We start from the raw sequence: 56,989 nt of genomic DNA, 5'->3' as shown, positions 1-56,989 counted from the left end.
GTGAGCATGATTGTTTTCGTCCCTAACGCCGATTGCTCATAGGGAAACAAAGTTACATAATGAATTTTGAATTCATGATTTTGCAGAATTTCTTTTCGTTCTATATATAGTTAAACATGTGGAACATAGATAAGGCACAATAATACATGTATATCCCAAATATGGTTTTTAACATGCGTAGGTATATTTTTTTTAATTGAGATAAGACTTCAATCGATTGTAAAACTATATTACTACATTTTACACAAACTTAATGTATATGACACTTAAAATATAATTACCGTATAACATAATATTGAAACGACTGGCTTTTCGTGCACAAGATGCTTAACAATGCCGTTGCTGATGTTTGGCATGTTTATGGCAACTCAAAACGCCCAAATGGAGAGAAGCGTTCCAAGCTAGGTGTCAAATATATAGTCTCGAAAAGGCTTTGAAAGTTATATAATCCTCTCATGAAATCCATTATTATAAATTGCATTGCTAAGTGCATAAAAGCAAATAAATGTACGAGATTATGGTTGATTATGTGTCTTTATCATGTTTTCGACATGAGATTAAATCCCGTACTTTTATTCGCAAGCAACTCCGCACTTATAATTCGCGTAAGACGATATATATTACACTAAGAACAGCGTTTTAGTGAAAAATAGTTCATCACTGCTAAAGACATTCTTGCACATTTTCGAAGAGCATCACTTTTCGGGTAAAAATTGCCCAATCTTAATGGGTTTTTCCACGAAAGTAATTTCCCGAATGCCAGTTCGGCAGTTCCCCGACTGCCAGTCACCCGAATATCTCGTTTCCCCGAATAGTTTATTTGTTCGAAAAGTTTTCGGCACACATAATTGTCGTAACTTAACACATTTCAAGGTGATCGCATCAATTGTGTACCCTTCTTTATTTGATTGACGGTTCAAGAATTGTGTATAGTATACACGTTTAATCGAGCAACACACGAAAGAACTGCGTAACTTTTCGAGAAAATGGATCATTCGGAGAACTGGCACTCGAGGGAACGAGTCATTCGGGGAACTGGCGTTCGAGGAAGTTACATTCTGAGAAACGACATTCAGGAAAAAAATACCACAATCGTATTGGTGATGTATGTATTGTTTTGTTACGAAATATTCAAGGTTTACCTTCTATTTTATATGTATGTGATGATATATCTATATTAAGATAGTTCACGATACGAAAAACATGTAGTGATTTTTTAATATCTTATTAGTGAATTGGAACGTGTAAAACGGGTCAAAAGCAAGATAGAACAATATGTACATTTTAACTCCAGTCACTTTCCATCGTCCGCCATTTCAACGGTAGATATGAATATTCGTTTGATGACCAAATTAACCATTCGGGGTGCTTAAATCGTTTTAGTTTTGGGCGATCATTTATTCTACGTTCATTACACGATTTGAAATAATATATTTATTATATTATTTTAGAAATAGAGTAAGGTGGGGCAAAAGTTCGACCTTAGTGGAATAATCAAAGTTTCCAGACATAAAATATTGAAAAAGATTTTATCTTAAATTGGTTCCATGCAACGAAAGTTTGACCAAAAATTACAATATTCACGTCGAAAAACAACAAATAGCCATAACTTTTCCAAATCTCAATTGAGTTTTATGATATTTGGAGTGAAAGTCTCTTACTTGAATAGCATTCGAATCACCATGACATTTATAAGTTTTGTTTTGAATTGAGTTAGAAAGCTTAAAAAGAAACTCTTGCCTGACTCGAACTTTTACCCCACTTAACTCTACCCAGGGAAAAGTTACCAATATTGCTATTTTTTTTTTTTTTTTGAGCTGACGGAAATAATGATTCTGCTCGAGAAACAAAATGTGTACCGTCAAACGGGGTATCTTGCAACAGGGGTGAAACTTGCAACACTTCGACAAGTAACCGAATAGACGTTTTGTTCAGCATTGAGTTAAATTATTATGATTTATTCCGCCGTTTATTGACCTTAGGTATACAACAGAAGGTTTTGACAATGGTTTGGGTATCGTTTATTTTTTGGTGAGTTTGCTGGAGGTGAAAATCATATTAAAATTTGGATTGTATAAAACAAATGTTGAAAAACGTTCTTCGTACCACACAAACGGTAGAAATATGTCATTCGAGGCATTTGCTATCAGTTACAGTACTTAGTAGTGTACAAATTGACAACATAAAAGTTTTGATATTTTTTTGCTTAAACACTATAAAAATTCAAAAACGATTTTGACTACCCTTGTGGGGTAACTTGCAACAGCAATTTCGATCTCAATTGTTTGATATTTCCTGCCGTTTGTCATCGAAAACACATGAAAAAGCAAAATTGAATATATATTTGTACAGTAACATTGAAATGTTTGTACCTCAATCAATTTAATACACTTTTTGTATTAATTTTTGGACAATTTGAATAAATCGTATTATTATTAGATTTAGTCTTATTTTCTTCATGAAAATGAAGAATAATTTAGAAAATCTGCATAAAAATTAACTTACAGATCAGTCATTGGGAACTCTCTGCATGAAATGTGATGGAAGTTATGCCAAAACCCAACAGGGACCATTTTAAAACATACATATCAATATGTTATACGTCGCTTTGATATAAATATGTCTAAAAAATTATGTATGTGAAGTAAAACCTAAAATACCATTGTATTTGTAGAAAAGTTGCATTAAAACGTTTTGATGGCTTTCCAATAACTGTCAAGACTTATGATATGCTAGAATTTTCCAGTGTGGACACCCTATGCAATGCCAACGAAGTTTTCAATCAAATTGGTTCAATACTCATAATTCAATCAATAATATTTAGTTTTCTAAAGGAAAACTAGCCTGTTTCTGATAATTGTCATGCTTTTACTGTAGAAAATTATTGAATGACCATAATAACACGATAAAGGATACATTTTAATAGTGTACTTTAGGTAGCACTGTGTGTTGCATGTTACCCCACATCAGGGGTAGCATTAAAAATGCATATTTTTCGTCTCTCCTGATTCCAGAAAACTAAATACTGATAAAATTAATACCGCGTGGTATTCTTTACGTAGCGATTAGGGTACCAGATGGTTTTTGTCTCATCTGAATTCTCAATTTTTTCATCCATATTGCTTTGAAGTTGAAAATTGTTGCAAGTTACCCCGTTTGACGGTATCAATTATGTTTGAAACGGAATATCATGGATGTTATCCACATTTTACTGCTTGCCCCATTCAAAGTACCAACCAACAATTTTAAAACATTGTCTATACATTAATCATGATTATTAACCTATGTAATGTTGTTATGTTTACAATTTAATACTTTTTTGGGACATCGAAGCTTCATGCATGTTTAATTTTTTTTCCACGAAATTGCCTAACGTTAGGAGGAAACCATACCCTTGCAGAGAAGGTGAATAATTTTCAAATTTTATTTTTATTTTATTTAATTTTCAACAAAATGCAATAAAATTAAAAAATATGGATGAAAAAATAAGATAAAAATGTCAGAAAATCAACTTTATTGATAGAAGAGCGGTGCATTTCAAACTACTACGCAACTGATTTAGTAGAAAAAGTAGATATTTCACGCTCTTTTCTGGGAATTCCGTGAAATAAATTATTAAATTCGCTGCGAGATTAAATCGCTGCCTACCGTTTTGTGTTGGAAAAGTTTGATTAAACATGCATTTTGTCACCTTCATTCACGAAATAAATGATTGGTACTTACGCCCTTATTCTAGCACACGCTTGAAGTGTGCTATTCAACCGCGTGATGTGACAAGGTATAACAATTATTTAAATTTAATTGATTTCCCAGATGAAATGAATTAATATCCTAGTTGTCAAGCATGATATATATGCATTTAGATTGTTGCAAGGCATTTTTTGTGTAACCCCTCTACCGACAGCATCATTTTTACCACAAAAATATTCAAATCGTTTTTTCAGATATATTTTTTACTATTTAAAATTTAAAAAAATTAAAATATGGCATCATGTTGTAATTTTCAGATTCTCAACCCTTTTGTATAATTTTTAGAGAAGCTTCTTAATATCTGACTTTGTATAGCCGGTACAAGAAATGTTCTTACAAGTTAATATTTTCTATTAAAAATATTTTTTTTTCAAATTTGCGATAACAATAATCAAAAATCAAAAAAGTAATAGCGATTTCAATATTTTTGTGAAAAATTCAAACCGAAACACAGTAAAAACTGTTTCTTTGCAAATAATTCAGTTTCGAATCGGATGATTGCCTTCAATCTTTCGGTACCATCGATGGGGGTGACAATGGGTCTAGGGGGTGAGATTGGGTCAAAACGGAAAAATATGTTTTGTGAAATATTTCAGCTAATAACGCTGATATTACTAAAATTAATAATTCATATGTTAGGGAACATATTATTACACTTAATTCATAACAATAAACATTTTTAGAAATAGTAGTTTTTGTGTACTACATCAATGAACTTGCATGTTGAAACTAGATAAAATTTACAACATAAAATTTCTCCTGTACAAAGTATCACACTAGAGTACATTAGCCTCTATTGTTGTTTAGTAGAATGTTGAAAGCCTTTTCATTACACATCACAGGTATTTTCCGGAATCTATTTGATTTTCCCACAAAAAAATCATTTTTTTCGGTACGATGTCTAAAACATTGAAAATGGGGGTGAGATTGGGTCAAGCAAGAACGATAGTAATTGAAATTCCAAGTCCACTTTTTTGACATTTTACGGTGCCGGGTGTTCTCTTTTTTAATTAAGATGTGTTTATTCTGTCTAAATACTGCATCTCTGAAACATCAAACAAGTCTACTTGAGTATTTCGTGCATTGAATAACAATACAACGCATTTTGACAACTTCTCAAACCAGCAACTGTGTTTCGTGCTCAGCAACATCGTAAATTTTTATCAAAAGGGTGTTTTTTCTAAATTTAATTATTTATCAGTATTTTCATATTATAGAAACATCTCACGGAAGTACAAATGAGTTTCATTGCTGAAATACTGGGATTATGACGTCAACTTCTGCCTGAAATTTATTGATCGTGGAATGTCGCACCGAAATTTAACTATTTGCGAAGGTTTAAAATAATCACTGTTTCAGTACACCTTTGGGGAAACTGAATGGGCTTCATAGCAATGGGGATGAGACTTTGAAGACAATTTGAGGGAAAAACCAAGAAAATTTATGTAAACTTGACGATAAATGTTGGGTTTACATATTTTTTCTCATAGCTCTTCAATTTTCAATACAATCTTTCTTTTAAGTGGGTTTATCATACTTGTGAAACATCTTAGATATCTTTTTGTCTTGTTTGCATCGTTTTTTGTCAATATTTTTCAGTTGTGAATGGTTATGAAATCATATTCTCAAAAACAAGTTATTTCAATTACAGTGACCCAATGTCACCCCCTCTATGGGGTGAGATTGGGACATTTTTCATTCACTTGTGGTGCCGCTGTGAATAAATATTTCTCTTTAATTTTTTGAACATTTGTTAATGTGCCATCAAGGTACATACACACCAAATTTGAAGTTTATTGGAGTTAAATTGCGATAGTTATTCAAAAAATAAATCGCACATATCCGTTTTTGACCCATTGTCACCCCCGACGACGGTATTAATAACGACATCTCTGATTAGCAACTATTAAATAGATTCCTAAAATAGAGTTAACTTCTCGTTTTTTGGGACAGATAAGTTACATGCATCTTTTATGGCAAAGCCCAAACGTATTCTTAACCTCTAACAGGCAGCATATTTTTTACTAAAAAAAATATCTAGGGTGATATGGGGCAAGAGTGCCATCTTCAATTTCATATAGTTCAAATCAATTTCCCAATGTTTCACCCAGGGTCAGTATGAATTAAGTTCTAATTGATGTTTGTGTAAAAACTACGTTGGAAAACAATTACTATGAAATTTTTTAAAAATGTCTTTAACTCGCCAACGCGAAAATGGCGAAATATTATAAGAATGGAAGACTGGACAATAAGGTTTGACTTCCATTTCCCCCAAAACATAATGATTTTTTCGCACAGTACTAATGGTTTACGATTGTTCAATACAGCTGTGGAGAAAATTTTCCAAGAAAAGTTATTTTGACATCACATCTTAAGGGGCAAGAAGGATACCAAAATTTATTCATATAAAATCAAATTAAATTTTGTTTTTATGGTCTTATATTACATCAAATAAATGTTTCCTAATAGTTAAAACCAAAATAAAACACTTATGACATTCAAAAAGGTTTCTAAATATTTTTTCTATTATTCCGGTAGCCAAATAGGATGACAAATAAACTGTTTTCGTCAAATTACGGTTTCTCTCTAAAGTCAACTTCTATCCCACAGTTGTTATCAGTACTTACTGTAGAATGTACAGTTTTGGTGAGGAAATCATAATATAAAAGATTTGTTGCATTTTACAATGGTAGTCTTCTTGCCCCGTGCCCGTTGAAAAACCTCATAAGAGACATTTTAAAAATCTCATACCAATATGTATTTCTTATTATTCAAAATCTATTCGATTGTGATTATTATATCATTTAGAACAAAAGGTGGGCTTGTGTGATCACTGGAGTAATCTTTTGAGATTGTGCTAATCAGCTGAGATTTCAACCTATTTATCATAAGGTGTCCTTCTTGGTCCCAGCCACCCTAAATCGCAATCACTTTTTTTTTTTGTTTTTCAAAATATGGCTGCACCTGTCTTTATAAGTTCAAAAATGCTTCTATTTTTAAAATCTGTGTTTCTTATGTTCAATGGTCATCTGGTTACGGAAATATTCCAATAATTTCTTTGTAGATCGACCCGTAGTCACCTTCTTCTTGTTTCTGACACACGTTAAAACTGGGACAAAGCCTGCTTCTCAGCTTAGTGTTCTTATGAGCACTTCCACAATTAACTGAGAACTTTTTTTTTAATGAGTGATCATGTTTGCATGTGTATATCGTGTGGCAGGCAAGAATATGCTTTATGTTCTGGGAAGACGAGAAAATTTCCTTTACGAAAAGATCATCGACCTGGAGTTGTATAATCTATATTGATTTTTTTTTTTTGTTTTTTTTTTTTTATTTAGAGAGACTTTATCCAGAAGTCCCTATATTTAATTATTTTGATCTCTATATTTAATTATTTTGATAAATTGACTAAAAGAAAAACAGCTGTCAAAAATTATTTGGAAATTGTCCGTCCCACAAGGAACATCGGAATATCTTCAAAACCAGGTAACCAATGATCAAAATCGACACAGATTAAAAAAAAAGAAGTTTTTCGAAATTTTGTGGAAAAATGGTGAATGAAAAGAAAAGTTATCGTGTTTTGAATAGTTTTTCGTTGTAACAAAATTATGCTGCCGGTAGAGGGGTTGAGGTTGGCAATATAGAAAATTTGGAGGCATAGAAGATTAGTTAAGAAAAAAAACTTGATCATACATTCACAGTAGCACTGTTGATTGATCTTTATGATAATTTGTTTTCATTTGACAAATCCTTATTTACTTAAGCACAATCAGTGACATCCGCAGCTTTTGACCACCATGTTTTTATACTTCTTCAAATTTACATTAGATTCATCTATGTGGTATAGCACCGAGATTGGTATCAGCTTTGTAGGAGCGCAGCACGGTTTAGGCACCTAAAAACAAAGATATTAGAATGGGATTAAGGAGATTCAATTGAATTTTTAATAAATAACTAGATGGCAATCGCCCACACATGAAAAGTTTCATTATATTTTATGAAAAAAAAGTTATGTTTAAATCATGGAAAATAACAAAGAGTTGTATTTTTGTTTGAACTATATTAAATTATATTTTTGTTTAAATTGTAAAATATTTTATTTCAATTTTAATTTATTGTGAGAAAATTTTGTTGTTTTGTTTTGTGCAAAAAAAAGTTACTTTGTCGTATTGGCCTCAATTTCAAATGAACGTATTTCGATTTTTCTGCAGTTTTGAAAAGAAAATATAATTGAATTTTAATAGAAATATATAAGACAAAATCAAAAGGGATTTTTAGCTTAGCTTAGCTTACAAGGGAAGGTCACGATGGTGTTACACGGGGTTTTCAACTGTACTATTTTTGTTAGATTCTACATGTCGAAATATGAAAAACCCCAAAGCCTTTCGGGTGATAGACCAGTGGTGCAGCCAGGAGGGGCTATAAAAGGGAAAATTGTGTACGTATATTATTTTATTAGGCTAATGGGAAATTCGACAAAAATATTTTTTTAGTATTTATTGTGATGGTAGAGAACAGAATTGACATTAATGTATGTTTAAAATGTATTTTTTCCATGCAACAGGCGCAATCGGGATGGGTTTCTTATAGGTAAACTATTCTAATAAAACCAAATTTGTTTTGGTGTCCATATTCCATGTTAGTTACGCCAATGGCATAAAAATACATTATAAACATACATTAATGTCAGTTCTGTTCATTACTATCGTACTAAATACTGAGAAAAAACGTTTTTGGCAAATTTTCAATCGACTCAATAATATTATATTCGTACAAAATCGACCCTTTCAGAGCCTCTCCTGGCTACACCATTGGTCCATCACCCGAAAGGCTTTGGGGTTTTTCATTTTTCGACATGTAGAATCTAACAAAAATAGTCCGGTTCAAAACCCCGTGTAACACCATCGTGACCTTCCCTTGTTAGCTTAGACTGACTACACATATCAATGGTTGCTATTCCGTGATTGACCGAAGTCAGTGAAAATGCACATAGAATCAACTAGAAGTTCGGCTGGGATTAGCCATAATCTTCTTCAGTGTGCATAATTCAGTGCCTCTATTTATACAGGGTCAATAACGGCGCCGGCCACGTCCTTGCAGTCAGGTGGGATTGGAGGAAGGAATAATAGTGTGTAACCTTTGCTATTTGGAGACCGTGTTTGCCTCTGCATCTCTACAAAGGTTACTGGGAGGGATGTTTGTTAATGGGGAGGATCGTTGGGTCACAGGATTCACTTTGATAAGCGATTAGACCATGATAAATAATTTGACGCGAGCAAAGGATCAAACACTACTAGGCAGCATCCATTTATTACGTAACGCTAAAATTGCAAATTTTTGAAACCCTCCCCCCCTCCGTAACGCTTTTTGTATGAAAATTTTTAAATTTTTGTATGAGCCGTAACGCTTGAGCCTAGTCCCCCCTCCCCTAGAGCGTTACGTAATTTGTGGATGCCGCCCTACCTGCTTCGCGATCCGCGCCACTAATAAATCATGCCACGCGAGCGACGCGCAAAACGATTGTTCCTGCTCACATCACCCGCCCTCGCAGGAGCAAGTGACGCGAGCAAAGGATCAAACACTACTACCTGCTTCGCGATCCGCGCCACTAATAAATCATGCCACGCGAGCGACGCGCAAAACGATTGTTCCTGCTCACATCACCCGCCTCCGCAGGAGCAAGTAACGCGAGCATATGATCAAACACTACTCTACTCAAGACAAAATCAAAGGGGGTTATTGAGCAAAAAGGTCCAAAAATAGTGAACTTTTGAAACTTCAGACATTTAGAAACAGTTCTATATAGAATTATACTGTCTGCGGTGAAGATTTGCAACATATAAAGGGTCACTATATTACACATTGGTTAGTCGAAAATTTCATGTCGCTAGCTAAAAAAATAATGCTTTGCTGATTCCCCTAAACGACTATGACGTTTTGTAACAAGATTTTAGGATGGTTCAACATTCTAATGATTTCCGATTCAAAAGTTAACAACGTTTGAAAATCCAACCTCCCATATCTTCCTTACCTTCCTTACCATAAAAAATAGTGTTCTGTGAAATTTTCAGCTTTCTAGGTGGTGATTTGAAGGTGGCCCAAAGACGATGTAGGTTTGTATGGCAATTATTATGGAGAAACTTTGAAAAATGTTCCAATCACGTTAGTACTGTAATGTACGTACCGTAAAACGGGGTATCTTTGATAATGCGGGTAACTTTGATAGTGCGTAACCCACCACATATTAAACGGCATATCAAAATTTCTGTTAATCAGTTAAGGCTTAACGAATTAAGCAAAACGAATGCAAAACTAAAAAATATTAGCATGACACTTCATGTAAGAGCGGTTTTCACTTGAATCAAGAACATTTGAGGCTTTTTATACGAATATTAAAAATTGACACAATTTTAGCATTTTTGAAACGCTTACAAACAATCTGTTCTAAGATCACTATTTGATGTAGTTTTGAATAGTTGGCCACTTATCTTTGACAGCCTAGTTATCATAGAACTTGAATACGGTCTCAAATCTCTTAGCGAAAAGCATTTTCACAAACTAGAACCATTTTTGTAATCTAAGTCAGTAATTTCCATATAACGTAAAACGCCCAGAATTATGCAATGCCCTACAAATGTTTGGTATTCGTTCAATTTTGTTCGACTCATATTCCATTATCAAAGTTACCCCAAAACAGAAAACCAACTTTCGATTATATGAAAAATTATACATCCATTCAAAATAAATCTTTTGGTAATAATCTATCGACTGCAATCGATAGCTAGGATGCCAGTACTTGTTTTAAAAATATAAATTTTAATTCTTTGAAACAGCATGCTCAAATATTAAAGTTTTCTTCGAAAAAACTATCAAAGTTACCCCGTTTTACGGTACAAACTTATCATCCCATAGTGAAAACTCATTCTTCAAATCTACACGAAGGATGTTGCTGAAGGAACAAATCCATTATGAGCTATTTTTATATGGGATTGGTGAAGCCAAAATCAATCAGCCGCTGTTCATCAGTGCGCATCGTACCTTCGTGCTGTGCGTACACGAATTCTCTCTGCTCTTGGAAGTTTTCTTAAAAACTACCTAAAGCAATAAAACAGTACTTTTCAGTGCTACACAAACAGTACTTTTCAGTGCTAAAATTAAAAACGGTACTTTTCAGTGCTACTAAAACAGTACTTTTCAGTACTATTTTTTCTACTATTGATCCCTTTACGATCCTTGTTTGGACCCGTGCCTTCGATTTTTCGTTGGACCCGTTGGCGAAAGCTAGCGGTGGTAATCCTTCTTGGACACCGTCTAGGGAAAAAACCTCTCGAAGGTCACGTCTCTCTCTTTTATTAATTAAACATGGTATCAACAACTAACAAAAGGAAGGGTGAATCTCTGAATTCACTACTTCCTTCCAAAAAAGTGGGTTTTAAAACTGTCACTACACGTGGCAAGAATGGAAGAAAGGACGCTTCCCCGGAATGCGAAGTTTCTTCCAAGGGTGAAATGAATAATTGTATCGAAATGAGCAATCAGTTCGATGCTCTAGACAAATTTTCCGAACACCAAATCGAAGCAGCCTCTAGCCCAGGCTCTTTGATTCAAGTGAGGAAGCAAAGAGTGCCGCCTATCGTGGTCAGTTGTTCCGAATTTGGAGGATTTAGGCAGGAGATCTTGAACTCCATTAGGGGAATCAAGGTTTCCTTCCAAATCGCAAAGAAAGGAGACTGTCGCGTTTTGCCGGAAACTATTAAAGATCGTGAACTTCTTCTCAGATATCTTGAAGAGAAGAAGCACAAATTTTTTACTTATGACGACAAAACTGAACGTTTGTTCAAAGTCGTCTTGAAAGGTCTCTCAAGTGACTATAAATCACCTGAAGAGATCAAAAATGGAATAAATGATTTACTTTACACAAATTTTCAATCGACTCAATAATATTATATTCGTACAAAATCGACCCTTTCAGAGCCTCTCCTGGCTACACCATTGGTCCATCACCCGAAAGGCTTTGGGGTTTTTCATTTTTCGACATGTAGAATCTAACAAAAATAGTCCGGTTCAAAACCCCGTGTAACACCATCGTGACCTTCCCTTGTTAGCTTAGACTGACTACACATATCAATGGTTGCTATTCCGTGATTGACCGAAGTCAGTGAAAATGCACATAGAATCAACTAGAAGTTCGGCTGGGATTAGCCATAATCTTCTTCAGTGTGCATAATTCAGTGCCTCTATTTATACAGGGTCAATAACGGCGCCGGCCACGTCCTTGCAGTCAGGTGGGATTGGAGGAAGGAATAATAGTGTGTAACCTTTGCTATTTGGAGACCGTGTTTGCCTCTGCATCTCTACAAAGGTTACTGGGAGGGATGTTTGTTAATGGGGAGGATCGTTGGGTCACAGGATTCACTTTGATAAGCGATTAGACCATGATAAATAATTTGACGCGAGCAAAGGATCAAACACTACTAGGCAGCATCCATTTATTACGTAACGCTAAAATTGCAAATTTTTGAAACCCTCCCCCCCTCCGTAACGCTTTTTGTATGAAAATTTTTAAATTTTTGTATGAGCCGTAACGCTTGAGCCTAGTCCCCCCTCCCCTAGAGCGTTACGTAATTTGTGGATGCCGCCCTACCTGCTTCGCGATCCGCGCCACTAATAAATCATGCCACGCGAGCGACGCGCAAAACGATTGTTCCTGCTCACATCACCCGCCCTCGCAGGAGCAAGTGACGCGAGCAAAGGATCAAACACTACTACCTGCTTCGCGATCCGCGCCACTAATAAATCATGCCACGCGAGCGACGCGCAAAACGATTGTTCCTGCTCACATCACCCGCCTCCGCAGGAGCAAGTAACGCGAGCATATGATCAAACACTACTCTACTCAAGACAAAATCAAAGGGGGTTATTGAGCAAAAAGGTCCAAAAATAGTGAACTTTTGAAACTTCAGACATTTAGAAACAGTTCTATATAGAATTATACTGTCTGCGGTGAAGATTTGCAACATATAAAGGGTCACTATATTACACATTGGTTAGTCGAAAATTTCATGTCGCTAGCTAAAAAAATAATGCTTTGCTGATTCCCCTAAACGACTATGACGTTTTGTAACAAGATTTTAGGATGGTTCAACATTCTAATGATTTCCGATTCAAAAGTTAACAACGTTTGAAAATCCAACCTCCCATATCTTCCTTACCTTCCTTACCATAAAAAATAGTGTTCTGTGAAATTTTCAGCTTTCTAGGTGGTGATTTGAAGGTGGCCCAAAGACGATGTAGGTTTGTATGGCAATTATTATGGAGAAACTTTGAAAAATGTTCCAATCACGTTAGTACTGTAATGTACGTACCGTAAAACGGGGTATCTTTGATAATGCGGGTAACTTTGATAGTGCGTAACCCACCACATATTAAACGGCATATCAAAATTTCTGTTAATCAGTTAAGGCTTAACGAATTAAGCAAAACGAATGCAAAACTAAAAAATATTAGCATGACACTTCATGTAAGAGCGGTTTTCACTTGAATCAAGAACATTTGAGGCTTTTTATACGAATATTAAAAATTGACACAATTTTAGCATTTTTGAAACGCTTACAAACAATCTGTTCTAAGATCACTATTTGATGTAGTTTTGAATAGTTGGCCACTTATCTTTGACAGCCTAGTTATCATAGAACTTGAATACGGTCTCAAATCTCTTAGCGAAAAGCATTTTCACAAACTAGAACCATTTTTGTAATCTAAGTCAGTAATTTCCATATAACGTAAAACGCCCAGAATTATGCAATGCCCTACAAATGTTTGGTATTCGTTCAATTTTGTTCGACTCATATTCCATTATCAAAGTTACCCCAAAACAGAAAACCAACTTTCGATTATATGAAAAATTATACATCCATTCAAAATAAATCTTTTGGTAATAATCTATCGACTGCAATCGATAGCTAGGATGCCAGTACTTGTTTTAAAAATATAAATTTTAATTCTTTGAAACAGCATGCTCAAATATTAAAGTTTTCTTCGAAAAAACTATCAAAGTTACCCCGTTTTACGGTACAAACTTATCATCCCATAGTGAAAACTCATTCTTCAAATCTACACGAAGGATGTTGCTGAAGGAACAAATCCATTATGAGCTATTTTTATATGGGATTGGTGAAGCCAAAATCAATCAGCCGCTGTTCATCAGTGCGCATCGTACCTTCGTGCTGTGCGTACACGAATTCTCTCTGCTCTTGGAAGTTTTCTTAAAAACTACCTAAAGCAATAAAACAGTACTTTTCAGTGCTACACAAACAGTACTTTTCAGTGCTAAAATTAAAAACGGTACTTTTCAGTGCTACTAAAACAGTACTTTTCAGTACTATTTTTTCTACTATTGATCCCTTTACGATCCTTGTTTGGACCCGTGCCTTCGATTTTTCGTTGGACCCGTTGGCGAAAGCTAGCGGTGGTAATCCTTCTTGGACACCGTCTAGGGAAAAAACCTCTCGAAGGTCACGTCTCTCTCTTTTATTAATTAAACATGGTATCAACAACTAACAAAAGGAAGGGTGAATCTCTGAATTCACTACTTCCTTCCAAAAAAGTGGGTTTTAAAACTGTCACTACACGTGGCAAGAATGGAAGAAAGGACGCTTCCCCGGAATGCGAAGTTTCTTCCAAGGGTGAAATGAATAATTGTATCGAAATGAGCAATCAGTTCGATGCTCTAGACAAATTTTCCGAACACCAAATCGAAGCAGCCTCTAGCCCAGGCTCTTTGATTCAAGTGAGGAAGCAAAGAGTGCCGCCTATCGTGGTCAGTTGTTCCGAATTTGGAGGATTTAGGCAGGAGATCTTGAACTCCATTAGGGGAATCAAGGTTTCCTTCCAAATCGCAAAGAAAGGAGACTGTCGCGTTTTGCCGGAAACTATTAAAGATCGTGAACTTCTTCTCAGATATCTTGAAGAGAAGAAGCACAAATTTTTTACTTATGACGACAAAACTGAACGTTTGTTCAAAGTCGTCTTGAAAGGTCTCTCAAGTGACTATAAATCACCTGAAGAGATCAAAAATGGAATAAATGATTTACTTGGATTTTCCCCAGTCCAAGTAATCATTATGAAAAAGAGAACCCAATCTGGCATTGTTCGGAAAGGGCTTTCTCAAGAATTTTATTTAGTTCACTTTAACAAAAAAGAACTAAATAATATTAAAGCTTTGGAAAAAGCAAAACTTATGTTCGATGTCCGTGTGACATGGGAACATTTCCAGAAACCTGGAGGAAATTACCAGAACCCCACTCAGTGCCGTCGGTGTCAAAAGTGGGGTCATGGTACAAAAAATTGTCGCATGGATGCTAAATGCATGATTTGCGGAGGTTCTTCTCACGCTAAGGACGACTGTCCAGTGAAGGAAGATACCACCAAATTCATATGCTGTAATTGCGGGGCTAACCATAAGTCCAATTTTTGGAATTGTCCTTCACGCAAAAGGGTCATTGAGGCTCGTGCCAGGCAGATGAAAGATAATATCCGTTACGATAACGGTCGTTTCCGGAATTTGCCTGGTAGAGTATCGAACAATGCTCATTTTTCAGTTAACGATCGCTTGATCATGAATCATACCCATCAGGAAGATCATAATCATGCTCATTCACAAACAAATTTTAATCCGTCGGGTAGCCGTTCGAATCTTTCAATTTCGAATGTATCTACCCACGGTAAATCCTTTGCCGATATCGTAGCAGGAAATTCGAACTCCTCCCCTGTTCGATCCATGGGTACCCATTCTACTTGTTTCAAATCAAATGGAAAAAACCCTACCGCCACAGGTAACTCCGCTTCTTCGTCTACCGGAAATTCCAATGGGAAATCACATGACATGTCTGCCTCTGATTTTAATTTTCTAACTGAACAATTGAATCTAATGATTGATGCAATGTTCAAAGCCACCACTATGACTGAAGCAGTCCAAGTAGGTGTAAAATTTACAAATCAAATTGTTATTGGATTACGTTTTTCTAATGGATCCAAATAATAATTTAAATATTTTAAATTGGAATGCTCGTTCTCTGAATGGTAAAGAGGACGAGCTGTTTAATTTTCTTATGGTTAATAACGTGCATATAGCAATTATTACCGAAACGTATTTAAAACCTGGATCTAAACTCAAAAGAGATCCTAACTTTTTTGTTTATCGTAATGATCGACTTGATGGGGCATGTGGGGGAGTTGCAATCATCATTCACAGGCGAATAAAACATCAACTGTTTTCATCATTTGAAACTAAAGTTTTTGAAACTTTAGGTGTTTCTGTTGAAACACAGTTTGGTAAATATACTTTCATAGCTGCCTATTTGCCTTTTCAATGCTCTGGGCAGCAAGTTAATTTGCTCCAAACTGACTTGCGAAAATTGACGCGCAATAAGTCAAAATTTTTTGTCATTGGTGACTTTAATGCCAAACATCGGTCATGGAATAATTCTCAAAGTAATTCCAACGGCAGAATTTTATTTGATGAGTGCTCTTCAGGATATTTCTCAATTCAATACCCTGATAGCCCCACATGTTTTTCCTCTTCTAGAAATCCATCTACGATTGATTTGGTCTTAACCGACTCTAGTCATCTTTGTAGCCAACTGATTACTCATGCTGATTTTGATTCTGATCATGTCCCTGTTACATTTCAAATATCCCAAGAAGCGATTCTCAATCCTATCAGCTCCACTTTCAATTATTTACGAGCCGACTGGAATATATATAAAACGTATGTTGACTCTAATCTTGATGTTAACATTTCTTTAGAAACTAAACGTGATATTGACAATGCTCTTGAAACTTTAACAAATTCCATTGTTGAAGCCCGGAGCATTGCAATTCCAAAATGTGAAGTAAAATTTGAATCCGTGATTATAGACGATGATCTTAAACTCTTGATCCGTCTTAAAAACGTGAGGAGAAGGCAATTTCAACGCACTCGCGATCCTGCAATGAAAATTATATGGCAGGATTTGCAAAAAGAAATCAAGAAACGTTTTGCTCAATTAAGAAACAAAAATTTTGAAAATAAAATTTCGCAATTGGACCCTGGCTCTAAGCCCTTTTGGAAATTATCTAAAATCTTGAAAAAACCTCAGAAGCCAATACCGGCATTGAAAGAGGAAAACAAATTATTACTAACTAATTGCGAAAAAGCTCAAAAACTTGCTATGCAGTTTGAAAGTGCGCACAATTTTAATTTAGGACTTACTAGTCCAATTGAAAATGAAGTTACTCAGGAGTTCGAAAATATTCTCAATCAAGAGAACGTTTTCGAAAATGCCTGTGAGACTGATTTGGAAGAAGTGAGAACTATTATTAAAAAATTCAAAAACATGAAAGCTCCTGGCGATGATGGAATTTTCTACATCCTCATCAAGAAACTTCCAGAAAGTAGCTTATCATTTTTAGTTGATATATTTAACAAATGTTTTCAATTAGCATATTTTCCTGACAAATGGAAAAATGCTAAGGTTGTTCCAATTTTAAAACCAGACAAAAATCCTGCAGAAGCTTCTAGCTATCGTCCAATCAGTTTGCTTTCCTCCATCAGTAAACTTTTTGAAAAGGTTATTTTGAACAGAATGATGGCCCACATCAACGAAAATTCAATTTTTGCCAATGAACAGTTCGGATTCCGCCATGGACATTCGACCACTCATCAACTTTTGCGTGTAACAAATTTGATCCGTTCCAACAAATCTGAAGGCTATTCTACTGGTCTTGCTCTTCTAGACATAGAAAAAGCATTCGACAGTGTTTGGCATGAAGGTTTGATTGTAAAATTAAAAAACTTTAATTTTCCAACATACATTGTTAGAATAATTCAAAGTTATCTGTCAAATCGTACACTTCAGGTTAATTATCAGAACTCCAGATCTGAAAGACTTCCTGTAAGAGCTGGTGTTCCTCAAGGCAGCATTTTGGGACCAATATTATACAATATTTTCACATCTGACTTACCTGAGCTACCTCAGGGATGTCAAAAATCTTTATTTGCGGATGACACAGGCCTCTCCGCCAAAGGACGAAGCCTGCGTGTCATCTGTAGTCGATTGCAAAAAAGTTTGGATATTTTTTCTTCATACTTGCAAAAATGGAAGATTTCCCCTAATGCTTCCAAAACTCAACTAATAATATTCCCACATAAACCAAAAGCTCTTTATTTGAAACCTTCAAGTAGACATGTTGTCACGATGAGAGGGGTTCCAATAAATTGGTCAGATGAAGTTAAGTATCTAGGGCTCATGCTAGATAAGAATTTAACTTTCAAAAATCACATTGAGGGCATTCAAGCCAAATGTAATAAATATGTAAAATGTCTCTATCCCCTTATTAATAGAAAATCAAAACTTTGTCTTAAGAACAAGCTGTTGATATTCAAACAAATTTTCAGGCCAGCCATGTTGTATGCTGTACCAATATGGACTAGCTGTTGTAATACCAGGAAGAAAGCTCTGCAGAGAATTCAAAATAAAATTTTGAAAATGATTCTGAGACTTCCTCCCTGGTATAGTACCAATGAGTTACATAGAATATCCAATGTTGAAACATTGGAACAAATGTCAAATACAATCATTAATAATTTCAGGCAAAAATCGTTACAATCTTCTATTGCCACGATTAATGCGTTATATGTTTAGGTTAAGTTAGGTTAAGTATATTAAAAACGTTTTTTTTTCTCTTATAAGCAGGTGAAATCAACTCAGCTGTAAAAAAAAAACTGAACTGCTACGGCAAATGAAATGTAATATGTTATTAACAAAATGTTAATAAAATCTTAAATTTGTTTTACCAAATTAGGATGATAGTGTTGCCTTATAACACCTAGATATAAGAAATGAATGTAATGTTTGGAATAATACTAATAAAGAAATTAAAAAAAAAAAAAAAAAAAAATCAGCCGCTGTTGCCCGACCGACGGGAATCGTGTGTGACCAGATGCGTTCCACATCTACCGTAGGTAGTGGTCTTTTTCTGTTACACGCATTTGGTCAGTCCGTCCCACTTGTTCATGTTCGTTTTTGTGATACCTATATGTATGCAATGTGATGGATTTTACTAAGGTGGCGCAGATGATTGAAGCGTGCCACTAGTTCTCTCTTTCATTCTCCCACTGTTCTTATGCAGCGCAAATAGTGACGTCACTATTTGCGCTGCATAAGAACAGCGGCAGAATAAAAGAGAGGACTAGTGACACGCATCAATCATCTGCGCCACCTTAGTAAAATCCATCACATTGATATGTATGTACATTCCCTTGCGATCGCTTCTCGATCGCCAGCCAGCCAGCAATCAGCTGGCAGTTGTAAATATACCGTCGCGATCTGTACATCGCCGTTCGGCCGTGTTAGACGGCAATAAATCAGTTTTGTGTTCGCGTCAAATAAATTGTAGTTCTGTTCTTCGTTTTAATAAACTGTTTAAGTGTTTAAATGTTAAAAACGAGTACTTTAGTGCAGTGTCCGAAAGACCGTAAAGTGCGCGCGAACATTTGGTCCTTCGAGCCGGATCAGACGGTTAACTTTCGGACTCGGAACATTGACTCTGGACTGTGAAGTGAACCGCGAAAATCTGCCGAAACGGCAAACAGTGTGTGCACTTTTCTCCCCACGGTGGCTTGCGCTGAAGAGCAATTGTGGGTCGCAGAAAGTGCCAAAGTGCGTGAAGAAATCACTTAATAAATCGTGCCAAAAAATTGGTTTGTGATTGTGCGTTGCCGTGATATTCTCCGTGGCCATCTTCCCCCTGGGGATATTGTTAGAAAAGCGTCATTGAGCGTTAATTCCCGCGCCGCCGTGGGTAGCGCCATCGTTTTTTCACCATCGCCATCGAGCCAACGGTAGGACCCAACGATAGGACGGCTGATTGGAGAAGGACAGGGAAGTACTGTGCATGATTTTGCGACAAAATGCATGTGGCTAAATATAAAATAAATGCGTGATTTGCATGCGAGTTTTTCATTATTGGCAAGTAGCCCTGTGTCTGTCTAAAAATTTGGTGGTCTGATTGGGTTCGTTGAATTTTCGGCTCATTTAAATTATTTTTGGTTGTTTCCCTTCGCTGCTATCACCTGTTGGGTTGCAAGTCATTCCGCTGTTGTTTCGCGGTTTCGAGTCAGTGGAACGTCGAGTTGATCGGGAGTGAAAGTGCATTAGTGAATTTGGTGGCAGTGTTTGAATTCGAACAGGATCGAATAACCCGACCAGAATCACATAACAAAATTAGAACAAATTCCTATCAGCAGCAGTTAAAAATAACAGAAGTTGATAAAATTTTGTTATCAAGATGGCTTTGTTCTCAACTTGTTATATTTTTAGTAACACATTTAAAACATCATTTGTTATATTTTTGACATCGCATTTATAAGTTTGTTGCAAAAAACATCCGATGTCATAAACAGTAACATAGTTTGCAAAAATTTTGTTATTTTGTAACATCATTGCAACACATTCTGTAATAGTTTTGATATAATTGTAACAGGGATTGTTATATTTTAGTTTGATTTGGTTCAAATTTTGTTAGAATTTTTGTTATTTTAACTACTAACGGTTCATGTTTTATAACAACTGGTGATATAAAAAAAATCATATCAGGGGAACACATTCTGTTATAATCTTGTTTCTTACATCTGGTCGGGAAGATCGATGCTGATCACAGTGGAGTGAAGTGGATAGATTTTTTGCCATACTGTGAAAGTGCTGATGTACTCCAAGATGACGAGCAATTTGCGCGGTCTACAGAAACGGGAACGGCAACTATTCAACACGCTGGATGGCACAGAGCGGTTCTTGATGAACTACAATCCGGAGAAACAGGCCCAAGTTCGGATGCAGGTTCTAGATGCGGCGTACAGTGAGTTCTTTGAAGTGCGCCAGAAAATCGACCTTCTTCTGGATGAGCTCGCAGTGGATGAAGAACCAGACGTGAAGGCAGAAGAAACTCAACAGGCGAAGAATTTGGAGACGCTGAGCAACTTTGAAGATCGTTACTTCATCGCCAAGGTGGAAATCCTGAAGTTGTTGGAGAAGAATGCGGTTCAAGTGCCAGTGGAAGCCGGGGCAGCTGCTCAGGTTGCGACATTTCCGAGGGTGAAGTTACCGGAAATCAAACTGCCAACTTTCAGTGGGAAGGTTCGTGACTGGATCACTTTCCGGGACAGTTTCCTGAGCCTGATCGACAGCAACACCCAGCTGATGGAAATGGACAAATTCAGTTATCTGCGGTCGTCCCTATCTGGTGAAGCGTTACAGGAGATCAGTTCGGTGGAACTCTCCGCTGCAAATTACGCCGTAGCGTGGCAGGCACTGCAATTGCGCTGCGAAAACAAGAAGCTGATCGTGAAAGCCCACATTGACGCTCTCTTCGCCGTGGAAGGACTAAAAAAGGAGAGCTATGACGGACTCAACCACTTGATACGTGAGTTTGAGAAGAATCTCCAAATGCTCGACAAAAATGGCGAGAAAACGGCAAACTGGAGTACTATTCTGGTGCATATGGTGTGCAGTCGATTAGATCCTGCCACTTTGCGGAACTGGGAGACGCACCAAAACTCCAAAAATGTCCCGACTTACCAGAATCTCATCGCCTTTCTTCGGAACCACTGTGAAGTTCTTCAATCGGTAGCTCCGCCGACGTCCAGCTATGGAGATCAGCACCAACGATCGTCTAAGCCGACCGTTTGCCAAACTATTGTCAGGTCTTCCGGCAGATGCATTTTCTGCAACGAGTCCTGGCATTCTGCTTTTCAGTGTGCGAAGTTCCAGAGGATGAAGGTAGCTGAACGGAACGAAGTAGTTGCAAGAGCGCGGTTGTGTCGGAATTGCCTCAAACCCGGACATTTAGCTAGGACATGCGAGCGAGGAGAATGCCGACATTGTCACCAAAAGCACCACTCCATGTTGCATGGTGGAGAAATGCGATCCTCCGTTCCACACTCGCAGTCAATACCGCCGGTGCAATCCCAACAGCTACAACAGCCACAATCCAGTTCAGCGACAACAAACCAACATACACATAACACCAACACAGCTACCTCTGCCAACTCGCAGTACATGCACACACGATCAACCACAGAACAAACTCCAACCTCAAGTCAAAATCTCGTTTCACTGCCTGTAATTCCCACACAAAACATACTCCTGTATACGGCACTTGTCAAGATCCACAATCGCTATGGCAAGCCTATTATAGCACGAGCGTTGCTGGACTCTTGTTCCCAGCATTGCTTAATGGCCAAGAGCTTCTCGAACAAGATGAGCTTCCGAGAAAGTCCTTCGTATCTGTCGGTCCAGGGAATCGGACCCTCGCAGTCGGTGTCCTCGAAGTCAGTTACAGCGTTGGTTTGTCCACGATCCACTACTGTTTCGGAGTACGCAGAGGAGATGCAGTTCCATGTATTGCCGAAGCTGACTGTTTCGCTACCAATTACCGCTGTCGATTCATCAAGATGGAACTTGCCCAAACATATGATTCTGGCGGATCCACGTTTCCATGAGCCGGGCCCAATCGGAGCCGAGTACTATATGGACCTGCTTTGCGACGAGCGACTTAAGGTGACGATAGATTGTCCAACTCTTCAGAGAACAGTGTTTGGGTGGATAGTTTCCGGCCGTGTTCCGGGAAATTCAGTGCAGAGTCCAGTTTCCCTAGCCCACGTGTGCTCCACAGCTGAAATCCAGGACCAGCTAACTAAATTCTGGGAGCTAGAGACCTGCAGAATCATCAGCACCCATTCAACGGAGGAGACAGCTTGTGAAGAGATCTTCGACAAGACTACGGTTCGGGATGAAGATGGACGATTTGTTGTTGCTCTCCCGAAGAAAGAACACCTTATCAGCCAACTCGGTGAATCAAGATCAGTCGCTATTCGAAGCTTCATGGGGATGGAACGTCGATTTGCAGCGAACCCTCAGTTGAAGGAGGAGTATGTAAAGTTCATTCGAGAATTCGAAGATCTGGGACATATGGAGGAGATTACTGGCCATCCACCGGAAGACAAGGAGTATAACCTGCCACACCACGCGGTTCTGAAACCTGACAGCACAACTACTAAGCTGCGAGTAGTGTTTGATGCGTCCTGCCGTACATCAAGTGGAGTTTCACTCAACGAAGCTTTGATGATTGGACCGGTAGTCCAAGACGACATCCAGGATATCTCACTTCGTTTTCGTCTGCATCGTTACGCGCTTGTTGGTGACGTTGCAAAAATGTATCGGATGATCCTGCATCACAAAGATGATCGACGTTTCCTGAAGTTCGTGTGGAGAAATCAGACAAGTGAACCGATCCGTACGTACCAGCTAAAAACGGTCACGTATGGTACAGCGTCTGCGCCATATCTGGCCACAAAATGTTTGCAACGTTTGTCGGAAGAAGGAGAAGCAGCATACCCCGTAGCCGCCAAGGTCGTCAGGAAAAGCTTTTACGTGGATGATATGCTCTCCGGTGCAGACAATATCGAGGAAGGAAAGGTTCTGATCCAACAGATGATATCGCTGCTTCAATCCGCTGGATTCACACTACGGAAGTGGAATTCCAACTCCAGTGAACTTTTAGAAATCGTACCAGAAGATTTGAGAGATGGTCGAACGATTTTGGAGCTGGAATCTGGACATGCTACCGTCAAAACGTTGGGTCTGATGTGGGAGACCGATTCGGACCAATTCAAGTTCAGTACCCCGGAGTGGAACTCTTCGCCTGTCATTTCCAAGCGGTCTGTGCTGTCGGACATCTCCCGTCTTTTCGATCCACTCGGCCTTGTAGGTCCTGTGGTTGTGCAAGCAAAACTCTTTATTCAAGACCTGTGGAAAAATCAAAGCGGATGGGATGACCCCCTAGATAACAGTCTCCAAGAGCAGTGGCAGGAATACAAGCGGAATCTCACCAGTCTCGATACCCTGACGATTCCTCGTTGGGTCGGCTACAGTAGGAATGTCGTCGCAGTTGAGTATCATGGATTCTGCGACGCGTCCAACAAGGCCTACGGCGCTTGTATCTACCTGCGTTCTATCTCGGAAACGGGTGGAGTTTCGGTGCATCTACTGTCGGCTAAATCCCGAGTAGCTCCACTACACAACCCGAAAAAAGTGGAGAAGACCGAAAACATTCCTCGGCTAGAACTATCGTCGGCCTTGTTACTCGCGCATCTGTACGAAAAGGTCAGAAATGCTCTGAACCTAGATGCTCGATCGTTTTTCTGGACCGACTCTATGATTGTGAAGTGCTGGCTATCATCGTCACCTTCTAGGTGGAAGCAGTTTGTCTCCAACCGAGTTTCTGAGATCCAACACATCACGATGGGGGGAGTTTGGAATCACGTCCCTGGAATTGAGAACCCAGCAGACATTATATCACGAGGCATGACCGCAGCACAGCTGCAGTATGAGAAATCTTGGTTCCACGGTCCGTGCTGGCTACAGCTAGAACAGAAACACTGGCCGAACGATCGAGGTGTGGAGGAAGACGAAATTCGAAAGGAAGTTCTGGAAGAAAAAAGCGTAACGGTTGCGCTTCCCACTGCTACCTCTAGCGAAGTCTTTAGCTGGAAATCTTCGTTGACGGATCTCGTTCGTATCGTCGTGTTCATCGACCGGTTCCGCTCGAACGCGAGACAGGAAAACCGGAACAATCGACGAGTTGGTGCAATTACGTCGCAGGAGATGGACGTTGCGCTGAAGAAGTTAGTTCGCATTTCCCAGAAGGAAAGTTTCCCGCAGGAAATCGCTGAGCTGACTAGAAAACGGGAAGTTCCAGAATCGTCGAAGATAACGCGGTTACATCCAGTGCTGAATGATGGCATAATTTGCGTTGGCGGCCGGCTCAAGCACGCCGAAATATCAGCAAGTCGCAAGCATCCGTACGTTATCGATCACCGACACCCGTTCGCCAGACTCATCGTAGTGCACTACCACCGGAAGCATCTTCATGCGGGACAGCAACTTCTGATCGCTGCAATGAGAGAGCTATTTTGGATCACGAGTATCCGGAACCTAGTCCGCTCTGTGCTGCACGAATGCGTTCCGTGTTTTCGAGTGCGTCCTAAAGTCCATGAGCAGCTAATGGCAGATCTACCTCCGGAACGAGTCACTCCCTGCCTTCCCTTCCTGTTGGAGTTGACTACTGCGGACCGTTTTCAGTTAGGTACCCACAACGTCGTGCGCAACCGGTAAAATGTTTCGTCGCAATCTATGTTTGCTTGGTGACAAAGGCAGTTCACTTAGAACTGGCAGCGGATCTGTCAACTCAAGGATTCCTGACAACATTCAAGCGTTTCATAGCTCGTCGAGGCAAGCCGCAGATCATCATGTGCGACAATGCGAAAAACTTCATTGGTGCGAGACGAGAGATCGCCGAAGTTCATAATCTCGTTAAGTCGAAGGATTTTCAGAACTGCGTCGTCCAACGTGCCGCAGAAGACCAGATCGACTTCAAGTTCATCCCCGCACGATCGCCGAATTTCAGAGGGTTGTGGGAATCGGCGGTTAAATCCTTCAAGACGTTGCTGAAGCGGAGCATCGGAGTGCAAGTGCTCACGTACGATGAAATGCAGACGATGATCGTGCAAATAGAGGCCGTACTTAATTCCAGACCGCTAACACCCCTCAGCAACGATCCAGACGATTTCGAAGCGTTGACACCCGGACACTTCCTCATTCAACGACCTCTAACAGCGTTACCCGAACCTGACCTGGATGGAGTTCCAGAAAATCGAATTTCGACGTTGCAACGGATTGAGCAGATCATGCAGCGTTTGTGGCAGAAGTGGTCTACCCAGTATCTGTCAGACCTGCATAACCGAACGAAGTGGACAAAACGGAGAGACAACATCACTGTTGGAACAATGGTGGTTCTCAAAGAGGACAACCTTCCTCCACTGAAGTGGCCACTAGCGCGTGTGACCGAAATTCATGCTGGCGCAGATGGGAATATTCGTGTCGTGACTGTCCAAACCAAGGACGGTAATTATCGCAGAGCAATTTCCAAAATTTGCATTCTACCGATCCGAGACAACCTTTCAACACCAGACGAGGAGAACTAGGACTCCTCCAACGGCGGGGGCCAACCGGCCTCCGCATACCAGTTAAGTTATGTATTGTTTAAACTTGCAAAAAGTTAATCCAAATTCTTTTTCGCAGTCACGACCCCCCATTTCCCCTCTCAGCACGAAACGCTGAATCTCGAGTTGTCTCTGAGCCTATGAGGTAATCTGTTTTGTCCGGTGGTGGTTCCTTGTTGCATGAGCAATCAATTCCTGTTCCTGTCTGGCTTTTCTGGAAGCCACAGTGGCGCCTAGCGCCCGCACTGCGCGGCAGTGCTCTGTCAGTACATCGTACTCATTCCAGTTCTGTTTGAACTTCTCGAGGTACTCTCCGCAATAACTGCAATACGGGGAAGGAGTGTACAATCCAACCCCTGGCCCAAGTAGTAGTCGTCAACGAGCTTGGCCAGTTCGTCCATCGATTACAACATCGTTCAGCCATTCGGAGCAGTGAAGGAGAAAGTCTACCGTCGGAATGTAATCGTTTGCGGAAGTTCATCGACGCCAGAGGGCGTCCGCGGAGGCCACGAGGGCCTCCGTTCCAGGCAAGTTGTTTTTTGTAACATAAATTCAATCTAATTAGCACCCGCTCATCTGATTCCAGAGAAGCCACCACCAGTCGAACATCTGTTCGACCGTTCCGTCAGCCTTAGCCGCAGAGGCAGCTGAAACCTCCGATCGTTCGATTCCGTCAGTCAGTCCGGCCACAAAGGCAACTGAAAATTTGCACCCAATCGAACCACTCCGTCAGTCGTGCCGCAGAGGGAACTGAAATCTCCGTTCTATCGAAGCACATTGTCAGCCCTGCCGCCGAGGCAGCTGAAATCATCATCCGCAGAAAATACCATCCGTTTGTCATGCTACAAAACCACCGTTCAGCATCTCCGTGTCATCAACATCGTTTGAAGCATCGTCGAAGTACTGGACAGCCCTGACAGACAGACTATTGAGGAAATTATCATTAGGCAGCCAAAAAGGTCTGCCAGGTAAGTTGTTCCGGTTTTATACTGCACTTCTCCACGATACTATATCTCCGATTTTCACCATCCCGAGGAAAACCGTTACCGATGAAATACGCTACGAGCCAACTACCACCAGCAGCAGCATCCAAGTCAGCTGATCGATGTAGGTCATGGTCAGCCCGTCCCAGCATCAGCGGCAGCACAATAGCAGCCCAGATGACCGAACCCAGTCATCCAGTCGGTCGACTGCAGAACAATATGTTACTTAAAAGTGTGTTATTTTCATATCTAGTATATAAGTCAGTAGTAGTTTAGCAGAAAAGTCGATAGCTAGAGGCAGGTTGTGATTGAAATTGGGGCATTTCAAGGCGGCCGGCAAATGGTGAAGCCAAAATCAATCAGCCGCTGTTGCCCGACCGACGGGAATCGTGTGTGACCAGATGCGTTCCACATCTACCGTAGGTAGTGGTCTTTTTCTGTTACACGCATTTGGTCAGTCCGTCCCACTTGTTCATGTTCGTTTTTGTGATACCTATATGTATGTACATTCCCTTGCGATCGCTTCTCGATCGCCAGCCAGCCAACAATCAGCTGGCAGTTGTAAATGCCTGCCAGAACGTTTACCGAACGTATCCTATGGCCTTACCCTTCTCATTAACACTGCACAATAGAGATGGGCGACTCACTCACGAATCGATCGAAAGAGTCGACTCTCAAAAATGAGTGAACGAATAACGATTCTTTTCAAAAGAGTCACGATTCACAGGAAATGCAATTTCCGGAAGAGAGTACCAGGAATAAGCAACATTTTTAAAGCTGGTTTATCATGATCAAGTGCACTAGACATGTAAACATATTTGAAGTAGCTTCATATATTAAATATGATATCATTCAGAAATGGTCATGTTATGTTTTTTTATGTTCATGATTAATTTAATGAATCACTGAATCGATCAAAAGAATCGATTCACTTTTGTGAGTAAGTCACCAACGATTCGCTCGCAAAATCGGACCAAATTGCCCATCTCTAGCACAACATCCCGTAACACCTATGAGAGGTCGTAGAGTTTTCTGCATCTTTCTTAAGTAGGCGTTTAACTAACCACTCCTTCCTTTTCCCTAGCATTGGCAAGGTTGTGGGCAGGCTCTCGACTGTTGGAGGATGCGTCAATCTTGTCTAAGAGCCAGAGATTAGTACCAAATCTCTGGCTTTGGTAACGGACGGGAAGGAGGCAACCCTCATACAATGGTCTAGGACTGTACCACCTACGCATTTGTGCAAATTGCTTAATGCTAATGCTAATATTGGCTGAGCTGTAATCCCATATGAAGCAAATACCATTATTAAGGTTTGAAGAATGAGCTTTCTCTATGGGATGATAAGTTTGTATCGTAAAACGGGGTAACTTTGATAGTTTTTTCGAAGAAAACTTGAATATTTATGCATGCTGTTTCAAAGAATTATAATTTATATTTTTAAAACAAGTACTGGCATCCTAGCAGTCGATAGATTGCCAAAAGATTTATTTTAAATGGAGATATAATTTTTCATATAATCGAAAGTTGGTTTTCTGATTTGGGGTAACATTTATAATGGAATATGAATCGAACAAAGTTGAATAAATAACGAACATTTGTTGGGCATTGCATACCTCTAGGCGTTTAACGTTATATGGAAATTTCTGACTTAGATTACAAAAATGGTCCCAGTTTGTGAAAATGCTTTTCACTAAGAGATTTGAGACCCTATTCAAGTTCTATGATAACTAGGCTGTCAAATATAAGTGGCCAACTATTCATAAATACATCAAATAGTGATCGTAGAAATGGTTGTTTGTAAGTTGTTTACAAAATGCTAAAACTGTGTCAATTTTCAATATTCGTATAAAAAGCCTCAAATGTCCTTGATTCAAATGAAAACCACTCTTACATGAAGTGTCATACTAATATTCTTTAGTTTTGCATTCGTTTTGCTTAACTGATTAACAGAAATTATGATATTTCGTTTAGTATGTAGTGGGTTACGCACTATCACAGTTACCCGCATTATCAAAGATACCCCATTTTATTCCAGTACTGACGTGGTTGGAACATTTTTCAAAATTTCTTCATAGCAATTTCTATACAAAAAAAAATTGTCTTTGGGCCACCTTTAAATCACCGCCTAGAAAGCTGAAAATTTCACAGAACACTTTTTATAGTAAAAAAGATATGGGAAGTCGGATTTTATTTTTTTTTTGTTTATTTTGAACAGCCCTAACATATCAACATTCTGATAATTTGGAAGATTGATACCTTTTGTTCATTAGTCTAAAGGCTATACACTGCATGTTTGCTCAATTCAACAGTATACAACTAGGAGGCGCTAGTGAGCTACAAATAATTCAAACTCATATATCTCATGATGCAGAGTAGTTAGATAGAATAGAAATATTAGTAGTAGAACGCTAGTTGAGCTGTGGTCACAAAAATGAAATAATTTATAATTACCTTTAATTGTACTTTTTCATCGTTTGTTCATTGCCATGTTGTAGAGGATGATTTGTTATGTTTTTGAAAATTTATTGGACACTTCGATTCCCGGTACTCACACTGTCAGCGCGTGGTATACTAGATGTTGGTAACACGAACAGCAACGACATTAGCATTCTTAGGTTAATGCTTCTACTCTAGATAACCATAGTTGTTCGTTAGGATTAGGACTACTTGTTGTATGCTTCGTAAGTCCGATTTAAAATCAAAATTTAAACATTTACCGATGTAGTTTAACTTGAAAACTGGTGTTTTCGGCAAAGATGTTTGTAAGTTCAAGAGCTATACGCTGCCTGTCCACAGGGACGAAAATACTCATTCTACCTTCGCCTATATTGACGCTTGCTGGGTAGAATCTTTGTTGATTTTTATTTGTTTTTATCCTCACCTTGACAACACAACAAAGCTTGCTGATACTCAAGCGTGATAATCGGAAACAAAAAATGATTTTCATTCGAACCAACTTGACTTTTTTACAATCCGCTTCGGGAAGTTATAATTTTTGCACGAAGCACACTAAAGACGCGTCAATATCATCGTGCATTTGATCGTTCATTACCCGTATAGCAGCATATTTTTTAATTAATATGAACCTCATTGATAATCAATTTTCCTAAACTGACACACTTCTGGTTCTGATAATCAAAAACACCAACGACATACGGGCTTCGTTGTTTGTTTTCTTCATCTATTGTTGTGCCATCTTCATTGGTACAATCACATTGGTGGTGGTGCGGTTACTTTGATGGTGTCATAAATGTCAGTGAATTGATTATAGTGAGCATGATTTTTTTCCATCCCTGTGTCCAACAATATGTCCAACATTCTTCCGCTAGAAGGCGCTAGTGAGAAACAAATATTTCGTCGCATGTCTCACGATGCAGAACAGCTATAAAACAAATGTTTTCAGCAAAGTTATTCGTTTGGTTTAGCCTGTATGCTCGGTTACAGGAATGCTACCGACTCGGTATCGAAATGCTAATAACTTAGTTGAAGTATTTACGACAAAAATGTTCATTGCGTCTGAGGCTATCCGGCTCATGTTTAAATAGGTTCGCATTATGGGGCGATCCATTAATTCGGTAAGACAATTTTCGGGGTTTTTAAACCCCCCCTCCCCCTATGGTAAGATTTTTTGTATGAAAATTAAAAATAAATTGTATGGCGCGTAAGAAATCTCAAACCCCCCCACCCCCCATAAACCCTTACATAATTAATGGATAGCCCCTATGCCACATAGAAGAGAACGTTAAATATTTTCAGTCATATACCACGTCCATTCGATTTAGGCAACACGTTAAAAAATAAAGTTATTAAAAAGGAACCATTCAAAAATCGAAGGATTTATTGAACAACTTTGATGAAGTTATCATTCTTTGAAATCATCTGGAACTTTAGATATAGAATATCGTAACTAATTTATGAGCGTCATATAGGAACATTTTTTGAGCTAACGTCATCAGTCGGTGAAATTTGCAACAAATAAGTGTGTAATATATGTAGTGGCCCTTTTCTTGTTAGAACTCCTCACCAAGGAAAGTATAATTGTATATAAAACTGTTCCTGAAAAATAAACGTGTCTGAATTTCGCTATTTATTAACCATTTCCCACAATAACCCTTCTCCGGGATGAACCATCATACTTTCTAATTTTCATAATGTTTTAGCAAAAATCAATTAAATTTTATTCCAAACTGCAGAAAATCCAAAATTCGACCAGACTGCGCGATGATAACTCGATTTGAATTTGGGGTCAATATGACTTCAAGCTACAGACAACATATTTGTCAAAAAATTACTCTGAAAAACTTTTTCCAAGATATTTGAAAACTGAAGTTTAATAACTTGTTGATGGGTACTAAGAATCAGGCTTTATTCTGCTCATCTTGATCTGATAGATGAAGCGACCTCGTACGCTCACAACAATTATGAACCAGCATTCGCTGTTGGTTGAATAATCCGTGGCTGAGAGAGTGGAGAGAAACGTTGGCTCTATCCAAACGCACATCTTCCATTTGACAGCTCTAGCTTACTGCGAGGCTCTGCAAACACATCATCATTGCTTTTGGGATGAACTGAGGTTGGTTTCTCCGTCAACACAAGAGCATGATTTCGCTGTCCTCTTTGCCCTTTTGGGCAAAGAGCTACAAAGAGACAACGAAGAGCTGTCTGGAAATGCTCTTCCCCGAACTGAGAAATGGAAAAACAAGCTCTCCCCCTAACTGAGAAAGGGAGAAAATAATCTCCTTCTCTTTTAAGCACTGAGGTTGTCAAAACAAGCTCTTCACCACTGTGGGAATGAAAATAACAAAACACAAACGTGTGAACTCTTCATCCCGCAGAGCTCGTACGCTCAGTTTGTGTGTGGGTAAAATCGCTTCTCTTTTGTAGTTGATCATTGAAAGGGGGAGAAAGAGGATAAGCCAAGAGCAAGGAAGAAGCCTGCTAAGAATCGCTTCTTAAAGATCTTCGAAAATGCGCAGAATTAAGATGTTAGCTGCGCTGGATTACGGCACTTTACGATATCTTCGAATATTGAACATAAGGGCGGTCCATAAATGACGTAGTATTGTGTCAACAATTGGGCAAAAAAATGCTACGTAAGTTATGGACGATCTTTAATAATACTCACTTTACTTGGGTGCATTAAGTGTACGAGCGTCTGTACAATGGCATGGTTTGTCGCATTCATATGAGCATTTAGTGGGAAGTTGCACTCTCCACTGCAGAAGAATGCTCCATAACCCTCCGGTGCAATTATCCAGTCCTGCCAGTTCAAATCCTTGAAGCTTACATAGAGTGTTTTAATCTGGCAGCTCTTATGGTGATCTATGGGTAACTCGATCAACGGGTTTCGATTTTCCGACTTATTCTTGCGCTTTCTCTGTGTGTTTCTTTTGCTTCTTGAAAGACTATGCAAAACGGGCTTGACAATCTAAAATAAAAAATAAAAAATATTTACATTACACCATGGAAAGATTGACCATTTTCAATCTCCTCTCTCCTTTATGCCGGGGTTGAATTCTGAGAAAATTGAGAGTATCTCTCACTTATCACTCTCTGCAACAATCATAATCATGCTGAAATCTTGCTTGCTTTGAATTCAATTGAGAACAAATTCTGCAATGCCTGCAGAAATATTATGTGTGGATCGTCACGTTGCCCTAAACCATGTCCCCCTAAAAGGATGACGTAATTAATGGAGATCCCGTAAGCTATTACCTAAGCCTTCTATTTTATTTGCAGTTTTATTTAGAGTTGTTATTAATTATCCAGTACATACTTGATGCTGAAATTTTCTTAACTTCCTTGAGCACTACCCAATAAACATTCTATTGGAATAAGAGTTGAACAAACCACTCTGAAGATTATTTCAACTCAATTAACTGTTGTTCAGCTACTACTGTTACTTGGGTAAGTAATATGACATATATGACATACGAATGCGGAATATGGAAACTTTGACAAAGTAAACTCTCATTTGATAGACTCTGTCCAAGTAGGGGCGTAATGCCAAGAAAAAGCATATTCAGCTGCCAGCATACGAAGCAAACGTCCTTCGTTTAGCGAAATTCTCTCATTGATTTATTTTTGGAAACCTCTTCAACAAATCTGTTCAGTGGTAACGTCTGCGGCTATAAAACAAAGCCATCAGAAGGCCGACTCCCCACTAATTGGGAGATATGTGCCTGCTCCTGAATTTGCACTACTGTTTAATATTGACAATATCAAAGGAATAGTTTGAATTTAACGTTGCATGTAATGGTTTGAAAATAAAAAAAGGCAAAATAAACGTTTCCGCCCGACTTAGATTTGAATCTTCATCTCTGGAGCTCAAGTCTCGTAACTTACCTCGACGCCAGTTCGTATTAGTTAGATTTGGTTTGATTGAACGTAATATGCTACTACAATGAGCTGTCAATGATAACTTTTACACAAGTGACATGATGTTCAAAATCAAAGACGTTTCACTTTTAAGTCTAGTGCTAGAGGTAGTAGAGTTAATCCAAAGGCAAGTGTGCCATAGGGGCAAGTGTGCCAACCCTATTTTTTTTTTTAAATTTCATCTCATTTTCTCTTTGAGCATAACAATATGTTCCCTTATAGATTACAATACAATGATTTTTTTTTTGTAAAATTTAGTTTATTTGACCGTAGCGTAAAAAGTAATTACAATATAATTATTTATACACAATCAATTTCAAACTCTAGCGACAATACATCAATTGCATTATTACAATTCATAATAAAGATGATATATTCATGAAACATTTTGAGAATTCGAATTTTCTTCAGTTTTTCTATGCCTTGCAGTTGCGGGCGCAAGAGCTCTTCTATCGTCAGTCTGCGCCATCCATTGAGAACAGAATTAATTTTTTGTTGTAGCATCCGCCAAGCTGCGGCGACTCGTGCGCATCCACTTAGCTTGTGTTCTATCGTCTCACGTGCACCACCGCAATGCAGACAGATTTCGCTGTCGGCTCTGTTCATACGAAACATCAAAGAACGGTGCTCAAGTTTTGCGTTCACCACCAGGTAGAGAGAGCTTCGTTGATACGATGAAAGTTGTCTCAGCGAAATGTTCTGCCAAATTTGAGGCCAATTTGCTGCCGGATATTTTTGCGAAATTTTCGGTGGGTCTGTTCGCTCAAGGTACGTACTGTAGATGCTTCCAGCGCAGGGGGAATCTTGTAATACAGGCGGGAGTGATGGGAATTCGGTCAGGATAATTTTGAGACACGGGCAGTCTGCAGGTGGTTGAGGATTGGTTTGGGTAAAGAAGGATTTGTAGAACGGGAGGGAGTCGATTTCTTGCAAATGCCGGTTCAAAATCAGGGCTTTGAATTTCAATGCAGGCAAGTGTAAGTTCATTCCGCCTTCTTTCTTGATACGTGCTAGCTGCTGTATTGGAACTCTTGCTGTTATGCCTCGCCACAGAAACGTTCCGATCGTTGCAGTCAGTTTTGCCGTTTGAGCAGCTGATGCTGAGAGTACGGAAGCGAGATACCACAGTTTGGATGTGATGAACGTGTTGAGCAACGTTACTTTTTGGTGCAAAGTGAGTGTGCGCTGAGCATGGAGGTACACTAAACGAGCGAATTTACCAACAAGCTCATCCCAATTTAGTTTGCTCATAAGACGTACGGAATTCGCAAACGTGATTCCTAATATTCGCACAGTGTTTTCGTTCCGTAGCCACGGTACGGTGAGCGGCATGTCATCAGTGTACCCCACCGATATTGACGAGGATTTTTCTAAACTCAGCCTCGCACCAGAGACACGCTCGAAGCAACGAAAAGTCTCTCGCATCCGTTCGAGTCTTGCTCTGCAGGTTGAGATCACCGACACGTCATCAGCATATGCCACCACTAGATCAGGTCCTCCTATCTGTTCGAGTCGTTTGATTAGAGGATGGAGATAAAGCACGAACAGATGCATCGAGAGAGGGTCCCCTTGCCGAACCGATCTCTCGATAGGAAAAGCTTCAGACAGTCGCCCATTAACCAACAGGCGCGATGTAGACAACTCTCCAATTTTGTTGAGCAGTCTCACGAGATCCGAGTGGAAACCAAGTGAGCGCATGTTCCGCGAGAGGAACTCACGATCCACCAGATCAAAAGCATGTCGCAGATCGAATGAAGCAAGTAGACCACGTTGTTTTCGTTTTTTCAACTGCGCAATTCGGTCTTTTAAAGCAAGAGTTGCTTGAAATATATTGCGACCGAAATTGGAGCACTTTTGACCATCACTTATCACTTGATGAGCACGCATTACATTTTCCAGTCTCTGCTTCAAGATACGTGAAAATATTTTATAATCACAGTTGAGCAGTGAAATTGGCCGGTATGCGTGAGCAGTTTGGTCGTTCCCCTTCTTCTTTACGAGCACTATCACACCATTGACAAAATCTGCCGGAAAGTTTCCGGCAAGCGCATCATTCATCACCAAAGTGATCTCCCTCCAGATTATATCGAACGTTTTCAGATAGAACTCACGAGGAAGAGAGTCCCCGCCGGGGGATTTATTCGGGCTGCTGGACTTTATGGCGGAGAACACGTCCGCCGGGGTGATTTCGCTCATGCAGTGTTCGTTAGAGGGATCATTTTCAGGAATTACCCTCTCGCATTCGAATGTGTCTGCTACTTGTCGATCTGTTTGACCAGCAGCGTAAAGCGAACGGTAAAACACAAACATGTGTCTTTCGATCGCTTCAGGAGTGTTAATCAGATGGTCGTTGTCATCGCGCAGCTGGGTGATCGTTGTTCTTTTTCGCCGCCTATCGCCTAGCTGGAACGACGAGATTGGTTCTCCGGCAACGTATGATTCGTTTACTCGCATAAACGTTTGGGTAAAGTTACGCTGACGTGTCAACATTTGCGCCTTCACACGATTGATTGTCGACAGCATGGCAGGGTTTTGAAAATATCCATCGTACGCTTGCCGTAACTGCGTGTAGAGTCGCTGGTATTCACGCTGAAAATCATTGAAAGCGGCTTTCGATTTCCACCGAAAGAAGGAAGTTGTTTTTGGTTTGGCATACAACAGCCACCATTGCATCCATGAGTTGTAATTTCTTCTCTGGCGGGTCCAATACTGCCAGCGGCACTGGAACTCTTGGATGTTTTCCGTTGTCAACAAATGGGGTCGGAGAGACCAAAAGCCGCGACCCGGTTCTCGGCCAAGGTAGGGCAGGCATATACGTGCTGTGATGGCCTTGTGGTCAGAGAACGAGCAAACATGAATATCAATTGTTCGCAGGTGGCTACGCAGACTTTGGCTAACGTACACACGATCTAGGCGAGAAGAGGAGTTGTGCGTCATATACGTATAACCAGGCATGTTCGGGCATAGTTTTTCCCACACATCGACCAGCTGAAGTTGCTGTATGGTGGCAAGGAGAGCGGGACTGTGATTGTGGCCCGTCGCATCACGTTGCCGCAATACACAGTTGAAATCACCAGCTAATAATGTGTTATCCGTATTGTGACGAAGGTAGAAAGCGAGCGTGTTGCTGTAAAAACGCTCTCTCTCGGCACGCAGGGCCGTACCAGATGGAGCGTATACGTTGCATAGTGTTGTGTTTTGGATTCTCAGGGCAATTATTCGGCCATCTATACTCTTTTCGACGTTAGAGAACTGTATGTAGTCTTTCATAGCTATTGCCGTACCTCTCCTATTGTGGTCCACATTGCACACAACGCTAAAGCCGGGTATCTGAAGCTGCTCGTTCTCTACCTCCTGCAGAAACGCTATATCGATCTCCGACGAACGAAGGAAAGAACAGAGGGCATTAATTTTGGTCGGATTCGTGATAGTATTTATGTTGATAGAGGCAATGTTATAGCTGTTGAAGGCCATTGGATTAATCGTCCAACTCCGCATTCACATCGTCATCGTGGTTGTGTCGAAGCTTCTTGCCGGGCGGGCGGCCACATCGGCGTTTGCTGCTTGTTGATGCTGAAGAGATATCGGTTTCATTCCCATCGCTTGCTTGTCGAGTTGTCATACGGCTTGCTGTTTGCACGCTTTGCGGCGCGGCCGGTGGGGCCATGAGGCTGCCGCTTTTTTCGGCTACATTCGTTTTCGTCAACGGTGAGGAACTCGTCGTTTGATCGCTAGTGGTCGGCATAGTTTGCTTCGGAGCAGCAACTGCAGATTCGGCAGCAGTCATCTTCGTCGGTTGATTTTGGCTTTGTTGCTTGGTCTCTTTGGACTTCGATCTGAACAGCTTCGAAAACGGTGTCTTCTGCTTTGTAGCAGTGGGCTTTGCGGCACTGGGATTTGTCACAGTTTGCTTTGCGACATTAGCATAAGTCTTCTGTACCAGAAGTTTCTTATTTTGGACACAGGAGATCCCGTTGTGTACAAATTCGCTGCAATATTTGCACGTTTGTAGCTGCCCAAAAAATACCACGTTCGTGACTTGGCCATCGATTGTGACGTAGCTCTCTATGTTGCGCTTTAGCAACATTCGGGCAACACGAGTACCAGTTGGGAGACCAGCGAAGCGAAATTTGCTGTCCCATACTTGGTCGGTCACAGAGAGAACTTCTCCGTAGGCGCTGAGAAACTCAGCGATTCGCTCGTTCGATACATCCTCGGATAGGTCGGTTAGCTTTACCTCTACCGTCACGTCCTCGAGCGTAATCCGAAGCTTGTAGATTTTTCCATCCACCTCCGTTTCGTGCTTGTTATCGTGGTCTGCAACGATTTTTTGCGCCAGCTCCAGGTCGACGACCTTCACAAAGGCGCATCCAAGTGCCCTACTTGGCTGTAGACGAACCACTTGTTCGTATTGTAGGCCCAATGTGGAACCGACGAAATCATGAAGCTCTTCGAATGTTGGCTTCTTTGGCACGTTCGCGTAATCGATACGAAACGTGTTTTCGCGTCGAACGCTCATCGCGGCAGCACAACTCGCGACGAAAACGAAGCGCGAAACGAGATTTTGGATACAATCCGAAAGAAAAAAATAAACAATAGCTTGCGTGTGGCTTCCAGCAGAGAACACGACTGCTCAGCATGGAAGTTGAGCGCGAACTAATGATCAAAATATGATGAAAATTGTTCTACTTTTCACGTATTTACATCGACTTTTGTAAAAGAACCCAAATTTAAGTAAATTTTTATAAGATTTCGTTGTTTCCAAATATCATGGTAAAACGTAAATTAGTGACAGATTTTTCTAAAGTACTTTACATCGTGAAGCTATTGAAATGTGTAAGTTATTGTGACATTTGAATGAAAAAGTACGAAACCTAGTTTGGTTGAAATCTTTATTTATTGGGGCAAATGTTTGATTGAAATTTATAAAAATGTAAATATCATCAACAAAGCCGTAATAATAAAATAAGGCACCAGTAATGGTTTCTGAAGTATAGTAGGACATAGTTGAATTTTTAATCCCAAAGTGATTTTGTTCTCCAAATATTCAATAACAACATGATTTTCCACGTATCAAGTGCTGTTTCACTTATCTACATCAAGATTAAACCGTTATTTAGTGCTGATTTAGAGTAATATTATACATATCCGCCATAAAGGTGCCGGTAGTGCGCAAACGTCAAACTCGAATAAAACCTATACGAGCACCTCGAGTGAGCAGTTAGCACATTACCAATTATAATAGAGCGCATTTTGTTGTACGATGCAATAAATCCCAGTGTTATGTCTGTATATCTGTGTTATTAAGACTGGATGCCGACAGCGCAGAGGACGGGTGGATTAAATGGATTAATTTTGTCCTTGTATAAAAGCAATACCTGCCCAGACAACCAAAATGTACATACCGTAATCCGGGGTAACATTGATCATTTTTTTGAATATTTCTTAAATATTTCGTTTGAAAATGCAAATGTAACAAATTTTATATTTTTAAAACAAGTGCTGCCACCTATGGCTCGAGACTATATACTTCATTTTGTTTTTTGAACGATTTAAGAATGTTTAAAAAAATGTTTGAGGCGATTTTTTGATTTAGCTGGTAAGGGGTAACATTGATCACTTATGTAAACAACGTTCGGTAATATTGAAAATGTCGTTACTTACTTAAATCATGGCCCCTGAAGCCGAATATGAAGGCCAAACGCTTACAAGTCATTTACTTTTTGAGTTATTCTAAAATTAAAAACACCTCGGACCACGGAATACGCCTAAAGGTAGGCAATTTCCTAAGGGAAATTTACATTCTTAACAGTAATTCGGTAATGTTGCCTAATTGAACATAATTATGAAAGTTTTGACAACGGTATCGTTTTCGGCGATGCCGCTTTTAGTAAGAACCACATTTTCCATGCTCATATCGTTCACAGAACTTATGTGAGACATGAATGTTTGGAAGTGTCATCCTTAACCATTAAAATAATTGTTTCGAAAAGTTGCTAAATTTAAGTATATGGTAAACGCAATTTTCGCAAAAATCTTCACTTTTATTAGCTCATGAATATAAGAAAAGGAAGCACCATTCATGGTTTGGAAATGTTCCATCAATAAATGATAATGCGAACTTTTAACGAGATGAGTCATTCCGATCAATGTTACCCCGCTGATCAATGATACCCCGGATTACGGTATAACGAAATCACCTGGTATGTGCAACATTTCACTTATAAGATGTTGCGAAAAGGTCTTCTACGTACAAAAGTGGAGGCGATATGCGTGCATGTATTATGTGATGAATAATAACATACAATGCGAGTGTATAAATAATCTACCGAACTAACCTGTTATCTTATGCGACTTAGCTGGTGATGGTGATTTGACAGCTGCTACGAATTAATTCGACTTCCTTTGTACGAGTGTACGGGACGAAACAAAATGTACAAATTAACTCAGAAAAGAAGTGTTTTATGCGAGGAAGCTTATCAATCTGACGAGTTTATCCACGGTGTTTTGCGGGTTTGATGTAATTAGTATGAATAAACGAGTTATAACGTGAACTTTCATGCGATTTCTGATTGTGTGGGTGGTTACCTTGCCAATCCTGCTTTTTGTGGTCACATGACTAAACTCCAGCCCCTCTGCCGAATAACTTTTTTTTTATTTCCAGCTATATTTAGTCATATATTATAAACAAAGCAATTAGCAACTATCAAAAAGCTAAACATTACATATACTTTGCAATTGGATTAAATGGACAAAGTGATGTGAAGTTTTGCTAAAAAAATTTCCGAAAGAGGTGCACTTTGCGCGAAAAAGGACCACGTAATTATTGAGCTGAAATCGAATTCAGGTTAATTTCTGCGTCCATGAGTCCTCTCATGGCGTAGGGGTAACGCGCCCTAACTAGAGATCAGGGAGTCGTGAGTTCGATTCTCACTGAGAAGACGTGTAACTTTTTCGCAAAATTTCACATCAATTTGTCCATTTAATCCAATTGCAAAGTATATGTAATGTTTAGCTTTTCGGTAGTTGTTAAACTTTCACTCGGCTGGTTAGCCGTAAACCACGATTCATAATTAAAAACAAGTAAAGCAATTAGGTTCCTATGGAAAATATTTATTCTTTTACATACCTGAGGACTTCTGCAATAGGCAACCAGGAAAGGTTGATATTTATCGTCTCCTCTAGCATTTACCAAACCAATTTCATCCAGCTTAATTTCTCTATCTGAAATTATGGTGTTTATTTTTTTAAGTGGCATGGAATATTTCAATGTATTTACCTGGACGATTCTTCAGATATGCTCCTATATAGAATCCTTTGTTGGAACTTGCATCGGTTGTCCATTGCATGACAGTACTAGTGACATTTAGTTCAATCCATCCGTCATAGTGGGGTAGGTCTACTTCTGCAATTTTTGCAAGCTCTTTTTCACTGTAATATAAAAAGTACAATAAAAGCTCCCAGTACTATGGCTGATTTAAACCCTGTAACATCACCATCATCTAAAAATACACCGAATGCATAACTTTGACATGAATACCTCCAAGTTTTAATAATTTCTGAGTACAGCGGGGAATCGCTGATTGGAACACGGCTGCCTTCCTACTAGCGAATCCGACCCGTTAATTGGAATGACTCACGCATCTGGAGAGTAAGTCGTCACGAAACACACATATACAGTGAGAGGCAAAATAAAGTGCCCACCTTACCAGTTTTCGAATTTCTCTCATTGATTTGGTTCAAATTAAAGTTAACACACCTAAATCTTTTGTGATATTTTATTTTTGATATTCTTTTAAAGTTGCACTTACGAAATTTTGATAAAAAAAAGAATTTTACTTAAAGAAAAAGAAAATCAATTTGTATTGAAAAAAAAGTAGTGACAAAAATAAGTGCCCACTTCCTTCTTGACCCCAGAAAAGATGATTTAAGAAAAATAAAAAGCAATTTAATAGTTAATGTGTCCTCCTTTGGCCTTAAGGACTTGCTGGAGGCTCTTCGGCATGCTTTTCACCAGGTTTTGTAGGTGTTGTGGATCTAGTTCTTCCCAGGCGCGCTCCAAGGCTTCAAAATAATTATTTTTGTTGGTAACACCAGTTTTTTCAACCCTGGCATCGAGAATCGCCCACAAATTCTCGATGGGGTTGAGGTCTGGGCTTTGTGGAGGCCATTCCAGCGGTTTAATCCGACAAGACCGGAAAAAAGACTTGGTCTTCTTTCCAGTATGCTTCGGGTCGTTGTTCTAGAGAAATATGAATTTCTCTTCAAGGCCCGTCTGGATCAGCGAAACCTCCAGATTTTCCAGCAAGATGTTAATGTAGGAATCTGCCATCATTATTCCGTCGATTTTCACGAGGTTTTCTACTCCACTCCATGAAAAACACCCCCAGACCATCACATTTCCTCCTCCATGCTTCACCGTTCCTTGGATGTGGTGCTCTGCATCACACACGAGCCCGCCGCTCTCGGTTAGACAGCTCGAGCTTCAGGAGCGCCACATCCAAGGAACGGTGACGCATGGAAGTGTGATGTGATGAAATGTGATGGTCTGGGGGTGTTTTTCATGGAGTGGAGTAGGAAGCGTCGTGAAAATCGACGGAATAATGACGGCAGATTCCTACATTAACATCTTGCTGGAAAATCTGGAGGTTTCGCTGATCCAGACGGGCCTTGAAGAGAAATTCATATTTCTCTAGAACAACGACCCGAAGCATACTGGAAAGAAGACCAAGTCTTTTTTCCGGTCTTGTCGGATTAAACCGCTGGAATGGCCTCCACAAAGCCCAGACCTCAACCCCATCGAGAATTTGTGGGCGATTCTCGATGCCAGGGTTGAAAAAACTGGTGTTACCAACAAAAATAATTATTTTGAAGCCTTGGAGCGCGCCTGGGAAGAACTAGATCCACAACACCTACAAAACCTGGTGAAAAGCATGCCGAAGAGCCTCCAGCAAGTCCTTAAGGCCAAAGGAGGACACATTAACTATTAAATTGCTTTTTATTTTTCTTAAATCATCTTTTCTGGGGCCAAGAAGGAAGTGGGCACTTATTTTTGTCACTACTTTTTTTTCAATACAAATTGATTTTCTTTTTCTTTAAGTAAAATTCGTTTTTTTATCAAAATTTCGTAAGTGCAACTTTAAAAGAACATCAAAAATAAAATATCACAAAAGATTTAGGTGTGTTAACTTTAATTTGAACCAAATCAATGAGAGAAATTCGAAAACTGGTAAGGTGGGCACTTTATTTTGCCTCTCACTGTACATCCTCATTTGTTCTATATATAGTGGTTATCACGCTCAATTGTATGAGTAGCTTAGTGTAGAAGTGTTTGTGAAACTTAGAGGAAAACAATATGAGTTCTGTCTCGAAAAACACACAGAATCTGGATGTAAATATTTCAAATTGGGTAATATTTACATATGCATTTTGATTAGTATGGAAAGTGTGTGCAAGTTTCTTTGAGGAAAACAAAAACAAACTGTGTATGACGAGCGTATGCGAATGTTCGTGAGTTCAAATGTCACTAAGCTCTATGGGGACTTCAATGCGACGATGCTCAAACGAAAAAGCCAGTATGACATTTAATCTTGACATTCGAGTGCTTTTTAGTTGGATTTTTTCCAACCAGCGAACATCAAGCATGGCTAAGGAATTGTTTAAAAAAGCCTTGATACATGAAATTATCATGTAGAATTAGCGAAGAACCAAAAGAGGAGAGGTGCAGTCAAACTTCCATGAGTCGATATTTGAGGGAACCAGAAAATACTTGGAAAGCCGTTCGAGGGGACCATTATATAGTAACCAAAATTTTTTTAAATGTGTTCGAATCCTCTGCGCAGAATCTCAATAGAGAATCAAAAAAGTAGATTGGAGTACATTGTACCTTTCAATTCCGCCCTAATTGCTCATCTTTGACAGATACGCGTATTTAGACTACCACTTGTAGCCTTGTTCAGTGTCACTTACTCGTATCCACACAAGTATTTGTCGAATCTCGGTAACATTCGGCGAGATCTTGGTAATCTATTTTTTAGCCATTCGTTTTTTTTTTTATTTTTTAACTATTCGGTTTTTATTATTGAAAATCAAAACTATACCTACCCAAAGACCACCCGTTTATGTTGCAAATGTAAACCTTAATTATAAAACTCACCCATCCAAATTGATGATTGAATAGACAGCGACCGTAATATTAACCTCGTCAGTGCCATACTTGTTAAGCTCATGCCTTTGATACAATCTCAATTCAGCTAAAATCAGTTCAGCGTCATCTTCCATTTCGTTTACATCAAACCATAAGCGGCGTCCTTTCTCATGGCGCACTTCCGAAACATGGTGATCTAGAATAATATCAAGTTTTACAATATACAATGTCAATGTTAGCGCATGAATACACTTACTTTTATTCAAAAATGTCATAATGATATCACTCTGATCAATCGCCTTATTATCTGCTTCAGTAAATAAGACATCAACGTCATCAGCGCTTCGGACATGACGGTTATGGTTATTGCTGGTATCCGACGATAATTTATCATACACGTTCAATAGAAATTGTGGGGCTGATTTACTGAAAAAGACATTGAAACAGTGAAATTCTTTATATATGAAGAAAATGATCCGAAAAAAATCAAATCCCAGAAGAACTAGTTTTGTTATGAAAATTTCATTTAACGCTCATTTCATAAGTCACCATCACACCTACCACACGATATACGAATGTAAAAATTGCATCTTTTGTAATGAAAGCTCTTAGTTAGTAATAGTTCTCGTAGAACACTAAGCTGAGAAATGGGCTCTTTCTAGAAGTGCTATATGTGGCAGTCAACGACAGAAACGACGAGTGACGTTGCGATGATACCAAAGCCGTATCGAGTTCCACCTGATAACAGACTTCGTAATCGTCAAAACGGTGTCCTTTTGCAGTCACTACGCACCTTCAAGGTGGACAGCGGAGCAGTTTAGCCAGATGGTTGACCAGCCAACCAGTAAATTGATCGAACAAAGGTGTTCAATGCCTGTTTATGTGGATTTGGGCAACAGAGTGACCAGCGTAAGAGGATATATTCTGCAGGAAGCTCTAGTTTACGATTGAGTAATAGAAGCCTTCAGCACATTTCGGAGAAATGGAAGGAAATCCATCGCCAACGTCACGTTCTGCAGTGACGGCGAATATGAACTGGTGAGTTTGCGAAAAATACACTCAGAGCGGCCACAAGTCGACTCGCTTCCGCTTCGACCACCGAAACCATGTGGCAACAATCACGGTAAAAAATCAGCACGTTCGATTGAATAGATTGATCACTTGACTCAATTCAAAACACCAATCACCATGATTTGAAGAGTTTCAACTTTGGATTTGCTCTACTGTCTCTAGAACTAGACTCTGAAGTGAAAAGTCGTTGATTTTGAACATCATGTCTTTTGTATGAGAGCAATCATTGACAGCTCGTTGTAGAAAGTGATTGAGGTCAATTCAATTCCTTTCAACAGATGCGAGTTGGTGTCGAGGTAAGACACTAGACTTGCACTCCGAAGGTTGGTGGTTCAAATCTGGGTCAGGCGGAAATGTTTGTTTTAACTTTTTTTTATTTCAAATCAAAACATGCAACGTTGTGTTCAAGTGCTGTTACCTTGATTTTGTCAAGATTCAACAGTAGTGCAAATCCAAGTGCAGAACTATTGATAGCATGGTGCTTATTTTTTACCGTGATGGGAAGGATAGCTAGCGAGCTAAAGTGAAATACGAAAGCGTTTAACAAGGAACTGTTCGTTGAAGCAATTCCAGCGGACAGCGATGCTGAGAATATGGATGCTACCGAGTTAACAAGACGGTGACAGTATGCGACGCAATAATGCCGTAAAAACTAGAATTGATGAACAGAGGGCGTTCAGCTTACTGATGGAATGAGATGCTTAGCACGCTACGCTATCAGTGTTTGGATTCAAATATGTACGCCAAACGAACCACAGTCGAAGAATGTAACAGTTTATGAATCATAATTCCACATGAAAACATGAATTGAACTTCAATACTTCACTTCACTTTTGCTAAATAAAAAAGAAAATACTAAAAACCACTAATAAGGCGAACAAATACCTTTAACTCTAATATGTTGCTTATTTTCACAAATAGGCCTAGGATTCTTTCAAATATTACGTAACGCAATATTTGCCGATTTTAAACCCCCCCCCAACTCCCACGTAACAACTTTTGTATGGACAATTTTAAATTTTTGTATGGACCATAACACTATGTAAGACCCCCTCCCTCCCCCTGTTGCGTTACGTAATATTTGAACGATCCCCTATATCGTCTGCTTCTGCGAGGTCTAATCCGGGGTAGCATTGATCAGCGGGGTAACATTGATCGCAATGACCCTCCTCGTAAGAAAGTTCGAATCAACATTTATCGATGAAATATTTTCATTCTATGAATGGTGATTCTCCCCCTTCTATTCATGAGCTAATAAGCATTAAGCTTTTTGCTAAAATTTAGTTGTGCTAATGACTAAATTTTTCCAACTTTTGGAAATATTGATTTTCATGATTATGGATGACACGATATGAGCAAAAGAAATGCGGTTGTTACTGAAAATAGCACAGCCGAAAACGATTTCGTTGTCAAAACTTGTTTAAATATGTTCAGTTACAATAAAGAATGTAAAATTTACTTAGGAAATTGCCTACCTTTAGGCGTATTCAACAAATTCAAGGTGAATTTTATTTTGAAATAACTCAAAAAGTAAATGACTTATAAGAGTTTGGCCTTCAAATTCGGCTTCAGATACCATGAACGTTGTTGTCAGGTGGATTTTATTTTGAAATAACAAGGTCAAGGTGGATTTTATTTTGAAATAACTCAAAAAGTAAATGACTTGTAAGAGTTTGGCCTTCATATTCGGCTTCAGATACCATGAACGTTGTTGTCTTCTTCTTCTTCTTCTTTATGGCGTTACGTCTCCACTGGGACAGAGCCTGCTTCTCAGCTTAGTGTTCTTATGAGCACTTCCACAGTTATTAACTGAGAGCTTACTTTGCCAATGACCATTTTTGCATGTGTATATCGTGTGGCAGGTACGAAGATACTCTATGCCCTGGGAAGTCGAGAAAATTTCCAACCCGAAAAGATCCTCGACCGGTGGGATTCGAACCCACGACCCTCAGCATGGTCTTGCTGAATAGCTGCGCGTTTACCGCTACGGCTATTTGGGCCCCACGTTGTTGTCATGAGTGATCAATGTTACCCTATATCAGCTAAATAAAAAAATCACTTAAAACATTTTTTAAGCATTAAAGCATGCAGAAAACAAAATACGGTGTATAAACACCAACAATGGATGTCAGTACTTGTTTTAAAAATATAAATATTGCAAGATATGCATTTTCAAATGAATTTTTGAGAAATATCCCAAAAAAAAAGATCAATGTCTCCGGATCACGGTACTTTCGTTTCCCTCGATGAAACATTTTCAAAATCACGGAGAAGATACTACAAACCGTGTGGTTAGAGTCCGCGACTACAAAGCAAAGCCATGCTGAAAGTGTCTGGGTTCGATTCCCGGTCGGGCCAGGATCTTTTCGTACTGAAAATTTCTTTGACCTGGGCATAGAGTATCATCGTACCTGCCACACGATATACGAATGCAAAAATGGCAAGGAAAGCTCTCAGTCAATAACTGTGGAAGCAGTTAATAGCTGAGAAGCAGGCTCTGTCCCAGTGAGCACGTAATGCCAAGAAGAAGAAGATACTACGATACCATGGTGGGTGTAGAATTGATGATCTTTTTATTTTGTTCATAACGGTTTTAGACTCACCGTCACATTTGGTTAGGGTAGGGATACACAATATCTGAGGAAAGGACCCACAAGCTTTCCATTAGAAAATAGAGTTGACCTTTTTTCTTCGTAGACCCCATCTTACACCAGTAAACTATAATCGAAGTCGAATGAAATGTCATAAAGTTAAATATCCAGTTTTTGAGGAGTAGCTTTCTGAACGTATCCTTATATTATATTTTTTATTCCCAGGGGCAAAATGGGCCAATATTTATTTTATTAAAATGTATCTCTTAAAAGAAATTTGAAATATTCACTTTATTTTCTTTACTACCCTAATCTTAACATTGACTAAACAACCTTTCTATTGATTAAACAACAACACATTTAACTAGAACAACACAAATCGTACACTTCAGGTTGATTATCAGTACTTCAAGCCTGAAATACTTCCTGTAAAGAGCTGGTGTTCCTCAAGACAGTATTTTGGGACCAATATTATACACTATTTTTGCATCTGACTTACATCAGGGATGTTAAAAATCTTTGTTTGCGGATGACACAGGCCTCTCCGTCAAAGGACGAAGCCTGCGTGTCATCTGTAGTAGATTGCAAAAAAGTTTGGATATTTTTTCTTCAAATTGCAAAAATGGAAGATTTCTCCTAATGCTTCCAAAACTCAACTTATAATATTCCTACATAAATCAAAAGCTCTTTATTTGAAACCTTCAAGTAGACGATGAGAGGGGTTCCAATAAATTGGTCAGATGAAGTTAAGTATCTAGGGCTCATGCTACATAAAAATTTAACTTTCAAAAATTACGTTGAGGGTTTTCAAGTCAAATGTTACAAATATATAAAATGTCTGTATCCACCTATTAACAGAAAATAAACACTTTGTCTTAAGAACAAGCTTTTGATCTTAAAAAAATGTTGGGCCAGCCATGTTGTATGCTGTACCAATATGGATTAGCTGTTGTAATACCAGGAGGAAAGCTCTGCAAAGGATTCCAAATAAAATTTTGAAAATGATCCTGAAGCTTCCTCCCTGGTATAGTACCAATGAGTTACATAGAATATCCATTGTTGAAACATTGGAACAAATGTCAAATACAATTATTAATATATTTAGACCAAAATCGTTGAAATCTTCTATCGCCACAATTAATGCGTTATATATTTAGGTTAAGTAAATTATAAGCATTTTTTCTCTCTTCAGGTGAAATCAACTTACCTGTAAAAAATCTGCAGCGACAAATGAAATGTAGTATGTTGCCAACAAAATGTTAATAAAAGTTTAATCATCCAAAATAGAATGATAGTGTTGTCTAACACAGAACACCAAGACATAAGAAATGAATGTTATGTTTGAAATGTTACTAATAAACGAATAAAAAAACATGAACAACAATTCAATGTTATATTCAAAAAATCCTAAGAACCTACATAATAATTAAAAGCTATCAAATTGTTTCAATGATATACGTTACAGAATAGTTTTTCAGCAGGAAATAAAAGATTTCAAAAATATTACACAAATGGCTTCAAAAAACAAGGTGACCTAATATGACCCTTTTCGAATTATACGTCGATTATATGTAATGTATCGTTTAATGAACTTAGCGATATTACATAATTAAATTTTACAAGTAAGAAACGTTAAAGTAATAAAATTAAAACGTAGCTCAATTCAATAAAACCATCTATGCCACCGAAAAAGTATAAAATACGCTTTAAAATGACACTGACATATCTTACCCCATCTTACTTATTTTTGTCTCTGACTGTGTAACAGGTATACCGTAAGGACGCCATTCACCGCTCATGCTCCATTCACCGCTCATTGAATTATTTTAAAAAATCTGAACAAATTTTCGCAATAAAAGTCATCAACTTGTATTAGTATACCAGTATGGATTGTATCAGAATGAAATTCATATGATTTAATTTTATATACTATTTATAAAAAATAATTTTAGGCTGTTTAAGGTGATAAACACGAGTTGAACAATGATTTTATTATGGCAGATCGAAAAATGCTTCTTAGCTGCCACGCTTCAATATGTTGTTGTACTATAGTACAAAGATAACAACCAGCTAATGAAAGTAAATTAATTCCAACTAGTTGTGTATATAGAGCCTTATACTTAGGATGAGCGGTGAATGGCGCCCTACACATGTATCATTGACATACATGTTATTGGGTACCATTATACGTTGTTCACATTTCAACTTCTTTCCTACAAAAACAAATGTTTTGTCTTGCGTCTAGCGCAAAAAGTTGCGAAAAATATCGAAAAACCGATTTTTGACAGAATTTAATGTGTTGAAATGCTGTTAAATGAGCGGTAAATGGCGTCCTTACGGTATATTGATTTGACAAATTTATAAAACAACCTTTTTTTATTTTCTGTTAAAATCTTTTCTCTAACACCACAGCAAACAGGTATTCATCATTGTACACTACAATGTCGCTGTCACCCTTGTAGTACAATCCTTGCACAGGAAATAATTTTCAAATTTTAACAATAAAAAGCGAATAAATAAAACATTTCTGATATTAATATGTGTATATTACCTTATTGATGAGTGCAAGTGGCGTTTTCGAGGCCTCTCGGGAAGTCCAAGCAGCTCTAATATTTCATGTTCAATTTCGAGTTGGTCATCGGTACTCATCATTGTATCCATCACAGTTTGTCCGGCTCCATTATCCACATATAACCCAGACAATCCGCCGAGCACGCAGTAGATGAGATTCAGGACACAAAATGCGGAAATTATTGCAAAATTCATTCCGCTCTACTCCTTATCACAACGTTGCAGCATGGAAGTATATGCTTCTTTAAAATGTAATGGTTCTATTCGAATGGTCAAATATACTAGTGAACTAGTTTACAGCCTCCATAAAAATTAACTTTCAAAGGAGATCTTGCAATGGTTGGCTGTTTTAGAATGTGTACTTCAATCGCGTAACTATTGCACTTTCTACGATGTTTGCGAGATGAAATGTTAATATTTATACTAGAAATATTCCAGTGAAGTGGATTGTTGGATGTATGATCCAATCAATTTCGATACGAAAACGCAAAAGCACGTCTGCCTTCTTCAATGCAAGTATACACTTTCTCGCACTTTAAGCCATGTGTGCAGGTGCTTGATTTATCCCTGAAGGATGTGTGTGTAAAATCTAAAATCTTCGCTGTCTGCTTAAGATCTGTTTAAGTGTAAAGTGTGTATAAACAAAACGAGTCGGAGACTTAAACCGCATCGCTTCATCGCTTATGGCATTGGAAGAACGATAAAAACAGAACTAACACTACACCACCTGTGTGGGTAATCTAGAAGTTAAGCATACTTATACAAAAATCAAAATTCCAGGAGTGCATCGATGATTGTAGCCATACTTTTCTCCTTCATTCTTATTGATACCTATCCATTTCCTTACAGAACTTTTTCCTTATATATAGCCATTAAGCATTGCGATATTAATTTATTTGCAGACGATACGGTTATATTTATAGCAGAGAGAGATGAAAAGGTTGCAATAAGAAAAATTAGAGATGATATAAAATTATTAAACATGTGGTTGAAAGTAAAAAAGCTCAAATTGAACGTCCAGAAAACTAAATCGATGGTTATAAGTAACAAGAAGCAATTGGATTACACAGAACTGAAAATTCATATTGAAGGAGTTGAAGTAGAAAAAGTAGATGTCTTTAAATACCTTGGAGTCATAATTGACCAGAAATTGACATTCAGTGCACATATCGATAGCGTAATAAAAAAAAGTAGCAAGAAAGTATGGCATGCTAATTCGTTTGAAAAGTCAACTGACGTTTTGGAGCAAAATATTTTTGTATAAAACATTAGTGGCACCACATATTGACTATTGCTCTTCAGTTTTATTCTTAGCAAGTGAAACTCACCTAAAACGATTGCAGAGATTGCAAAATAAATTCACGAGATACATTTTGAACTGCGACAGATATACACCAATTAAAAACAAGTTAGAGGTGCTACAATGGCTTTCTGTGAAAGAGCGTATTATTTTCAATGTGCTGACAGTGATTTTTAAACTGACAAATGATCTCTTGCCGGAATACTTGACAAATATTATTTTACGAGGACGAAACATTCATAACCATTTTTTTTTGTTTTTGTTTTTTACAAGGGGGAAATCTGCAAACAGATCCCCTGAGAAGATAACTCAGGGAATGCGGGGATGACGCACCAACGACGACCCGCTAAAACCAGCCTATGCACTGTGCATGAGCAATTCATTTAGAATTGCTCAAGTGGTGAACAGTGCATCGACATGACCCTTGGACTCAGACCCTCATCTCCCCGGAACCACCTTACGGTATTTCTTCGGGAAGGGACCAGTGCATATAGCACAACACGTGTAGCAGAAGTAGCCTAGGCAAACTGCTTCTCCTAGCCGACTTAAACAATGTTACAAGGGACCAGCCTCGGCAGGGCTAATCCTCTGCAGCCAACTCTTGGTCGGCGCGCCATAGACGCTGCAATTCTAACATAATGTGAGTGACAGCCGTAGTTACTGCATTCCAGCACTCGGCATCCGCACACATTCTCTCTATAATATTGTCGGGGGACGTGTCCCCTCCGCATGTAGTGAGCATGCGACCTCTCACAACAATGAAACGGGGGCAATCGAACACGACATGCTCCGCTGTTTCCTCTACACCAGCACAATTGGGGCACGCAAGAGATTCTGAGTGCCCGAACCTATGCAGGTACTGTCTATAGCAACCATGTCCTGACAGAAACTGCGTCAGGTGGAAGTTCACTTCCCCATGGCTTCTACCATACCAATCTGACACATTTGGTATTAGTCGATGGGTCCATCTACCCTTAGTGGAGTTATCCCATTCCTGCTGCCAGCTTCTGAGCGTTTCCTCTTTACACGTGTCGCGGACTCCTCTGGTACCCCTTTGGTTGAAGCATTGAACATCTTCCTTGATGATGAGCCCGATGGGCGTCATCCCGGCTATGATGCACACGGCCTCTTTAGATACCGTCCGGTATGCACTTGCTACTCTTAAGCACATTATCCTGTACGTGCTTTCCAACCGCTTTAGGTTTCTGTTCGTTCTAAGCGCTTTTGACCAGATTGGTCCTCCATACCTTAGTATGGATAGCGCCACGCTTGCCAGCAGCTTGCGTTTGCTGGCAATTACAGCAGAGCTGTTAGACATCATCCTCGAAAGCGCCGCTATAGCCGTAGATGCCCTTTTACAGGCATATTCAACGTGGCTAGCGAAGCTCAGCTTGTCATCGATCATTACCCCAAGATGCCTAAGGGATCGCTTGGACTCTATGGTGCAATCACCTACCGAGATAAGCGCCCGTTGCTCGGACTTGCGGTTGTTGACCACCACCACCTCAGTCTTGTGACGGGCCAGTCCTAGTTTCCTAGACTTCATCCATTCCTCAACCAGGGAAATAGAGTGCGCTGCTGTCAACTCTACTTCCTCCATCGATTCACCATAGACCACTAGGGTGATATCGTCGGCGAAGCCAACAATCTTAACACCCGTCGGAAGGGGCAGCCTCAGTACGTCATCGTACATCGCATTCCATAACAGCGGGCCCAGGATTGAACCTTGAGGTACTCCCGCGGTAATTCGAACGCTTTTCTGCCCCTCCTCTGTGTCATACAGTAGAATCCTACCATCAAAATAGCTTTCTAGAAGCTTACACAACTGCACCGGTACCTTGAGGCGGTGAAGCGCGTGTGCTATTGCTTCCCAGCTTGCGCTGTTGAACGCATTCTTCACATCCAGAGTGACAACCGCGCATTCATAACCATAGAACTAGACGAAGTGATGATTTACGTGTTGTGCCGTTCACAATGACTAGTACTCAAAAATCTATGTATTATAATGGAATAAGAATTTTTAATGAATTACCAGCTGAAATCAAAAATGCAAGATGCGTCACTGAATTCAAAAGAAACTGCGCAACGTGGATTAAATTTAAGTATAGATAAGGAAAATCATAAAATTGTATGTATGAATTACTGTATATTATTGTCAAAAGATAAATAAATGGATTATTATTATAATATATATATTGTATATTGTTTGTGTTTATTAACCCGTTGAAGAAGATTTTTCAACATACATGTCACATATAGATTGAGGTTTCAGATGTATCAAGAAAGTTATAGAAAAAGCAAAATATGTTGATAGAGATTTTCTCTGAATGTTCCAGTAGTCCAGTAGGTCATCTACAAATCTCTAATCTATAAACATAAAGTATAGGTAAACAACTTCCGTCCTATCCGATGCATGTCTAAGAAGGCCAATTGAATTAAAAGCAAAAAAAAAACAATCAAGATATTGAAGGTTCTCCAAATTCTTTTGGCGTTTAAATCCCCCAATCTACCAGAACATCCACGATACGAAAGGTTTTCTATTTGTTAAAAATTCCTAGAAAAATTCCTAGTTAAAAATTCCTAGACATCAACTCTTTTTTCTTTAATTACAGTGGGCATCGTGGAGTTAAAAAAATGGCTAATGGCTAAAAAGAAGATAAAAAAAGATTGGAATTTGTTTAGGGGCGCAAGATGCCGGCAATCAACCATAGGGAGCTTCAGGAGAAATGACTTAAGTATCATCCAATAATACCGTCAACTCTACCTTACTCGATCTTATGTATCTCGATATTTCCGCTAAATCGATGGAATGCGCGGACCTCTGTAACTCGATGCTATCTGTTTCAGTTTGCCATGTAAGTTAACCTCTTTAACTCGATATTTTCATGAAAAGTTTCAAATGTCCTGCATCCGAGCAAAGTCCAACATCGAAAAGAAAACAAGTCGAAAACATTTTTTCAGCATCAATTTGATATCAATTTATCATTACTTTATTTGATATCATATTTTGTTTTCGTTCTGCTATCATTTTAAATTTTTGTTAAGGTTATAATTTTGATAAATTATAAATTTATTCGTGCTACATGCATCAACACTGACAGCAAAAACAGTTTTCAATTTGATTTTATGGGAACATTTTTCTGCTCTCAGTTTTGATATTTTAACCGTTAAAACGACCAAAATGACAACAAACTGAGTTATCGAAATTTCCGACATCACAACTAAATTACTAAATGTTACTAAATTTTATGAATTTGAATATTATGATTAGATTGAAAGTGAAATTATGTTTACCATCCATTTCAAGGTGATGAAATTTCCAATGTTTGCTGACCGTTAAAAAAGTGTCACAAAGGTAAATGAGTTAAAATTTTATTATTTTTTACGTTAAAATTAGTTTTTTAGATGAATTTTGTCAAAATAATAAAAAGTTTAAAATATGAAAAATAAGTGTTTTGTATCTCGATACCTCCCTAACTCGATTGTCCCTTCAATATCGAGTTAGGGAGATTTGAGTGTTATACAAAAGTATAAATCTACAGGCATCCTCTAAAAATATTATCTAAAGATTCCTTCAAGGAATCCGTTCTAAACTGTTAAGAACCATCAGCTGCCAGACTCCTGTATAGCAGATTACAAGTGCCCTGGGGATGTTGCCATGATTCGAATTGTCCACTTCTCTAGGGCCACCTGGAATCTATTACAGAATGGTTATTACATCTTGTGGTTCTGAAAATTCTCCTCATCCTCTAAGGCACATGGAACCTACTTTTCATAGTAGACGGTGATTCTCAAACTGCTTCCGGAAGAATGATTTATTTTGAATATTGAACTTTGATGCCCATATTGATATGATTCCGTACATGTTGTTACCGGCGGGTAACATTTGCTTGCAATTAATTACGAGTGCTAGGAAATTAGGGAATATATTGTGAAGTTAAAGCGAAACCCTAACGGTCAATTCATACTTCCCGACGGGGCGTGATGCGTATGAAGCGCAAAACTGGGTGCATGAGTGTGGTGGGTGATCGCCTCCACTGAACGATAGCTGGGTGTGGGCGGAAATAGAGGCACGAGCGAGTATTCGGTTAATTGTGGAGGGAAAAGGCGCGATCGGATGAGATTGAAGAGTCAGTCGATAACCAACCGGCAATCGAGCACAAGGCTTCTAAGCCAAAGCAACAAACTCGGAGTGATAATAACCACCCACGTGTGTCAAGGAGAAACGCTGTGTTAAGTATTAGCGTCCGATTTCTATCGAACCAAAGTACGTTCCGGCCGACTAGACCCGCAAACTAAGAGCTACGGCCGTCATCTACATAGCATCCATTTGCGGAGAGGTGCTCTATCACCCGAGAACGGGGACCTCGTGCGGTATTCCACGTTAAGGCTAATCAAGTCCTGAGCGCTGTCATAACCACCTTCGGAAAGCGATCGACCCTTCTTCGTGCCATCCAGGGCCCCAATGGTGCCGCTGTTCACGCCTCCCACCTCCGCCGCCACACCGTTCATCATCGAAGCCACCCATTCTGTCGCCGTAGAGATCCTCAATCAAAGCCACCCCCTCGTCATCGTCGGGAATTCCCTGGCCAGTGAATCACAGGGCTATTTACAAAGCCTAATAAACCGGTTGACCGTAAGTACCTGGGTTAAATTTAGGTTCCTGTACTCCGAAAACTCCCCCGGTGCACACAACACCCTGAGACCCGGAACCAGAAGAGGCCGTGAGTGCCCACCCTGGAGGCTGCCGTTGGCTCTAGACCAGCAGCCTGGGGCTGTATGCCGGTTTCCTTCTGAAACCGAGCGGTGAGGTTCCGGGGTCAAAAAAGAGGTCTTATACCTGGCGCCCAACGTTTAAAAAAGAAAAAGGTTCTCAGGAGGGGAAAAATATCGTCAGATATTTTTTTCTTCTGCACGTTGGTGGAGTTTTCTTATCGATTAGTTTCGTGTCCTCACTGGTCCAATTTTCTCTTGAAAAGTTAGTGGTTTTTTTGTTTGCATTTTGGGTGCTAAATTTGAAGCACGTGGTGAAGCCGATTGGTTGTTGGTCGTAAAAAGGAGTGATATAAAGCTTCGACTTGTTCGGACTAATTTTTTTTTTTTTAAGGCACTCTGTGCTCGTGGCCACTACTGTGCCGGAATCAGTTGATCTGTAGCTTCTTTACCGATACAGATCTATTTTCAACTTATCTATATTTACATCAACTTTCACTCTCTCCTACTCTCACACCGAGCAGGTAGGAGAGAGCTCTACTGTTAGTGAGGCTAGCTGCCTGCGAAGAGGGTCAGTTTGTCTCAGTCACCATCTGATACTGACGGAGGATGGATGTGCTCCCCAAAGCACAGTCCTCCGTGAGGCGTCTTCTGGTGGCTGGACGGGTTTTTTGTGAAGGGGCTGGGAATCGAATCCATGACCTTCCGCTTATGAAGCGAAAGCGTAACCTCAAGGCTACAGACCCCCCCAATTTCGGACTAAATTGTAACCGACATACAGGCTTCGGGTTTCTTTAAGTGTTTGACAAGCCCCAGTAATTCATATTGAAGAGTTGTTCGAAATTAAGCACGTCAATTCCTACTTTCGTTAAACACTCATTACTCAAGAATGGCCCGTCGTTCGTTAGCCGGTCCGGATCTCGGAACACTATACCATGGCTTGCGTCCAGATCACCTCGACGCAGGAGAGCTAAACTATGAGCTACTGCTTCGGAATGTAGTGATCACAGACGATGAATCACGCTCTAGAAGACGGCGTCGACTGAAACAAATTTTGAAGGACGAGAAAGAAGGGCATGAGTTTATTATTCATTACGATTTTGACCCAGAAGCTGACTTGGAGGTTTGTAGAAATATTTTGAAGGAACTGCAAAATATTTTGAGGTCCAACCCTGTAGATCGTGTGCCCTTTGGTAAATCTTGATTACTGCACCTGGGTCATCGATTAGCAATGATTAAGAACCATTCCACAGATCAAATTAGAACTCAAAGTAACGACGTGTTCAACAAAGTACTTGAACTGTTTTCAGAGTATTTCTGGACTGAGGAGCGATTTTTCACAACTGGTGGAGAATCGAGCGGTGACTCAGATGCCGCAGAGGGAGG

The 56,989-nt window shown here is 39.3% G+C and overlaps 1 protein-coding gene across 1 annotated transcript; it reads right to left on the bottom strand.

The window, feature by feature from the left end:
* Nucleotides 1–7,354: 7,354 nt before the first annotated feature.
* On the bottom strand, nucleotides 7,355–50,139 carry LOC5571580 (protein 60A). The gene is made up of 7 exons (XM_001659738.2): nucleotides 49,571–50,139; nucleotides 43,614–43,783; nucleotides 43,367–43,553; nucleotides 40,490–40,641; nucleotides 40,340–40,434; nucleotides 31,958–32,260; nucleotides 7,355–7,645 (listed from the first exon to the last, which is right to left on the bottom strand). Exons 1-7 carry the CDS (start codon nucleotides 49,783–49,785, stop codon nucleotides 7,520–7,522), a joined length of 1,248 nt encoding a protein of 415 aa, XP_001659788.1. The 5' UTR covers nucleotides 49,786–50,139; the 3' UTR covers nucleotides 7,355–7,519.
* Nucleotides 50,140–56,989: the final 6,850 nt, after the last annotated feature.

The sequence above is a fragment of the Aedes aegypti genome, chromosome 1 (assembly GCF_002204515.2).
Source record: "Aedes aegypti strain LVP_AGWG chromosome 1, AaegL5.0 Primary Assembly, whole genome shotgun sequence".
Classification (NCBI taxonomy): Eukaryota; Metazoa; Arthropoda; class Insecta; order Diptera; family Culicidae; genus Aedes; species Aedes aegypti.
Note: the sequence above shows the minus strand (reverse complement) of the source record. Positions and strands in the feature narration are given on the sequence as shown.

Coding starts and splice junctions, on each gene's coding strand:
- LOC5571580 (XM_001659738.2), bottom strand. CDS start 49,785: ATGAATTTTGCAATAATTTCCGCATTTTGTGTCCTGAATCTCATCTAC. Junction 32,261..40,339: donor CCTATTGCAGAAGTCCTCAG/GTATGTAAAAGA, acceptor TTTTTATTTTAG/ATTGTCAAGCCCGTTTTGCA. Junction 7,646..31,957: donor ACTTAATGCACCCAAGTAAA/GTGAGTATTATT, acceptor CTTTGTTTTTAG/GTGCCTAAACCGTGCTGCGC.